General features: G+C 42.0%; 1 protein-coding gene across 2 annotated transcripts; it reads left to right on the plus strand.

The window, feature by feature from the left end:
- Positions 1–23,458: 23,458 nt before the first annotated feature.
- adora1b (adenosine A1 receptor b) lies at positions 23,459–58,254 on the plus strand. Of its 2 annotated transcripts, XM_036988910.1 has the most exons (6): positions 23,459–24,100; positions 24,196–24,546; positions 40,207–40,317; positions 40,566–40,668; positions 49,503–49,580; positions 56,764–58,254. In XM_036988910.1, the coding sequence occupies exons 2-6, from the start codon at positions 24,206–24,208 to the stop codon at positions 57,253–57,255; spliced, it is 1,125 nt and encodes a 374-aa protein (XP_036844805.1). In that variant the 5' UTR covers positions 23,459–24,100; positions 24,196–24,205; the 3' UTR covers positions 57,256–58,254. The 2 variants fall into 2 exon arrangements, with proteins under 2 accessions (XP_036844805.1, XP_036844804.1); XM_036988909.1 differs by having other exon boundaries at positions 23,459–24,546.
- The last annotated feature ends 13,835 nt before the right edge of the window (positions 58,255–72,089 follow it).

Consider the following 72,089-nt stretch of genomic DNA (forward strand, 5'->3'; position numbering starts at 1 on the left):
TGCAGAATTCAAAATTGGGCTATACAACATGCAAAATGGGTGGGCGCCTGGGTCTAGAAACGACTCGAGCTATTAAACGAGCAAAAGAGTGGGTGGAATGTACAGTAAATTAACATCATATGCATCAGACGTTAAAAAAAAAACAACTACAAAAAACAAAGAGCCCTCAGAAAGAAAAAGAACCAAGATGCATTTGGTGGCAGCGAGAGAGAGAGAGGACACCCAGGTTATGGATAACAGTCAAAATAAAAAATAAATAAACTACAGATAGAGTTTTCAGAACAGCCTTATAGAAAGGCTAAACGTCACAGCCACATGCCCATGGCTTTGAGCAAGAAATGGACTCTCAGGAGTTAAATGGAATTGACATGGGGAGAGTCATTGTGGGAGGTTTTTGAAAACTAAGGTAGGATTTTTAAACATTTGTTTCACCTTCACAGTACAGAACAAGTTTGTAATCTGAATATATGCGTCATATTATCACATAGGCAGGAGGCCTATATATTCTTATATGTGTGTGTTCTGCTGTAGCCTACATTTATTCATTTGATTTGAAGTTAGATTTCGATAGTGTGATATTTATTCTGCTGCTCCATGTCTTGAAAAGTATGTACAATTCGGGCCTAGTAAGCCAAACAGCTGAGTATGTATGTATGTATGTATGTGTGTGTGTGTGTGTGTGTGTGTGTGTGTGTGTGTGTGTGTGTGTGTGTGTGTGTGTGTGTGTGTGTGTGTGTGTGTGTGTGTGTGTGTGTGTGTGTGTGTGTGTGTGTGTGTGTGTGTGTGTGTATGTATGTATGTATGTATGTATGTATGTATGTATGTATATATGTATGTGTGTGTGTATGTATGTATGTGTGTGTGTATGTATGCATATTGCGAGTGTTCTGCAGTGTCGTCTATAGATGTTGCTCTACATTGATGTCTAGAAAATGAGGCTATAAGAAAGTAGGACTTGCCCCGCAGCTATACTCAAGTATGTTGGCACATTGCAGTGACGTCTAAAATGCTTTGAATTAATCAGCACCATGGAGAGTGCTGTCCGTTTTGCCACCATAGACAGTAGGCTACTTGGCTGTTTACTCTGTCTTCTGTGCTGCTGTCTTGTGTTCAACACTTTTTTCTCTCTCTCAATGTGTTCCGGTATCTCAGAGCCCCCCGGATAACCCCCCTTCTTGCGCTCACTATGTGTTCCGGGACCTCCCGATTTACAAATTAAGTACTGGCCAAGACAACAGTGCCTTCAGAAAGTATTCACACCCCTTGACTTTTTCCACATTGTGTTGTGTTACAGCCTGAATTTAAAATTGACGAAATGTAGATGCTTTTTTTGTTGTCAATTATCTACACACAATAGCCCATAATGTCAAAGTGGAATTATGTTTTTTGAAATTGTTACTAATTCATAAAAAATGAAGAGCTGAAATGTCTTGAGTCAATAGGTATTCAACCCCTTTGTTATGACAAGACTAAATAAATTTAGGAGTAAAAATGTGCTTAGCAAGTCACATAATAGGTTGCATGGACGTGTGTAAAAGTGTTTAACCAAAGGTGATTTTAACATGTATTGACTCAGAGGGTTGAATACTTATCTAATCAAGATATTGTAGTGTTTTATTTTTCCTTTTTTTTTTTTTTTACAAATGTTTCTTCCACTTTGTGTAGATAGTTGACAAAAACATTGAATTCAATCCATTTTAATGTCACTTTGTAATACAACAAAATGTTGAATATTTATCTAAATAAGGTATTTCTGTTTTTTTTGCAAACATTTATAAAAACCTGTTTTCACTTCGTCATTATGGGATATCGTGTGTAGATGGATGAGGGAATAAAACAAATATATATATATTAGAATAAGGCTGTAACGTAACAAAATGTGGAAAAAGTCAAGGGGTCTGAATACTTTCCGAATGCACTGTATATATATTTTTTCTTTGTATTGTATAGAGCAGGGGCTTCCAGCCGGTCGATCCCAGCCCATCCATGAGTAGCTTGCCAAACAATTCCCGAAAGTTTACGCAATGTTTCCTGTGTTCCATCACAAACTGTCATAAACAAATCTCACAATTATCCGACGCTGCAAGTTCCCAGCTGCTGTCTAATCAACGCAACTTTGACATTAACCCAACCCTGGATAGCCACTATGGAATAAAAAATCCAAACCTAACACAATATCTGCCAATTAATTTCCAGTAATATTGTCCCAGTCTGTCTGTGCGGTGTGCGCGTTTTGTCTATCACTCCAGTAGATGTGATAACAGTCTTGTGGGTTGACAGAAATACTTTTCCCCAAAACCTTCTCAATTAAATATTAACTGCAAGGTAGGCTTACCTGGCAGAAGTATATCATGAGTAAATATATTATTTGTATATGTTATTTGCTAATTTTGCCATGAAAGGAGCAGCAGCAGTACAGTAGTTTGGGCGGGGGGTAGGCGACGGTTCTGCATGGCCTACTTCTCGCGGCTATACAGAACCATCGCTCAACCCGCACGTTAGATGGCACATTCCTCACTCGCTAGACGCGCAATTAAAGGGCCAAATTAGCAATTAAAGGGGAATTACACTCAAAAATACATGTTTGTTTTCTTCCAGACCTAAATAAAATAAAATAAATTGTCTTCTGATGTGATTTAACCATTGACATGGACTCACAGCATCCAATTTCGTTGTTTCTCTATGACAAATTGTCATTTGTATTGACTTACCACATCGCGCCATAAGCACACAATGTATATAGACTTTCTTTTTTTTCCAATTGTGTTATTGACTGTAAACTTGTTTATTCCATGTGTAACTCTGTGTTGTTGTTTGTGTCGCACTGCTTTGCTTTATCTTGGCCAGGTTGCAGTTGTAAAGGAGAACTTGTTCTCAACTGGCCTACCTGGTTAAATAAAGGTGAAATAAATAAATAAATAAATAAATAAAAACTTTTTTTGAGAGTGAACCATTTAAAAAAAAATCTAAAACCAGGAAAAAATAAAACTGAGAAAACAGATTTCTTGAGATGAATTTGGTCTGTTTTGAGGACTGGCTACAGCGTATCAAAATGGACAAACCACTTCGTTCTTGTTTTTCAAGCGAATGTCTTTTAAGGCGAGCACACTCGTTCGGTTAGGAGCCAGTGGAACTGAAGCATGATGGCGCCTTAAGGACCGGGGAGAGGAGAGGGGAAGAATGTGTCTATTTGAAAGCTTTTTTAAGTAGCTTTCATGCTAGAAGAGGTTGGAGACCCCTGGCATACAGACACAGTCACTGACCAATAACCTGCATTAAAGGGGAATGGCCACTACTGAGGCACCAATAAGGTTGCTCTCTCACCTGTGCAACAGTACAGGACAGATTCATACGGGAAGAGGATGGAAGGGGAACAGGAATCATGATTTTTTTAAATCGTTTTTTTTTTGTCTTGCCCACTAAGAAGCTTGAGGATTGATCAACACTATTTTCATTGTAGATGTTTATGTATCAACACCTTACATAATGTTTGGAGTCAAGTAGCTGTTTATGTTGTGAATCAACACCTTACATAATGTTTGGAGTCAAGTAGCTGTTTATGTTGTGAATCAACACATTTCATAATGTTTGGAGTTAAGTAGCTGTTTATGTTGTGAATCAACACTTTACATAATGTTTGGAGTTAAGTAGCTGTTTATGTTGTGAATCAACACATAATGTTTGGAGTCAAGTAGCTGTTTATGTTGTGAATCAACACTTTACATAATGTTTGGAGTTAAGTAGCTGTTTATGTTGTGAATCAACACATAATGTTTGGAGTCAAGTAGCTGTTTATGTTGTGAATCAACACCTTACATAATGTTTGGAGTCAAGTAGCTGTTTATGTTGTGAATCAACACCTTACATAATGTTTGGAGTTAAGTAGCTGTTTATGTTGTGAATCAACACTTTACATAATGTTTGGAGTTAAGTAGCTGTTTATGTTGTGAATCAACACATAATGTTTGGAGTCAAGTAGCTGTTTATGTTGTGAATCAACACCTTACATAATGTTTGGAGTCAAGTAGCTGTTTATGTTGTGAATCAACACATAATGTTTGGAGTCAAGTAGCTGTTTATGTTGTGAATCAACACCTTACATAATGTTTGGAGTCAAGTAGCTGTTTATGTTGTGAATCAACAGATAATGTTTGGAGTCAAGTAGCTGTTTATGTTGTGAATCAACACATAATGTATGGAGTCAAGTAGCTGTTTATGTTGTGAATCAACACATAATGTATGGAGTCAAGTAGCTGTTTATGTTGTGAATCAACACCTTACATTTAACGTACGGAGTCAATATGAGACACAAATATGTAAAGGCTCATCTCAATATCACGTTCTGTGGATAATACAGATATTAACATGTGTAACGGATGTGAAACGGCTAGCTTAGTTAGCGGTGCGCGCTAAATAGCGTTTCAATCAGTGACGTCACTTGCTCTGAGACCTTGAAGTAGTGGTTCCCCTTGCTCTGCAAGGGCCGTGGCTTTTGTGGAGCGATGGGTAACGATGCTTTGTGGGTGACTGTTGTTGATGTGTGCAGAGGGTCCCTGGTTCGCGCTCGGGTATGGGCGAGGGAACGGTCTAAAGTTATACTGTTACACATGTGTGACATGGAATGACAATGGCATTATGCATCCAGACAAAATAATACAGATATTTTCCTATTTGAAGAAGAATAACGCCTACATGTGTTTGTTTTTTAACCAAAAACAATAGAAAGTGAATGTTTGGGTGAGCTTGGGATGGGTTGAAGTCCTCCTCCATCTTCTCCTTAAGATCCAGAAGAATTTCAATTCTCATTGATTAAAACAAAAAGTCCCATTTAAGTCTACAGAAATTAGTACAGAACCCAAATTGATGTTTTATAATGGTAAAAAGAAACATGGCACAACAACAAAAAAATAACAAAAATAAATAAAAAAGACGACACAAAATTAATTAACGGTCTTATAGTAAAACTATCTCAATCTTATGGGAATATGATATTATTATAACAGATAGAGACATCCAACTGAAAGACAATATTCCTTTTACTCTCACGTCCACAACTCATATTCAACAAGTGACGTGTTTCATTGTAAAACTTTTCGACTGTCGTTTTGAATGTAAATCATTTCTATTTACCAATATTATTCTGGAATAATTACGGACCACAGACCGTTGTCCTTCACGTTTAAGCTTAAACCTACTATGCCAATAACGAAGACACGGCATTTCAACACAAACGTTACTTAGAGATAACGGAGTACGCCCAACAGTTGTCCGGAAAGCTTTCAAATCATATTATATGGGATGACAATGGCATTATGCATCTTGCCCAAATACTAAAGATATTTTCCTATTTGAAGAAGAATGTAGGCGTTATTCTTCTTCAAATAGGAAGATATCTGTATTATTTTGTCTGGATGCATAATTCCCTTGTCATTCCATGTCACACATGTTCATATCTTAAGTATTATCCACAGAACGTGATATTGAGATGAGCCTTTACATAATTTGTGTCTCATATTGACTCCGTTATGTGTTTTTTTTTTTTTAGGTTTTGGGCGAGCTTGGGATGTGGGTTGGCGTCCTCCTCCATTACATGACAGCTTGTATCGTGTCTTACTCTTCACATACGAAATAGAAGACCAATAAAGAATTAGAAATACTAGAACAGAATATTCCACGACTTAGAAAGAAACCACAGCATAGAAATGTTGACGCCGTTCAACAGTGGAACACGTTGGAGCTTGAACACAACGTAACGAAGCCCTGATTGACGCCCTCAAATCCAAACAACAATACGCTGAGTGAGATGAAAGTGCTTGCTTGGCCAATTAAGAAAGATGGGGAGGAACGTACAAGACAACAGCATTAACCCCCCAGATGGTAGTAAAACAACGGATTATTCTTAAATTAACTCAATGTTTAAAACATTTTTATCACAAAGTGTATCAATCTGAAAACAAAAGTTCAAAGAAAGATACAGACAATTTCCTTAATAATAAGACCAATTTACCAATTATAAGTGAACCAGATCCACGTATTTGGATAGAAACATTATAGAAACATTTCCCTAGGTGAGTAGTCAAAACAATTGCTGGATGTTGACGGGAACTGGAACACTGTCTTACACGTCGATCCGGAGCATCCCAAACATGCTCAATGGGTGACATGTCTGGTGAGTATGCAGGCCATGGAAGAACTGGGACATTTTCAGCTTCCTGTGCATTATCATGTTGAAACATGAGGTGATGACGACGGATGAATGGCACGATAATGGCCCTCAGGATCTCATCATGGTATCTCTGTGCATTGAAATGGCCATAGATAAAATGCAATTGTGTTCGTTGTCCATAGCTTATGCTTGCCCATATCATAACCCCACCGCCGGCATGGGGCACTCTGTTCACAACATTAAGGTGTCACTATAGCAGAAGTCTACAAGGGACTATTGGTATCTATCTCTCTCTCTCTCTCTCTCTCTCTCTCTCTCTCTCTCTCTCTCTCTCTCTCTCTCTCTATTCTCCTCTCTCTCTCTCTCTCTCTCTCTCTCTCTCTCTTCTCCTCTCCTCTATCTCTCTATCCCTCTTCTCCTCTCCTCTCTCTAGCTCTCTCTATTGTCCTCCCCTCTCTGTCTCTCTGTATTCTCCTCTCTCTGTATTCTCCTCTCCTCTATCTCTCTATCTCTCTTCTCCTCTCCTCTCTCTCTAGCTCTCTCTCTCTCTCTCTCTCTCTCCATTCTCCCCCCTCTCTCTCTCTCTCTCTCTCCATTCTTCTCTCTCTCTATCTGTCTATTCTCATCTAATCTCTCTCTCTCTCTCTCTCTCTCTATTCTCTCTCCAGTCATAGTTTATTATCATGCTCAAGTGTGGAATCTACAAGGTGCAGCTGGTAATCATTTAATGTGCCTACACTCATTAGATTTTTACAGTGCCAGGTAGGCTGTCAGGGTAAAAAAAATAATTTGTTCTTTACTGACTTGCCTAGTTAAATAAAGGTTATTTTAGAGTGACAATTCTATAATGTTTTGATACTCAAGCAGTAGATGAGGTGCCACAGGTGTGCACCCACCCAATTAACCAATTAAAGCATGGTACTGTACAACTAGTTGTGTCCTGTGTTGTCACTACAGCGGGCAGCAGCATGGTCTCTGTGTTACAACAGTCATAGATCACAGGGGAAATAGATTGCAGTAGACATGAGCTACTAAACCGGTCAGTTACATGGAGCTAGGAGGTGCTGTGTGTCTCAATGATGCTGACCGGCATGATGCTGTGTCCTGGGCTGATGCTGTGTGTCCTGGGCTGATGCTGTTTGTCCTGGGCTGATGCTGTTTGTCGTGGGCTGATGTTGTGTGTCCTGGGCTGATGCTGTGTGTCCTTGGCTGATGCTGTGTGTCCTGGGCTGATGCTGTGTGTCCTGGGCTGATGTTGTGTGTCCTGGGCTGATGCTGTGTGTCCTGGGCTGATGCTGTGTGTCCTGGGCTGATGTTGTGTGTCCTGGGCTGATGTTGTGTGTCCTGGGCTGATGCTGTGTGTCCTGGGCTGATGCTGTGTGTCCTGGGCTGATGTTGTGTGTCCTGGGCTGATGCTGTGTGTCCTGGGCTGATGTTGTGTGTCCTGGGCTGATGCTGTGTGTCCTGGGCTGATGCTGTTTGTCCTGGGCTGATGCTGTTTGTCGTGGGCTGATGTTGTGTGTCCTGGGCTGATGCTGTGTGTCCTGGGCTGATGCTGTGTGTCCTGGGCTGATGCTGTGTGTCCTGGGCTGATGCTGTGTGTCCTGGGCTGATGCTGTGTGTCCTGGGCTGATGCTGTTTGTCCTGGGCTGATGCTGTGTGTCCTGGGCTGATGCTGTTTGTCCTGGGCTGATGCTGTTTGTCGTGGGCTGATGTTGTGTGTCCTGGGCTGATGCTGTGTGTCCTGGGCTGATGCTGTGTGTCCTGGGCTGATGCTGTGTGTCCTGGGCTGATGCTGTGTGTCCTGGGCTGATGCTGTGTGTCCTGGGCTGATGCTGTGTGTCCTGGGCTGATGCTGTGTGTCCTGGGGAGAAAATGATAATACACTCAGCAGTTCCTACACAGGAAATTGCCTCCAAAACCTCCACCATTCATTCTGCACAGCGGTTTAGAATTATAAAAACACAGAAAAACAACGGATTTATTGTTGTGTGTGTGTGTGTGTTTGTGAGAGAGAGAGAGAGAGAGGTGGGGGAGATACAGAGAGAGAGAGAGGTAGAGAGAGAGAGAGATGGGGGGGGAAGATACAGAGAGAGAGAGAGGTAGAGAGAGAGAGAGAGATGGGGGGAAGATACAGAGAGAGAGAGGGGGAGAGAGAGAGAGAGAGAGAGAGCAAGAGAGAGAGCAAGAGAGCATCTGTACTCATGCGAGGCTGTGCGAGATTGTACTTTTACAATTATGTACCCTTTCTGGCAGATTTTCATGTAGATTACATAAACCCACATTTATCCCCGAAGGATTAGGGTTAGTCCTAATTATCACCCTATTCCCTAAATAGTGCATTTACCCATAGGGCTCTGGTCAAAAGTAGTGAACGATATAGGTTGTCATTTGAGATACAGTTACACAGCTGAGAGGCCGTTTTACTGCGTGTGTTCAGGCAATACATGTGAGTGGCTGCTAACTCTCCTATTACTGCTGGTTTGTGGTTTTCAATGCCAGATCTTTTGATTGACTTTGGGGAACTGCTGGGCTGTGGTTTTCAATGCCGGATCTTTTGATTGACATTGGGGAACTCATTCATCACACACAGTGTTGCCTTTCCTTCTTTCTTGAAATGTACCCACTAGGAGCTAGTAACACAAGCATTTAGCTGCACTTTTAGGAGCTAGTAACACAAGCATTTAGCTGTTCTGTTAGGAGCTAGTAACAAGAATTTAGCTGCTCTGTTAGGAGCTAGTAACAAGCATTTAGCTGCTCTGTTAGGAGCTAGTAACACAAGCATTTAGCTGTGTTGTTAGGAGCTAGTAACACAAGCATTTAGCTGCTCTGTTAGGAGCTAGTAACACAAGCATTTAGCTGTTCTGTTAGGAGCTTGTAACAAGAATTTAGCTGTTCTGTTAGGAGCTAGTAACAAGCATTTAGCTGCTCTGTTAGGAGCTAGTAACACAAGCATTTAGCTGCTCTGTTAGGAGCTAGTAACACAAGCATTTAGCTGCTCTGTTAGGAGCTAGTAACACAAGCATTTAGCTGCTCTGTTAGGAGATAGTAACACAAGCATTTAGCTGTTCTGTTAGGAGCTAGGAACACACGCATTTAGCTGCACTGTTAGTAGCTAGTAACACAAGCATTAAGCTGCTCTGTTAGGAGATAGTAACACAAGCATTTAGCTGCACCGTTAGGAGCTAGGAACACAAGCATTTAGCTGCTCTGTTAGGGGATAGTAACACAAGCATTAAGCTGCACTGTTAGGAGATTGTAATACAAGCATTTAGTTGCTCTGTTAGGAGCTAGTGTAACAGTACTCGTCTTGCGTTGTGTACAATCAGTCATCGACACGGAACTCCAACATGTAGCACCAGTCATGTAGCTTTATTCGCTGGTTTGGTGCTTGTTCACGCTGGTTTGGTGCTTGTTCACTGGGGTAGTTACCAAAATAATACAATTACAATATACAATATAATATATTTAACAATGTACCTGATAAGAACGACACAAAATTGCACGTCATGCAATGCACGTCTCACCATCCAACTCTGCACTCACGCACTGTACAAAATATATGAACCCCCCCACCAGACACAGTAAGTTGCTAGCTAGTATTAGCTGGAATTCTTTACAACAAAATGCACAACAAATATTCTCCAAAAACTGCTGCATCTTATGTGTGGTGTTCCAATAACATTTACAAACAATTTGATATAAATTGTACATTTAAATCATCACTTGAGAGTATAAAAATCACTTTTGATGTACAGTGCTTTGCAACCAACAACTTACCGCTGGTTTGGTGCTTGTTCACTGGGACGATTCTAACTGGAACATCCCCCCTCGTAAGCAAGCTACGCAAACCAGCCAATAAGATGCCATGTTGAGTAGGTGAAGGCAAAACAAACTCAAACCAAAAACCCATTGGTTTAACAATAAAGTGGCAAGGGGAATCACCAATATAACCCTGTTACACTAGTAACACAAGCATTTAGCTGCACTGCTAGGAGCTAGTAACACAAGCATTTAGCTGCACTGTTAGGAGCTAGTAACACAAGCATTTAGCTGCACTGTTAGGAGCTAGTAACACAAGCATTTAGCTGCTCTGCTAGGGGATAGTAACACAAGCATTTAGCTACTCTGTTAGGAGCTAGTAACACAAGCATTTAGCTGCACCCGCTATAACATATCCTAAACTGTGTACGTGACCAATAAACGTTGATTTGATTTCACCACGCACATGCATGCACAGTCACACCCACACACACACACATACACACACACACACACATTCGTACACACAGTGCCTTTTCTTTAAATGTCCCCTGCAATACCACAGCAATATCACCGCTCTGTCCATCATGTCTTGTTTGTGACGCCTGGTTGTTCTGTCTTAAAGGTGTCTGACAGCTGGGATAACTAAAGCCCTATGCGTGAGTCAGTTATTATCGTGTCTGTCAAGGTTTGACAGGTGGCATAACTAAAGCCATAACCTTGAGTCAGTTCTTATCGTGTCTTAAAGGTGTCTGACAGGTGGCATAACTAAAGCCATAACCTTGAGTCAATTCTTATCGTGTCTTAAAGGTGTCTGACAGCTGGGATAACTAAAGCCGTAACCTTGAGTCAGTTCTTATATCTGTGAGTCTGAAATGGCACCATATCCCCTACATCTAGTTCACTGCTTTTGACGAGGGCCTACAGTGCATTCCATGCATCAAAAGTAGTGCACTATATGTAGGGAACATGCTGCCATTTGGAACACAGTTACAGATGTCGTACCTTAATTTGATCACCCTGTTGCAGGAGACCTTTCCTGCAAAGCAGCACATTTTAAATGTGTAGTGTGTTTGATGTTTAAAAAGGCTTCTGAAGTTCCAATTTCCACTTTGAAATGTTAGACTAGATTTTCCATTATGAAAAATGTATCGACCTCTACAACAATGTACATTAATTATAATCCACATAATAATTCACATTTCCAGTTGCTGCAGGATTATTTTCCTGCTGCAGCAAACTGGCTCAAATTAGGACCCTACATCTACATAGTGGGTCCCATTGAACTCACTTGTACAGCATTGACAGTAGTAGCAGTTCATTGGCTGGGCTCTACTAATGACTGAGCAAATGTTGCCTCTGCCAGGGATTCACTTGACCCTGTTGAAGACACAGCAGCCAGCTGAGGGGACAGGAGCAACACGCTTGATCTCCTCTCAGCTCATCCCATTACAGTACAGGGGTTGGCTACGTCAACACGCAGGCCAAGCACAGCAGCACAGCAGCCATTCAAATTCCAGAGAACGCGTTTCCACTGCTCTAGAGTCCAATGGTGGCAAGCTTTACACCTCTCCAGCTGACGCTGGAGGCAGCATGGAACTGTGTGTTGCAACCGAGGACAGACGCACTTCAGCGGTCCCATTTTGTGAGCTTGTCCAGCCTACCACTTTGAGGCTAAGCTATTGTTGCTCCTAGACGTTTCCACTTCACAATAACAGCACTTACATTTGACCGGGGCAGCTCTAGCAGGGCAGAAATTTGACAAACTCACTTGTTGGAAAGGTGGCATCCTATGACGGCGCCACGTTGAAAGTCACTGAGCTCTTCAGTAAGGCCATTCTACTGCCCAATGTTTGTCTATTTTTTTATTTATCTGTTATTTTACCAGGTAAGTTGACTGAGAACACGTTCTCATTTACAGCAACAACCTGGGGAATAGTTACAGGGGAGAGGATGGGGATGAATGAGCCAATTGTAAACTGGGGATTATTAGGTGACCGTGATGGTTTGAGGGCCAAACTGGGAATTTAGCCAGGACACCAGGGTTAACACCCCTACTCTTACAATAAGTGCCATGGGATCTTTAATGACCTCAGAGAGTCAGGACCATCCCATCCAAAAGACAGCCCCCTACACAGGGCAGTGTCTCCAATCACTGCCCTGGGGAATTGGGATTTTTTTTCTTCTTTAGACCAGAGGAAAGAGTGCTTCCTACTGGCCCTCCAACACCACTTCCAGCAGCATCTGGTCTCCCATCCAGGGACCAGGATCAACCCTGCTTAGCTTCAGAAGCAAGCCAGCAGTGGTATGCAGGGTGGTATGCTGCTGGCTTGAATGGAGATTACATGGCTGTGTCTATGGAGATTACATGGCTGTGTGCTTAAGTTTATAAACCTGTCAGCAACGGGTGTGACTGAAATAGCCAAATCCACTAATTTGAAAGGGTGTCCACATACTTTCGTATATATAGTTTATATTTGTATTTGTGCTTCCTAGAATGCTTGTAGTGAATGCTTGTAGTGAATGCTTGTAGTGTGTGCGATTATGATGAGCAGTGGGTCAAACGAAGTGGGTTCTGCCTGCTGGGAAGCAAGTATAACACTGCTGTACACAGTCTATTCTGACATCCCTGCTATAGTACCCATCTATTCTGACATCACTGCTATGGTACACAGTCTATTCTGACATCACTGCTATAGTACACAGTCTATTCTGACATCACTGCTATTGTACACAGTCTATTCTGACATCACTGCTATAGTACCCATCTATTCTGACATCACTGCTATGGTACACAGTCTATTCTGACATCACTGCTATAGTACACAGTCTATTCTGACACTGCTATAGTACACAGTCTATTCTGACATCACTGCTATTGTACACAGTCTATTCTGACATCACTGCTATAGTACCCATCTATTCTGACATCACTGCTATAGTACACAGTCTATTCTGACATCACTGCTATAGTACCCATCTATTCTGACATCACTGCTATCGTACACAGTCTATTCTGACATCACTGCTATGGTACACAGTCTATTCTGACATCACTGCTATAGTACACAGTCTATTCTGACATCACTGCTATTGTACACAGTCTATTCTGACATCACTGCTATAGTACCCATCTATTCTGACATCACTGCTATAGTACACAGTCTATTCTGACATCACTGCTATAGTACCCATCTATTCTGACATCACTGCTATGGTACACAGTCTATTCTGACATCACTGCTATGGTACACAGTCTATTCTGACATCACTGCTATAGTACACAGTCTATTCTGACATCCCTGCTATTGTACACAGTCTATTCTGACATCCCTGCTATTGTACACAGTCTATTCTGACATCACTGCTATAGTACACAGTCTATTCTGACATCACTGCTATAGTACACAGTCTATTCTGACATCACTGCTATAGTACACAGTCTATTCTGACATCACTGCTATAGTACACAGTCTATTCTGACATCACTGCTATCGTACACAGTCTATTCTGACATCACTGGTATAGTACACAGTCTATTCTGACATCACTGCTATAGTACACAGTCTATTCTGACATCACTGCTATAGTACACAGTCTATTCTGACATCACTGCTATAGTACACAGTCCATTCTGACATCACTGCTATAGTACACAGTCTATTCTGACATCACTGCTATCGTACACAGTCTATTCTGACATCACTGCTATAGTACACAGTCCATTCTGACATCACTGCTATAGTACCCATCTATTCTGACATCACAACTATAGTACATAGTCTATTCTGACATCAATGCCAATTTTCCCTAACAAAAAAAATCGGCAATTAGCACACTGTGAAAATTCTGTGCAACTTCTGGCGCACATTTACTGTGACCACTGAGGCTGTATCCGCTTTCAGTTACAGTTATAATAGTGGCCAAGTGATCATAATGTAGGCTTATCAGTGGCCTACCATCAAAAAATAATGCAGATGAATCTGTTCTATCCTTCAGCCTACAGTAGCAGCAAATGTGTGGTGTTCAATGTAGGACTACATTCCTTGAGACTTATGAAAAACACATGTAGAGATTGACATTAAACTGTTAATCCACTTGTCCTTCAGACAAGGTAACTGAACACGTTCTGTTGTTTGATACAAGAAACAACTTTACAAAAAAAATATCATTATTATTTCCAAACTGTTAATACAGAGAATCAGACAAATTCTGCCACATTCTGCCTATTGGCTACTTAGCTTACTCAAGCCTGTCTCAAAATACAACACTGCCCCTTTAACATGCTCTTGTAGGAAGCAACCACTCCCCCATTGCTGACTAGAAATGAGCTATACCTAGGTTATAGTTATAAATATAATTAGCCATAACTAGGTTATAGTTATAATTATAATAATTCACTTAATAGCAAAGAATGTGAAGAAATGTGCACACATGGCTACATGCAGCTCTCACTTTGATCTCAAAACAAGCGCATCTACTTGCGAACAATCATGCTGTAAACACAGTCCAGTTCAAAGTGAATGGCACAGATCAATACATGGCAATGGTATATGTGCATATAGGGATAGTGCAGCTTTGAGTGGTTATGGCGCACCAGTCTGTGTGGAGAATGGGCCTCAGTCATGCCTGTCAATGGAATAGAAGTCTACTCCAATGCGACCCACAGGGCCAAAGCTATTGCTCACCAACGACTATGAATTTAAATACGGTGGTGAATGGTTATGGTCTTTCTGTCACAAAAGCAGTTCCACTTTCCCCTGGAATACATGGAAATATCTGTTTGTTTTAATAGAGAGCCTGTCATAACTTTTCTGTTCTTGTAGGGGAGAGGATATTGGTTAGATACAGTATAATTTCCTCTGGTATATAAAGCCTGTCTAACCAGATACAGTATCACTGCCTCAGGTATAGCTTATCTGACCAATCAAAAAGTCTGGATTGAAAATGGACGTGTTATTCAAGGCTCAGATAGCTAGCAACGATTCCTTCATTTCCTTCACAAACAGACTATAACAGGTATATGAAGTGAGTGATGTCTTCAGTGAGAATGCTCCACGGAATTCCTCCCTCTACTCTCCTAGTAGCCCCCCCCCCCAAAAAAAAAAAAACCAGACACAAAATGTATTCAATTAAGGAGCTCTGTTTACTCCATGTTGAGCACAGCACCTCAATTCCTTGGCTCCCATTCTGGGACTCAATAAAGGTGGAAAAAAGGGTTTGTCCCAAATGGCACACTATTCCCCATTTAGTGCACTACTTTTGACCGGAGCTCTATGGGATTCCATTCCAACAATTACTTGATGGCTCGAAAAACAGTATTAAGCTTAAAATAAGCTTAAAACAGCAGGTCACAGTTTGACGTAACTTAAACACATCAACTCCTTGTGTAATAACATTACACTATAGGAGTACTCTGGCTAGTCACTATTTTTATATTAAAAACAGTGATTCATCTCCGTTACTGTTTCCCATGTTGTTTTTTTAGGCAACGCCCAGTGCAGAATTACAGCATAGTTAGTCTGTAGGAAAAGAGTACAAGCACACACACAGTCTTACACACACACACATACACACACACACGCACACACGCAAACACACACACACACGCACACGCACACATACACACACACACACACACACACACACACACACACACACACACACACACACACACACACACACACACAGTCTTACACACACACACACACACACACACACACACACACACACACACACACACACACACTGCTCTATTTTAACAAACCTAACGCAGGTGGTAGCTCTATAGGTTCATGGGTGTGGCAGAAATATTTTTGCTATTTTCACTATCACAATTATCGGGCCACTTGCTGGGGTTGGCGTGAGGAAGAAACCTAGAGAGGAATCAGACTCTGATGGGTGGCCAGTCCTCTTCTGGCTGTGCCGGGTGGACATTATAAGAGTGCATGGCCATGAAGGCCAGATCGTTCTTCAAGATGTTTATAGACGACCAGCAGGGTCAAATAATAATCACGGTGATTGTAGAGGGTGCAACAGGTCAGTACCTCAGGAGTAAATGTCAGTTGGCTTTCCATAGCCAAGGAAAATAATGTGGGACTGTCTATAGTGAATAGATGAAAAGGGAATGTCAGCTCGCTGTTTACTCTGAAACTTGCTAAAGCTTCGGTGCTTCAGATTCATTTCCTTTATCGACAGTCTTGACTTCTTCGTTGATTGCATTAGGCGGACACAAAAAAAAAGCCTTAAATGAGAGGAGGGGACGCTATGCTTGGTTTTTAATCAAATACAATGAAATGGGGGGAAAAAACATTATTTTTCTGTGTTTCTAAATACAAACTATTACAGGCACCAAAATCACATTAGTTTACTCTTGTTCCATGTCATATGGTCAGTGTGCGTCACGGCTGGATGGGCTGCGTTTCCGCTGTCAAAATTCATACCATAACCAACTGTGTTACTGCTAAAACCAGATTTTGGGTTGGGTCTAAAATGTCCCTATCAGCGCTGCCTGAAATTCTGTTGGAAATTAGCACTTAATAAAGGGGGCCTCAAGGAAAGGCATGGAGGCCTTAGAGAAAAACAATGGCCTGGTGTGGGGGCCTTAGAGAAAAACAATGGCCTGGTTGTGAGGGACTTGAGAAAAACATTGGCCTGGTGTGGGGGCCTGAAGGAAAACATTGGCCTGGTGTTGGGGGCCTCGAGAAAAACATTGGCCTGGTGTGGGGGCCTCGAGAAAAACATTGGCCTGGTGTGGGGGCCTCGAGAAGAACATTGGCCGGGTGTGGGGGCCTCGAGAAAAACATTGGCCTGTTGTGGGGGCCTGAAGGAAAACAATGGCCTGGTGTTGGGGGCCTCGAGAAAAACATTGGACTGGTGTGGGGGCCTCGAGAAGAACATTGGCCGGGTGTGGGGGCCTCGAGAAAAACAATGGCCTGGTGTGGGGGCCTCGAGGAAAACAATGGCCGGGTGTGGGGGACTCGAGAGAAAACAATGGCCTGGTTGTGGGGGCCTGGAGGAACACAATGGCCGGGTGTGGGGGCCTGGATAAAAACAGTGGCCTGGATGTGGGGCCTCGAGGAAAACAATGGCCTTGTGTGGTGGCCTCGAGGAAAACAATGGCCTGGTGTGGGGGGCCTCGAGGAAAACAATGGCCTGGTGTGGGGGCCTTCTACCCTCTACCCTCCTTCTACCCCCATGACACTGCTAAACAAGACAACTAAGTAGCGAAATAAATGGCTACCCGCTGCTACTATCTATTATCTATCCTGTTGCCTACTCAGTTTACCCCTACCTATATGTACATAGCTACCTCAATTACCTCGTAGCCCTGCACATGGACTCAGTACTGGTACTCCCTGTATATAACCATGTTATTACCTGGTACTTCCTGTATATAGCCATGTTATTACCTGGTACTTCCTGTATATAGCCATGTTATTACCTGCTACTTCCTGTATATAGCCATGTTATTGCCTGATACTTCCTGTATATAGCCATGTTATTTCCTGCTACTTCCTGTATATAGCCATGTTATTACCTGCTACTTCCTGTATATAGCCATGTTATTACCTGCTACTTCCTGTATATAGCCATGTTATTGCCTGATACTTCCTGTATATAGCCATGTTATTTCCTGCTACTTCCTGTATATAGCCATGTTATTACCTGCTACTTCCTGTATATAGCCATGTTATTACCTGCTACTTCCTGTATATAGCCATGTTATTGCCTGATACTTCCTGTATATAGCCATGTTATTACCTGCTACTTCCTGTATATAGCCATGTTATTACCTGCTACTTCCTGTATATAGCCATGTTATTACCTGCTACTTCCTGTATATAGCCATGTTATTACCTGCTACTTCCTGTATATAGCCATGTTATTGCCTGATACTTCCTGTATATAGCCATGTTATTTCCTGCTACTTCCTGTATATAGCCATGTTATTACCTGCTACTTCCTGTATATAGCCATGTTATTACCTGCTACTTCCTGTATATAGCCATGTTATTGCCTGATACTTCCTGTATATAGCCATGTTATTACCTGCTACCTCCTGTATATAGCCATGTTATTACCTGCTACTTCCTGTATATAGCCATGTTATTACATGCTACTTCCTGTATATAGCCATGTTATTACCTGCTACTTCCTGTATATAGCCATGTTATTACCTGCTACTTCCTGTATATAGCCATGTTATTACCTGGTACTCCCTGTATATAACCATGTTATTACCTGGTACTTCCTGTATATAGCCATGTTATTACCTGGTACTCCCTGTATATAACCATGTTATTACCTGGTACTTCCTGTATATAGCCATGTTATTACCTGCTACTTCCTGTATATAGCCATGTTATTACCTGCTACTCCCTGTATATAGCCATGTTATTACCTGCTACTTCCTGTATATAGCCATGTTATTACCTGGTACTCCCTGTATATAGCCATGTTATTACCTGCTACTTCCTGTATATAGCCATGTTATTACCTGCTACTTCCTGTATATAGCCATGTTACTACCTGGTACTCCCTGTATATAGCCATGTTATTACCTGCTACTTCCTGTATATAGCCATGTTATTACCTGCTACTTCCTGTATATAGCCATGTTATTACCTGGTACTCCCTGTATATAGCCATGTTATTACCTGCTACTCCCTGTATATAGCCATGTTATTACCCGCTACTTCCTGTATATAGCCATGTTATTACCTGCTACTTCCTGTATATAGCCATGTTATTACCTGCTACTTCCTGTATATAGCCATGTTATTACCTGCTACTTCCTGTATATAGCCATGTTATTGCCTGATACTTCCTGTATATAGCCATGTTATTACCTGCTACTTCCTGTATATAGCCATGTTATTACCTGCTACTTCCTGTATATAGCCATGTTATTACCTGCTACTTCCTGTATATAGCCATGGTATTACCTGCTACTTCCTGTATATAGCCATGTTATTACCTGCTACTTCCTGTATATATCCATGTTACTACCTGCTACTCCCTGTATATAGCCATGTTATTACCTGCTACTTCCTGTATATAGCCATATTATTACCTGGTACTCCCTGTATATAGCCATGTTATTACCTGCTACTTCCTGTATATAGCCATGTTATTACCTGCTACTCCCTGTAGCAATGTTGTTATTTTTACTTGGGATAGTTTTTTCGTTATTCACAGTGTATTTATTCCTTATGTCATTATTTCTATTTCACTCTGTATCTTTCTCTCTGTACTGTTGGACAAGGACCCCTATGTAAGAATTTCCCTGTAAGTCTACACCTGTTGTTTACGAACGCTATCTAATTTGATTTTGATTTTCCATCGCTGAAGCACGTCCACCATGCCTGCCTGCCTCCTGGCCCTGACCAGACCATGACATACACCCTGACCAGACCATGACATACACCCTGACCCTGACCACTATTATGTTATATTGCCAAGTTCTGTTTTTGTATCTGTCTGTATCACATTTCATCCGCTGGAGATAATGGCACCTCTGCCCTGCCTGAGCCTAGCTCCCTGCCGGCCTCCTGCCTACTCCATGTTATGTAAGTGAGTGTCAGAACGCAGTGCAGTTTATCATCTAGGACCTCTCTCTCGCTCTCTCTTTCTGTACAGTATACCAAACCCACACAGCACTGCCCATGACACCTGGGTTCAAATAGTATTTGAAAGTTTTCAAATACCTTATTTGTTTGTCTGAGCCTGCATAGAGAGCCTGTTGGACAGGGTTTGCACTTGTGGGACTATTCCATTGGCCAGGCAAGCTCAATCAAGCCCATCTAAAGTATTTGACAGAGAACAAATGTATTTGAACCCAGGTCTTCAGCCCAGCCCAGCCCAGCCCAGGCCTGCCTGCCAGGATTGCCAGAGAACACGAGTTCTGCTGTGGATGGAACTCAACTCACACTGCTCAGCTGAGTTAAAGTGCCTTCCGGATGTTTCACACCCTTTGACCTTTTCCACATGTTGTGTTACAGCTTGAATTTTAAATGGATTCAATTGAGATGTTGTGTTACTGGCCTACACACAATACCCCATAATGTCAAATCTGAATTATGTTTTTAGACATTTTTACAAATTAAATAAAAAATGAAAAGATGAAATGGCTTGTGTCAATAAGTATTCAACCTCTTGGTTATGGCAAGCCTAAATAAGTTCAGGAGTAAACATTTGCATAACAAGTCACATAATAAGTTGCATGGACTCACTCTGTGTGCAATAATAGTGTTTAACATGATTTTTGAATGACTGCGTGCGTCATCTCTGTACCCCACATATACAATTAACTATATCTAAGGCCCCTCAGTCGAACAGTGAATTTCAAACAAAGATTCAACCACAAAGACCAGGGAGGTTTTCCAATGCCTCGCAAAGAAGGGCATCTATTGGTAGATGGGTAATTTATTAATTTTTAAACACATTGAATATCCCCTTTGAGCACGGTGAAGTTTATTAGTTATACTTTGGATGGTGTATCAATACACCCAGTCACTACAACGATACAGGTGACCATCCTAACTCAGTTGCCGGAGAGGAAGGAAATCGCCAAATGGTGACTTTAAAACAGTTACAGAGTTGAATGGGTGTGATAGGAGTAAACTGAGGATGGATCAACAACATTGTAGGTACTCCACAATATTAACCTAATTGACAGAATGAAAAGAAGGAAGCCTGTACAGAATAAAAATATCCCAAAACATGCATCCCTTTTGCAATAAAGCACCATGTGGCAAAGAAGTTAACTTTATGTCCTGAATACAAAGCATTATGAGCACCACACTTCATATTTTCAAGCATGGTGGTGGCTGCATCATGCTATGGGTATTGCTTGTCATCGGCAAGGCCTAGGGAGTTATTTTAAGGATAAAACGAAACAGAATAGAGCAGAGTACAGGCAAAATCCTGGAGGAAAACCTGGTTCAGTCTGCTTTCCAACAGACATTGGTAGACAAATTCACCTTTAGAGCAGGACAATAACCTAAAACACAAGGCCGAATATACACTGGAGTTGCTTACCAAGATGACATTGAATGTTCCTGAGTGGCCTGGGTACAGTTTTGAATTAAATCAGCTTGAAAATGTATGGCACGACGTAAAAATAGCAGTCTAGCAAATGATCAACAACTAAACTCTTAGAGACTTACCCAGAAAGACTCACAGCTGTAATCGCTGCCAAACGTGATTCTCACATTCAAGGGATTTAATACTTTTTAATTAAGATATATTAGTGTTTAATTTTTCATATTCTTTTTTTTTTTTTTTTTTTACAACTGTTTTACAACTTTTTCTTCCACTTTGACATGAGAGTATTTTGTTTAGATCGTTGACAAAAAAAACAAACATTTTTAATCCATTTTATTCCCACTTTTTAAATCAACAAAATGTGTAAAAAAGTCAAAGGGGGTGTGAATACTTTCTGAAGGTCGCTGTAGCTCAGTTTAATCTCTCTATGGTGATCTCAGCCCTCACGTTGCTGAGTGTCTCAAAGATGGCTGCTCAGAAACAGTCAAACTGGATCGAGACAAGATCTTGGCTGCATCCTAAATAGCACCCTATTCTCTATATAGTGTGCTGGCCCTGGAACCCTATCGGCCGTTGTCAAAAGTAGTGCAATATAAAGGGAAAATGATGCCATTTGGGATCCAACCCATACAAAAAATGCCTCGATTATCCTACACTGTGACTGGAAACACTTATTTTTGTCAATAATATTAAACAACCAGTTTTGCAATCAGTATTGGTTTCTGATTATCTTCCTTAAACAAGGCCTGGGGGAATAATAATGAGCAGGTGGAATTTAATTTTGATCAATTATACAAAATAAATAATTGTTTCCAATGTGCTAACATGAACATAATCCATTTAACTTCATTTGTAATGATCATTCATGACCTTGAAAATCAATATGCTTATAGTTAAGTAGTCTATTCTGGAAATGACATTATGATTGGTCCATTGGATGACTGTAGTCACGAAAACAATGGTAGGCCTACTGCTAGTCTTAACACTGTTGTACAGACTTGTAACAGGGTAATACATGCATTACAGTAGTCTAGGCTACCATACAAAATCCTCTTCCACTTTTCCTTGTGTTTTATTTATTGTTTCCTACCGACCTATCCCATCAGAGTGATGTGATTCGACCCACTCACTCCCTATCATAACGTCTCACTCCCTATCATAACGTCTCACTCCCTATCATAACGTCTCACTCCCTATCATAACGTCTCACTCCCTATCATAACGTCTCACTCCCTATCGTAACGTCTCCCTCCCTATCATAACATCTCACTCCCTATCGTAACATCTCACTCCCTATTGTAACGTCTCACTCCCTATCATAACGTCTCACTCCCTATCATAACGTCTCACTCCCTATCATAATGTCTCACTCCCTATCATAACGTCTCACTCCCTATCATAACGTCTCCCTCCCTATCATAACGTCTCCCTCCCTATCATAACGTCTCCCTCCCTATCATAACGTCTCCCTCCCTATCATAACGTCTCACTCCCTATCATAACGTCTCACTCCCTATCATAACGTCTCACTCCCTATCATAACGTCTCACTTCCTATCATAACGTCTCACTCCCTATCATAACGTCTCACTCCCTATCATAACGTCTCACTCCCTATCATAACGTCTCACTCCCTATCATAATGTCTCACTCCCTATCATAACGTCTCACTCCCTATCATAACGTCTCACTCCCTATCATAACGTCTCACTCCCTATCATAACATCTCACTCCCTATTGTAACGTCTCACTCCCTATCATAACGTCTCACTCCCTATCATAACGTCTCACTCCCTATCGTAACGTCTCCCTCCCTATCATAACGTCTCACTTCCTATCATAACGTCTCACTCCCTATCATAACGTCTCACTTCCTATCATAACGTCTCACTCCCTATCATAACGTCTCACTCCCTATCATAACGTCTCACTCCCTATCATAACGTCTCCCTCCCTATCATAACGTCTCCCTCCCTATCATAATGTCTCACTTCCTATCATAACGTCTCACTCCCTATCATAACGTCTCCCTCCCTATCATAACGTCTCCCTCCCTATCGTAACGTCTCACTCCCTATCATAACGTCTCACTCCCTATCATAACGTCTCACTCCCTATCATAACGTCTCACTCCCTATCATAAGGTGGCTGTGAGACACCCTGTTGATTGTTTGAGAAACGTTTTACACAATTGAATTGACACCGGAGCAGTTAGGGCGTAGAAGGGAGTATAAATACATTCCAAATAAGTGCTCTAGGCTATCCTAGGAATAACCCTACTAGATCAATCAAAGAGAAAGTTTCATCACAATTCGCCCTATAGGCACAAAGAGAGAGACGTCTCCGGGACGGTCCTGGCAGCACCACAACAGTTATCTCCCTATTTTCTATCTCATTTGGAAGAAACAATGCGCCTGCAATGGCAATTCACAGAGTTGGAATTATGCGGAAATGGGCTTCAAAAAGTAAACACTTTGAGATGTGATAAATATAACGGACAAGGAAAATCAGAGCGCGTGTGACCAAAACATATCAGAGCTAGAGCCAAGCGCTGAGAGCTATATTAGGTCACCGCATTGCTGCTTTGACTCTCAAAGCAACGGGAACGGGAAATAGCACGGAGCACGAGCACGGGCGCCCGGTTGCATTTGATTTAAGCCGCCGCATACCACAGCAGGGAGACCGTTCTGTTTCGTTCACTAAATTACTATACATGGAAGATGTATTTTTTATTTTTTTAACTACGACCTGCTTTTCAACTGATAACCGAGAAACCGTAGATAAAATAAGATGTTAAAGTGATTACCAAGGGTAAATAATAAACAATACCGGGCAAGCAAGGTCCCTTCCCAGAGCGCAGGTGGATCCAACGAAGTGGTGGAACAGGGTATTGAACGAGGACAGGAACTGCAGCGTACCACGATAACCTCGGGACTTCTAGCCTACTACTACTATATTCAAATAATAGGTCTAACTATTCATTCCTATATCTGCTTTTTGGGGGTCCAATATGATGCTAAATTGTTCCACAACCTGGATGTGTATCAGAACATCATTATGATGGAAATAGAATAACCCAAGTGATGTTGCCACTGTAGAACGCATAACGCACTTGGACTAATAGGTGTGTAACTCTAATCAAATTATTGCCTTGTACGCTTCCCAAGCCTGCTTTAATTGAAATAATACCTAGTTCTCTCTTATGTGGACCTATAATAGTGTTTAAAGGATGCCTGAAGCACTCGCCCCAGCCCAGGCGCTCTACATCGGCATGGAGGTGGTGATTGCCGTCTTTTCCGTCCTGGGTAATGTGATGGTGGTCTGGGCGGTGAAAATTAACAAATCGTTGAGAGACACAACATTCTGTTTCATCGTTTCTCTGGCCCTGGCGGATATCGCAGTGGGAGCCCTCGTCATCCCCTTGGCGATAACTATCAGCATCGGACTTCAAACTCACTTCTACAGCTGCCTAATGGTCGCGTGCACGGTGCTGGTACTGACGCAAAGTTCCATCCTGGCCCTCCTGGCCATTGCGATTGACCGCTATCTCAGGGTCAAGATTCCAACCAGGTAAACAAAAACAACTCATCATGTCTTATACCTACACTGACCAGTTATACTCTAATTGAACAGGTGGATAAAATGCACTACTGGGGATGGGGGGAGGTGATGAAGAGGGTGTAATGATGATGCTGATGAGGAGGAGAACAAGAAGGTGTGGTGTGGCTGGGAGGAGGTGATGAAGAGGGTGTAATGGTGATGATGAGGAGGAGGAGAACAAGAAGGTGTGGTGTGGGAGGAGGAGGTGATGAAGAGGGTGTAATGATGATGCTGATGAGGAGGAGAACAAGAAGGTGTGGTGTGGCTGGGAGGAGGTGATGAAGAGGGTGTAATGATGATGATGAGGAGGAGGAGAACAAGAAGGTGTGGTGTGGGAGGAGGAGGTGATGAAGAGGGTGTAATGATGATGATGATGAGGAGGAGAACAAGAAGGTGTGGTGTGGGAGGAGGAGGTGATGAAGAGGGTGTAATGATGATGCTGATGAGGAGGAGAACAAGAAGGTGTGGTGTGGCTGGGAGGAGGTGATGAAGAGGGTGTAATGATGATGCTGATGAGGAGGAGAACAAGAAGGTGTGGTGTGGCTGGGAGGAGGTGATGAAGAGGGTGTAATGATGATGATGAGGAGGAGGAGAACAAGAAGGTGTGGTGTGGGAGGAGGAGGTGATGAAGAGGGTGTAATGATGATGATGATGAGGAGGAGAACAAGAAGGTGTGGTGTGGGAGGAGGAGGTGATGAAGAGGGTGTAATGATGATGCTGATGAGGAGGAGAACAAGAAGGTGTGGTGTGGCTGGGAGGAGGTGATGAAGAGGGTGTAATGATGATGCTGATGAGGAGGAGAACAAGAAGGTGTGGTGTGGGAGGAGGAGGTGATGAAGAGGGTGTAAGGATGATGATGAGGAGGAGGAGGAGGAGGAGAACAAGAAGGTGGGGTGTGGGAGGAGGAGGTGATGAAGAGGGTGTAATGATGATGATGAGGAGGAGGAGGAGGAGAACAAGAAGGTGTGGTGTGGGAGGAGGAGGTGATGAAGAGGGTGTAATTATGATGAGGAGGAGGTGGAGAAAAGAAGGTGTGGAGAGGAGGAGGAGGTGATGAAGAGGGTGTAATTATGATGATGAGGAGGAGGAGAACAAGAAGGTGTGGAGAGGAGGAGGAGGTGATGAAGAGGGTGTAATGATGATGATGATGAGGAGGAGAACAAGAAGGTGTGGTGTGGGAGGAGGAGGTGATGAAGAGGGTGTAATGATGATGATGATGAGGAGGAGAACAAGAAGGTGTGGTGTGGGAGGAGGAGGTGATGAAGAGGGTGTAATGATGATGATGAGGAGGAGGAGAACAAGAAGGTGTGGTGTGGGAGGAGGAGGTGATGAAGAGGGTGTAATGATGATGATGAGGAGGAGGAGAACAAGAAGGTGTGGTGTGGGAGGAGGAGGTGATGAAGAGGGTGTAATTATGATGAGGAGGAGGTGGAGAAGAAGAAGGTGTGGAGAGGAGGAGGAGGTGATGAGGAGAGTGTAATTATGATGATGAGGAGGAGGAGAAGAAGAAGGTGTGGAGAGGAGGAGGTGATGAAGAGGGTGTAATTATGATGATGAGGAGGAGGAGGAGAAGAAGAAGGTGTGGAGAGGAGGAGGTGATGAAGAGGGTGTAATTATGATGAGGAGGAGGAGGAGAAGAAGAAGGTGTGGAGAGGAGGAGAAGTTGATGAAGAAGGTGTAACGATGATGAGGAAGATCTGATTACCAGGTGGTTGTCATGGTGGTCATCATAACACCTTTTGGATCCATGTCACTAGGATGCCCACATCCTCACTGCCAGGCCCCATGGAGAGGGAAGGAGTCTGACATTCTGGTATTAACATGACAGCACACACACACACACACACACACACACACACACACACACACACACACACACACACACACACACACACACACACACACACACACACACACACACACACACACACACACACACACCTTATCATAGCAGAGCGATAAAAGCAGCTCTAATTAGCTGTTATGTCCTCAGGAATGCAGTGAAGGAAGGATGAGAGATGAGAGACTAACAAGGCATCACTGTGAGGAGGAGTGGAGAAAAATCACATCTCTGTTCTTCTGTGCTGACAATGTGAGGAGGAGTGGAGAAAATCACATCTCTGTTCTTCTCTGCTGACAATGTGAGGAGGAGTGGAGAAAATCACATCTCTGTTCTTCTCTGCTGACAATGTGAGGAGGAGTAGAGAAAATCACATCTCTGTTCTTCTCTGCTGACAATGTGAGGAGGAGTGGAGAAAATCACATCTCTGTCTGTCTTACTCTTTCTTCTCTGCTGACAATGTGAGGAGGAGTGGAGAAAATCACATCTGTTCTTCTCTGCTGCCAATGTGAGGAGGAGTGGAGAAAATCACATCTCTGTTCTTCTCTGCTGCCAATGTGAGGAGGAGTGGAGAAAATCACATCTCTGTCTGTCTTACTCTTTCTTCTCTGCTGACAATGTGAGGAGGAGTGGAGAAAATCACATCTGTTCTTCTCTGCTGCCAATGTGAGGAGGAGTGGAGAAAATCACATCTCTGTTCTTCTCTGCTGCCAATGTGAGGAGGAGTGGAGAAAATCACATCTCTGTCTGTCTTACTCTTTCTTCTCTGCTGACAATGTGCTGCTTTTTGCTGTTCAGCTTACAGTACTTGACCATTTTCTAGGGAACTTATTCAGAGATATTAGAGGAGAATACAACAGAGGATACCATTGAGGTCAAAACACGTCAGCCTACTTCAATATTCAAAGAGCACCTATACATTTAAAAATGAATTTGTTGTTTCATTTTTTGGGGGAGATGCCATCACCCTTTCTTTTTTTGAAAGATGAGGATATATTGGTTTATTCTTTCAGTGGAATTGAGTGAGTCTGTGACAGTGACAGAGATTACATTTTTAGTAATGCATATTGAATGGAACAGCCTCTGGTGCTGTGTTGCATGTTCTAGTGCTGCCAAACTAGAGCTGCCATGTCCAGGGTGAAACAAAAGGCTCGGGGCTGTGCTGCTGAGAAGAAGCAGAGGGAGACTGAGGAGGAGAGAATGTGGGAGAAGAGAAGCCGAGTAGCAGAAGGGCGTTTTTCCATTCTCCATTTGTTGGAGAATATTCTTAGATAGTGATCGACTTGCTTTTAATCCTTTTTTAACGAAGTCACTTTGACTTGGGAGAGAGATTGTGAATGGTTCATTTGTCAAAAGAGAGAGAGAGAGATAGAGAGGTTGTTGGGAATTTGTCATGCACTTGTCTTTTCCTGGCAGGGGTATAGCCGAATGTCATTATTGACTCTTTGATTTCCTTGTCTATTATTAAACCTTCTCAAGTTCTCAGTCAGCTCATGTCATCACCTCCTTCACAACACTTTTCCTACTTCTACAGAAAACAACACTTCAAATCAGGCAGTGCTATAATTGAACTTTTTCCAATTATAAATCAATTAATGATTCCTTGATTATACAGTCGTTATTCTGTATGAGGACACCAATATTGGATTACAATTGAATTCTGGATTTTACGGGGATTTTTCTGCTGTTATAATCCATGGACATGCAGCCTAAGATGTTTTTGGGGACACCGTAGTCCTCTAACAATGTCGGGATGTATGGGAGAGAGTCTCAGTCTTAAATCGTTTTCCACACACAGTCTGTGCCTGTATTTAGTTTTCATGCTAGTGAGGGCCGAGAATCCAATCTCACATAGGTACGTGGTTGCAAAGGGCATCAGTGTTTTAACAGTGCGATTTGCCAAGGCAGGACACTCTGAGCGCAGCCCTATCCAGAAATCTGGCAGTGGCTTCTGATTAAATTCAATTTTCACAGAACCGCTTGTTGCAATTTCGATGAGGCTCTCTTGTTCAGATATCGGTAAGTGGACTGGAGGCAGGGCATAAAAGGGATAACGAATCCAGTTGTTTGTGTCATCCGTTTCGGGAAAGTACCTGCATAATTGCTCACCCAACTCACTCAGGTGCTTCACTATATCACATTTTAATTGTTCCGTAAGCTTTTCAACGTGACGGTGCCAAGATGAAAACGTGCAGCGGTTGTGAGATATGAACATGAGACTCACATGCTTTTGAAAATATAGATTGCTATTATTTTCTATGGGTATCATTATGAAGATAAGACCCTACGCCTGCTCCCTAACAAAGATGAAGATAAGACTGCTCCCTAACAAAGATGAAGATAAGACTGCTCCCTAACAAAGATGAGGTTAAGACTGCTCCCTAACAAAGATGAAGATAAGACTGCTCCCTAACAAAGATGAAGATAAGACTGCTCCCTAACAAAGAGGGGTGAGGGTAGGAAAGAGATTGAAGGTGGACAAAAAGAATCATGGCCTCCGTTTGAAAACATCCCTTTTCAGCGGTTCCACACACGTTCCTGTGACGCAAGTTCCGTGTGGAAAAATATTTGTTGTATTTTATTTTGTAATAGTCCATTATATTCTTACTATAATATTTACGTGTGTTGACTGCGATCGGGTAGTTGTGTCTTGTCTGTTTAATGAACAAAATAACCAACTATTGCTTTAATTTGGATGGCACAGCCAGGCTGCACAGACCCATAACATAGGCCTAATTAAACTCAAAACATGCTGTTCTGTTGTTTACAAAATACATTTTTATTAGTCTTATAATATTTCTCAGGACCTGTCTAAATGAATTAAGAATGGATTTATTTTTAATGGTGTATCTCCTTAATGGACTATTTACAGTGCCTTGCGAAAGTATTCGGCCCCCTTGAACTTTGCGACCTTTTGCCACATTTCAGGCTTCAAACATAAAGATATAAAACTGTATTTTTTTGTGAAGAATCAACAACAAGTGGGACACAATCATGAAGTGGAACGACATTTATTGGATATTTCAAACTTTTTTAACAAATAAAAAACTGAAAAATTGGGCGTGCAAAATTATTCAAGGGGGCCGAATACTTTCGCAAGGCACTGTAAATAGACGCCCACCCACATCTCTACACACCACGACTACCACTCATCTCCGGCCTGCTGGCATACAGGGAGGTATATAAGGCAAAATACCATAAATCCTATGTGAACACATTATAAGGCACTGGACCCTGCGATGTTGACAAAGCACTTGGTACACCAAAATGTCAGTCGGAACCAGTCCAGAACCGCTCAAAGTCCCCTAAATAGGGATAGGATTGAATTAAACAGCAAAACATTCTCTCAACTCCATGGATACGTTTGTAGAATTGCAAGAAATTAGCAAAAAATAAAAAATAAAATGTGTCTACACCGCCAAGATGGGGTTCCTAAAAAGGTTTTCTAAAATTCTGTAGCGTCCACCACCTATGACCCTTTTTGATGCAGAAAAAACCCTGGATTACATCATATGATCGTCATCATCGTTGTCCTACATGTAAGACAGTGTTACCCAATCCGACAACAGGTGGGTCTAATCTTGAATGCTGATTGGTTAAAACCACGTTCCAGCCGGTATCTATTCCACAAATTACCGGCAAAGGATGTTACATTGAAATGCCAATTTACTCTGTTCCATCAGACTGTGCAATCTACTGTCTCATCAGCCCAGCCAGGCAATTTAGAAACTTGATCTCCACTGTAAAAAGCATCCAGACATTTTCTCCAAATTTTTTTGTTAGACTAGCATTTGGTTTTGAACAACAGAGATTTTGTATTGACCTTGCTGTCTGTCTTGCCTACATTGGCAATACTGTTTCAATATTGAAATTCGATCTCCAGCTGTCTGATAGTAATGGACGAGACAGACAGTCTGGCAGCTTTTCTCAGCCAGTTTGCTGTCATTCCAGATTCAGTTTGAAGTGATTGTGTTAGCTGTGTTGTTGGCTAGCTCCTCTGAACAACAGTGTCCTGACGAGAGAGCACATTTTCTATGCCAGGAGAACCTGTGCCTCATTAGCTCAAAGTTATGGATGTACCCCCCCCCCCCCCCCCCCTCCCCCCAAATCACTATAAAACAGATTAAACAAACACAAATGCAGCTACTTTGTTGTTATTCTGGCTGCACTGTTTGACGTGACTGTGTTAGCAAAGTTGGCTAGCTAGCAAGCAAGGGATAAGAACGTTGCCAGACATCATGGTAACGGAACATTGAGAACCAACGACTGGATCACGTCCATAGATTTAGGACAAAAAAGCCTTAACGACTGGGTCGGGTCTCTGGCAAGCGAACCAATAGAACGAACGACCAGCCGGCTTGGGTAACAACCCTAGATTTGTGTCGGGACTATATCTAGTGGAAGGATGAAATAATATGAATAAATTCATTAACAAAACATGTTTAATGAAAATATGTCAATCGTTATTTGAATATGTTGGTAACCCGTTGTATAAAAGATGATAACGCCCTCGAAGACGATATGTTGGTAACCCGTTGTTTGACTTCGTCTCAGGCCTAACAACACGCATGCCAATATATCCTCCAAACACCGGCTTCTCTGGCATTGTCACTTAAATAATGCATCAATCTCAACCACACCTGTAAAATCTACCCAGGCCTATAGAGCTCAAAAGAGAGTAGTTGAAATGCCACTCCAACCACCTCTCACTATCTACATTATACTGTGCCCACATGGACATAGTTATGCAAGAGGAAACAATACCCAGTGTGGATAATTTTGATAAGAAACAATCTGTATTGTTATTAAACCATCAGGTTGTTATGGGAACCATGTGCGTTATCTACACTAGACCGTGTGTGTGTGTGTGTGTGTGTGTGTGTGTGTCTTAATCACACACTAGACACTCCCTGGTTGCTGTTTGAGCTGCTATCCGTTTGTATCCATTAGTAGGGTTTCTTAGGAACAATACTCACTAGTGTTCAGTTCAAGTTCTTATCACTACACTTTTTTCATATCAAATCAATCGACCAATTCATTTATTTTATTTATTTAACCTTTATTTAACTAGGCAAGTCAGTTAAGAACAAATTCTTATTTACAATGACGGCCTACCAAAAGGCAAAAGGCCTCCTGCGGGGACGGGGGCCTGGGATTAAAAAATAAATAAATAGCATATAAATACAGGACAAAACACACATCACAATAAGAGAGACAACACAACACTACACGAAGAGAGACCTAAGACAACAACATAGCAAGCCAGAAACACACGACAACACAGCATGGTAGCAACACAACATGACAACAACATGGTAGCAATACAACATGGTAGCAGCACAAAACATGGTACAAACATTATTGGGCACAGACAACAGCACAAAACATGGTACGAACATTATTGGGCACAGACAACAGCACAACGGGCAAGAAGGTAGAGACAACAATACATCACGCAAAGCAGCCACAACTGTCAGTAAGAGTGTCCATGATTGAGTCTTTGAATGGAGAGATTGAGTGTTTGTTGCAGTTTGAGTGTTTGTTGCAGCTTGTTCCCGTCGCTAGCTGCAGCAAACTGAAAAGAGGAGCAACCCAGGGATGTGTGTGCTTTGGGGACCTTTAACAGAATGTTACTGGCAGAACGGGTGTTGGATGTGGAGGATGAGAGCTGCAGTAGATATTTCAGATAGGGGGGAGTGAGGCCTAAGAGTGTTTTATAAATAAGCATCAACCAGTGAGTCTTGTGACGGTTATACAGAGATGACCAATTTACAGAGGAGTATAGAGTGCAGTGATGTGTCCTATAAGGAACATTGGTGGCAAATCTGATGGCAGAATGGTAAAGAACATCTAGCTGCTCGACAGCACCCTTACCTGCTGATCTATAAATTACGTCTCCGTAATCTAGCATGGGTAGGATGGTCATCTGAATCAGAGTTAGTTTGGCAGCTGGGGTGAAAGAGGAGTGATTACGATAGAGGAAACCAAGTCTAGATTTAACTTTAGCCTGCATCTTTGATATGTGCTGAGAGAAGGACAGTGTACCTCAAGCTCTGAACCCTCAGAGGTAGTAATCACACCTGTGGGGAGAGGGACAATTCTTACCAAACCACATGACCTTTGTTTTGGAGGTGTTCAGAACAAGGTTAAGGGTAGAGAAAGCTTGTTGGGCACTAAAAAAGCTTTGTTGTAGAGCATTTAACACAAAATCCGGGGAGGGGCCAGCTGAGTATAAGACTGTATCATTTGCATATACTGTAAATGGATGAGAGAGCTTCCTACTGCCTGAGCTATGTTGTTGATGTAAATTGAGAAGAGCGTGGGGCCTAGGATCGAGCCTTGGGGCTGCTCCCTTGGTGACAGGCAGTGGCTGAGACAGCAGATTTTTTGACTTTATACACTGCACTCTTTGAGAGAGGTAGTTAGCAAACCAGGCCAAAGACCTCTCAGAGACACCAATACTTCTTAGCCTGCCTACAAGAATGGAATGGTCTACCGTATCAAAAGCTTTGGCCAAGTCAATAAAAATAGCAGCACAACTTTGCTTAGAATCGAGGGCAATGGCGACATCATTGTGGACCTTTAAGTTTGCAGGCCAACAGGTTGAAGCCCAACAGATCTGCATTCTGTTTAAAGCTAGAGCAGCATACATTATTTTCAGACATTTATATCTGAACTGATTTGTCCACCATACTCTGTACATTACATATACGTTACACATTAGTCTTTTAGAAGATAACAATAGAAGAGGTACAACAAGGCTAACAGTGCAGCTAATCAACAAAGCCTGCAGCCATAGACATGGTAATGTGAGTCCCTGTCTGACTATCTTCATTTTTATCATTGCCCAGGCCATTAGCTCACCCCAATACACTGACACACAATCTCTCTCTCTCTGTCTCTTTTTCTCTCTCTCTGTCTCTTTCTCTGTCTCCTCTCTCTCTGTCTCTCTCTCTCTCTGTCTCTTTCTCTGTCTCCTCTCTCTCTGTCTCTCTCTCTCTGTCTCTTAATCTCTCTCTCTCTCTCTGTCTCTTTCTTTCTCTCTCTCTCTCTGTCTCTTTCTCTGTCTCTTCTCTCTCTGTCTCTTTCTCTCTTCCTCTCTCTATCTCTCTCTGTCTCTTTCTCTCTTTCTCTGTCTCCTCTCTCTCTGTCTCTTTCTCTTTCTCCCTCTCTCTGTCTCTCTCCCTCTCTTTCTTTCTCTCTCTCTTTCTTTCTCTCTCTCTCTCTGTCATTCTCTCTCTCTCTTCCTCTCTCTCCCTCTCTCTGTCTTTTTCACTCTTTCTCTGTCTCCTCTCTCTCTGTCTCTCAATTAAATTAAATTCAATTCAAGGGGCTTTATTGGCATGGGAAACAAGTGTTAACATTGCCAAAGCAAGTGAGGTAGATAATATATGAGTGAAATAACCAATAAAAATTAACAGTAAACATTACACATACAGAAGTTTCAAAAGAATAAAGACATTACAAATGTCATATATATATATATATATATATATATATATATATATATATATATATATATATACAGTGTTGTAACAATGTACAAATGGTTAAAGTACACAAGGGAAAATAAATAAGCATAAATATGGGCTGTATTTACAATGGTGTTTGTTCTTCACTGGTTGCCCTTTTCTTGTGGCAACAGGTCACATATTGCTGCTGTGATGGCACACTGTGGAATTTCCCCCAGTAGATATGGGAGTTTATCAAAATTGGGTTTGTTTTCGAATTCTTTGTGGATCTGTGTAATCTGAGAGAAATATGTCTCTCTAATATGGTCATACGTTGGGCAGGAGGTTAGGAAGTGCAGCTCAGTTTCCACCTCATTTTGTGGGCAGTGAGCACATAGCCCGTCTTCTCTTGAGAGCCATGTCTGCCTACGGCGGCCTTTCTCAATAGCAAGGCTATGCTCACTGAGTCTGTACATAGTCAAAGCTTTCCTTAAGTTTGGGTCAGTCACAGTGGTCAGGTATTCTGCCACGGTGTACTCTCTGTTTAGGGCCAAATAGCATTCTAGTTTGCTCTGTTTTTTGTAAATTCTTTCCAATGTGTCAAGTAATTATCTTTTTGTTTTCTCATGATTTGGTTGGGTCTAATTGTGTTGCTGTCCTGGGGCTCTGTTCACAAACACAAACACACCCCACAGAGCCCCAGGACCAGCTTGCTTAGGGGACTCTTCTCCAGGTTCATCTCTCTGTAGGTGATGGCTTTGTTATGGAATGTTTGGGAATCGCTTCCTTTTAGGTGGTTGTAGAATTTAACAGCTCTTTTCTGGATTTTGATAATTAGCGGGCATCGGCCTAATTCTGCTCTGCATGCATTATTTGGTGTTCTACGTTGTACACAGAGGATATTTTTGCAGAATTCTGCATGCAGTCTCTCTCTCTCTGTCTCTATCTCCCTCTTTCTCCCTCACTCTCTCACTCACACACCACCTCAGCATTCACAGCGTGTGTGTGTGTGTGTGTGTGTGTGTGTGTGTGTGTGTGTGTGTGTGTGTGTGTGTGTGTGTGTGTGTGTGTGTGTGCATGCGTGCGTGCGTGCGTGCGTGTGTGTGTGTGTGAAGCTACACGGCCAGATCTGCAGTCTTAATGAGACTGACAGAAGTCAATGTGATACCAATGAGCCTACTTCTTCTTAGCAGTCAGACATGCAAGCCAGCAAACTGGGAAAAAGCCAACAGAAAAATCCTGTCGGGAAGTGAGCTAGCAACTGGAGGGTTTCTGGTATCAAAAAATCCTAGATGCTATTGCCTGCTGTTGTGCCCTTGAGCAATGCACTTAACTCCCCACAACAACAGCCCCCCCCCCCCCCCCCCCCCCCCCCCCCCCCGGTAGCTGTGGGGCAGCACCTTGCAACTCTCCAGGGAGGATACGAGGGGGTTGAAACCAAAATTATTTTCGAATTGCTTAGTTCTGAACCATTATTATTATTTTTTCTGTTCCGACCTGCAAAATCAAGTCCTGAACCGGTTTGAAACAAAGAAAAGTACCGGTTTATATTTTATATATTTTATATATCATATATTTCCTTTCTGTTTCTTTTTAAACCTATGAAATTGTTTTTTTTTACATTCTATTTAGCTCAACGTGAATAAATCATTTCACCATTTCATGCAGTGCGGATAGAGCAGTTTGCTATGGAGTGGGCAATCTATAGCTCAGTGAGTTGTTCACATGCATGACGGAAAGATGGTGCGAGATGCAACTGGAACTTTGCAGGTGGGGAGAGAGAGCGAGAGAGGGTGGAGGAGGAGGCTTGGCTTTAAGCGCTTGGTATTTTGCAGGTTGGGGAGAGAGAGCGAGAGAGGGTGGAGGAGGAGGCTTGGCTTTAAGCGCTTGGTATTTTGCAGGTTGGGGAGAGAGAGAGAGCGAGAGAGGGTGGAGGAGGAGGCTTGGCTTTAAGCGCTTGGTATTTTGCAGGTTGGGGAGAGAGAGCGAGAGAGGGTGGAGGAGGAGGCTTGGCTTTAAGCGCTTGGTATTTTGCAGGTGGGGAGAGAGAGCGAGAGAGGGTGGAGGAGGAGGCTTGGCTTTAAGCGCTTGGTATTTTGCAGGTTGGGGAGAGAGAGCGAGAGAGGGTGGAGGAGGAGGCTTGGCTTTAAGCGCTTGGTATTTTGCAGGTGGGGAGAGAGAGCGAGAGAGGGTGGAGGAGGAGGCTTGGCTTTAAGCGCTTGGTATTTTGTAGGTTGGGGAGAGAGAGCGAGAGAGGGTGGAGGAGGAGGCTTGGCTTTAAGCGCTTGGTATTTTGCAGGTGGGGAGAGAGAGCGAGAGAGGGTGGAGGAGGCTTGGCTTTAAGCGCTTGGTATTTTGCAGGTGGGGAGAGAGAGCGAGAGAGGGTGGAGGAGGAGGCTTGGCTTTAAGCGCTTGGTATTTTGCAGGTGGGGAGAGAGAGCGAGAGAGGGTGGAGGAGGAGGCTTGGCTTTAAGCGCTTGGTATTTTGCAGGTGGGGAGAGAGAGCGAGAGAGGGTGGAGGAGGCTTGGCTTTAAGCGCTTGGTATTTTGCAGGTGGGGAGAGAGAGCGAGAGAGGGTGGAGGAGGAGGCTTGGCTTTAAGCGCTTGGTATTTTGCAGGTGGGGAGAGAGAGCGAGAGAGGGTGGAGGAGGAGGCTTGGCTTTAAGCGCTTGGTATTTTGCAGGTGGGGAGAGAGAGCGAGAGAGGGTGGAGGAGGAGGCTTGGTTTAAGCGCTTGGTATTTTGTGATGGCGTGTATTATCTGAATTAGACCCACTGAATTATACCTACGGAGGAGCGGCTTCTATGGAGGAACTTAGAATGTCTTTAAACTTCAGAGTTGGCATAACGTTGGACCAGAGAAGCTAGCTAGCTAACAAGCTTGCTTGTGCAGAGCAGTACCAGAATTAAAAACACGTCTTACCTTTTTGTAGTTAATAAATCAAATGTGAAATGTGATAACTATAGTATCCCTAACTAGCATTGAAGGTATTGGAGTGGCCATCACAAAGCCCTGACCTCAATCCCATAGAACATTTGTGGGCAGAACTGAAAAGGCATGTGCGAGCAAAGAGGCCTACAAACCTGACTCAGTTAAACCAGCTCTGTCAGGAGGAATGGGCCAAAATTCACCCAACTTATTGTAGGAAGCTTGTGGAAGGCTACCCGAAACATTTGACCCAAGTTAAACAATTTAAAGGCAATGCTACCAAATACTAATTGAGTGTATGTAAACTTCTGACTCACTGGGAATGTGATAAAATAAATAAAAGCTGAAATAAATCATTCTCTCTCTAATATTATTCTGACATTTCACATTCTTAAAATAAAGTGGTGATCCTAACTGACCTAAAATAGGGAATTTGTATTAGGATTAAATGACAGGAATTTTGAAAAACTGAGTTGGCTAAGGTGTATGCTAAGGTGTTGTAAACTTCCAACTTCAACTGTACTTACTGGCAAAGATGTTCAGCTGTCAGGCAGACTCTGGAAGAAGATTCTGATTGACAGAGGGAGGGCTTTGAATAGGCGCTTTGTTGCATTTGTTTGTGGAACAGAATATTTTTTGCCTGGAACATAAAACAACGTTATTAAACAGTTCTGTTCCGGAACGGTATTGTTCACTTTCGTTCCCGGTTGTGATTATGTTCCTTGAAAAATGCCATTATTTTACAGTTTTCAGTTCTGTTCCCTGAACTGGTACCAACCCCTGGTATGTATGTACAGTGTGTGTGTGTGTGTGTGTGTGTGTGTGTGTGTGTGTGTGTGTGTGTGTGTGTGTGTGTGTGTGTGTGTGTGTGTGTGTGTGTGTGTGTGTTATATGTGTGTATACATGCAGCATGTGTGTGTATGTACGTATGTGTGTCTTTCAGAGGGGTTGTGTTAAAAGCGAACCTTGTGTGCAATCGACCAATAAAGGTATCTTAAGCTATTGTGTTGCCTACTGAATGAAGAATCACTGCAGTCTGTCTCTGTTCAGCGCACAGTTTGGAGGTTACATTAGTACTGTACTGCATGAGGATATTGAGAGGTAGTCAATTTTTAGAAACCATGAATCACCGTCATCGCTTCAAATGAAAATAAAAAAATTATCTTGGAACGCAGTGCTTGGAGGGAGGGAGGGAGGGAGGGAAGAGGGGAGGAGAGGGAGGGAGGGAGGGAGGGAGGGAGGGGAGGAGGGAGGGGAGGAGAGGGGGGTGAAATAGAAGGCATAGAATGAGGATGTCTCTTTTCTTTATGTTGAAAAGCTGTATTAAATACAGGTTTAACATGTCCGCTACCATGATTCTCTTGTTTGTGGTGCAGGGAGTTACAGCCCTTGTTGTCAACGTTTCAGTAATTGTTAACGCTTTTAAAAGACCAAGTGAGATTTACAGAAACATTTGTGTGATTCTTACTTTGTCTTGCAGCTATAGGTGGAGAACTAACTCCTTGTGTTACGGTATAGGAGAACTAACTCTTTGTGTTACGGTATAGGAGAACTAACTCTTTGTGTTACGGTATAGGAGACTAACTCCTTGTGTTACGGTATAGGTGACTAACTCCTTGATTTACGGTATAGAAGAATAACTCCTTGTGTTACGGTAGAGGTGACTAACTCCTTGTGTTACGGTAGAGGTGACTAACTCCTTGTGTTACGGTAGAGGTGACTAACTCATTGTGTTACGGTAGAGGTGACTAACTCCTTGTGTTACGGTAGAGGTGACTAACTCCTTGTGTTATGGTAGAGGTGACTAACTCCTTGTGTTATGGTAGAGGTGACTAACTCCTTGTGTTACGGTATAGGAGACTAACTCCTTGTGTTACGGTATAGGTGACTAACTCCTTGATTTACGGTATAGAAGAATAACTCCTTGTGTTACGGTAGAGGTGACTAACTCCTTGTGTTACGGTAGAGGTGACTAACTCCTTGTGTTACGGTAGAGGTGACTAACTCATTGTGTTACGGTAGAGGTGACTAACTCCTTGTGTTACGGTAGAGGTGACTAACTCCTTGTGTTATGGTAGAGGTGACTAACTCCTTGTGTTATGGTAGAGGTGACTAACTCCTTGTGTTACGGTATAGGTGACTAACTCCTTGTGTTACGGTATAGGAGACTAACTCCTTGTGTTACGGTGCAGGTGACTAACTCCTTGTGCTACTGTAGAGGAGACTAACTCCTTGTGTCACGGTAGAGGTGACTAACTCCTTGTGTTACAGTAGAGGTGACTAACTCCTTGTCTTACAGTATAGGAGACTAACTCCTTGTGTTGTGGTATAGGAGACTATCTCCTTGTGTTACGGTAGAGGTGACTAACTCCTTGTGTTATGGTATAGGAGACTAACTCCTTGTGTTACAGTATAGGTGACTAACTCCTTGTGTTACAGTATAGGTGACTAACTCCTTGTGTTACAGTATAGGAGACTATCTCATTGTGTTGTGGTATAGGTGACTAACTCCTTGTGTTATGGTATAGGAGACTAACGCCTTGTGTTACAGTATAGGAGACTAACTCCCTGTATTATGGTATAGGTGACTAACTCCTTGTGTTACGGTATTGGTGACTAACTCCTTGTGTTACGGTAGAGGAGACTAACTCCTTGTGTTACGGTAGAGGAGACTAACTCCTTGTGTTACGGTATAGGTGACTAACTCCTTGTGTTACAGTATAGGAGACTAACTCCTTGTGTTGTGGTATAGGTGACTAACTCCTTGTGTTATGGTATAGGAGACTAATTCCTTGTGTTACAGTATAGGAGACTAACTCCCTGTATTATGGTATAGGTGACTAACTCCTTGTGTTACAGTATAGGAGACTAACTCCTTGTGTTACGGTAGAGGAGACTAACTCCTTGTGTTACAGTATAGGAGACTAACTCCTTGTGTTATGGTATAGGTGACTAACTCCTTGTGTTACGGTATTGGTGACTAACTTCTTGTGTTACGGTAGAGGAGACTAACTCCTTGTGTTACGGTAGAGGAGACTAACTCCTTGTGTTACGGTATAGGTGACTAACTCCTTGTGTTATGGTATAGGTGACTAACTCCTTGTGTTATGGTATAGGTAACTCACTCCTTGTGTTATGGTATAGGTGACTAACTCCTTGTGTTATGGTATAGGTGACTAACTCCTTGTGTTACGATAGAGGAGACTAACTCCTTGTGTTACGGTATAGGTGACTAACTCCTTGTGTTATGGTATAGGTGACTAACTCCTTGTGTTATGGTATAGGTGACTAACTCCTTGTGTTATGGTATAGGTGACTAACTCCTTGTGTTATGGTATAGGTGACTAACTCCTTGTGTTACGGTAGAGGAGACTAACTCCCTAACCGCCTGGTTTCTCTCTGTTTCTACAGCTACAAGCGTGTGGTGACAAAGCAGCGAGCGGCCATGGCGGTAGTGGTGTGTTGGACTGTGGCCTTCATCGTGGGCTTGACCCCCATGCTGGGCTGGAACAACCTCTGGAGGTAGGTAGCTATGTATTTTAAATTAGTTTTGTGTTGTTTGTTTATTGCAGTTTGACATTGGTTGTGTCCGAAATAGGTTACTTTTGAACAGGGGGTGGGGTTGGGGGGGCATTTCAGGCTCCCAAACGTAGTAGTAATAAGAATTGTCTAATAATTCAGCGCTTCTAATTCTGATATTGATACTGTGTATCTATAATATACACAATTAGAAGTGCATAACGTCCCGTCCCCCCCCTCCATCCCTGCAGGCTGCAGCAGAACGGTTCCCTGAACGAGGATCTCATCATCACCTGTCAGTTTGAGAACGTAATCAGCATGGACTACATGGTCTACTTCAACTTCTTCGGCTGGGTAGTATAACATCTCTCTTTATGTAGTATATCAGCTGGGTAGTATAACATCTCTCTTGATGTAGTATATCAGCTGGGTATTATAACATCTCTCTATAAGTAGTATATCAGCTGGGTATTATAACATCTCTCTTGATGTAGTATATCAGCTGGGTATTATAACATCTCTCTATAAGTAGTATATCAGCTGGGTATTATAACATCTCTCTTTATGTAGTATATCAGCTGGGTATTATAACATCTCTCTTTATGTAGTATATCAGCTTGGTAGTATAACATCTCTCTTTATGTAGTATATCAGCTGGGTATTATAACATCTCTCTTTATGTAGTATATCAGCTGGGTATTATAACATCTCTCTATACGTAGTATATCAGCTGGGTATTATAACATCTCTCTTCTATATGTAGTATATCAGCTGGGTATTATAACATCTCTCTTTATGTAGAATATCAGCTGGGTATTATAACATCTCTCTATATGTAGTATATCAGCTGGGTATTATAACATCTCTCTTCTATATGTAGTATATCAGCTGGGTATTATAACATCTCTCTTTATGTAGTATATCAGCTGGGTAGTATAACATCTCTCTTTATGTAGTATATCAGCTGGGTAGTATAACATCTCTCTATACGTAGTATATCAGCTGGGTAGTATAACATCTCTCTTTATGTAGTATATCAGCTGGGTATTATAACATCTCTCTTTATGTAGTATATCAGCTGGGTATTATAACATCTCTCTATACGTAGTATATCAGCTGGGTAGTATAACATCTCTCTTCATGTAGTATATCAGCTGGGTATTATAACATCTCTCTATATGTAGTATATCAGCTGGGTATTATAACATCTCTCTTCATGTAGTATATCAGCTGGGTATTATAACATCTCTCTATAAGTAGTATATCAGCTGGGTATTATAACATCTCTCTATACGTAGTATATCAGCTGGGTAGTATAACATCTCTCTTCATGTAGTATATCAGCTGGGTAGTATAACATCTCTCTATACGTAGTATATCAGCTGGGTATTATAACATCTCTCTATATGTAGTATATCAGCTGGGTATTATAACATCTCTCTATACGTAGTATATCAGCTGGGTAGTATAACATCTCTCTTCATGTAGTATATCAGCTGGGTAGTATAACATCTCTCTATACGTAGTATATCAGCTGGGTATTATAACATCTCTCTATATGTAGTATATCAGCTGGGTATTATAACATCTCTCTTCATGTAGTATATCAGCTGGGTAGTATAACATCTCTCTATACGTAGTATATCAGCTGGGTATTATAACATCTCTCTATATGTAGTATATCAGATGGGTATTATAACATCTCTCTATATGTAGTATATCAGATGGGTATTATAACATCTCTCTATACGTAGTATATCAGCTGGGTAGTATAACATCTCTCTATATGTAGTATATCAGCTGGGTATTATAACATCTCTCTATACGTAGTATATCAGCTGGGTATTATAACATCTCTCTATATGTAGTATATCAGATGGGTATTATAACATCTCTCTATACGTAGTATATCAGCTGGGTATTATAACATCTCTATACGTAGTATATCAGATGGGTATTATAACATCTCTCTATATGTAGTATATCAGATGGGTATTATAACATCTCTCTATATGTAGTATATCAGATGGGTATTATAACATCTCTCTATACGTAGTATATCAGCTGGGTATTATAACATCTCTCTATATGTAGTATATCAGCTGGGTATTATAACATCTCTCTTCTATATGTAGTATATCAGCTGGGTATTATAACATCTCTCTATACGTAGTATATCAGATGGGTATTATAACATCTCTCTTCTATATGTAGTATATCAGCTGGGTATTATAACATCTCTCTTTATGTAGAATATCAGCTGGGTATTATAACATCTCTCTTTATGTAGTATATCAGCTGGGTATTATAACATCTCTCTATACGTAGTATATCAGCTGGGTAGTATAACATCTCTCTTTATGTAGTATATCAGCTGGGTATTATAACATCTCTCTATACGTAGTATATCAGCTGGGTATTGTAACATCTCTCTATACGTAGTATATCAGCTGGGTATTATAACATCTCTCTTTATGTAGTATATCAGCTGGGTATTGTAACATCTCTCTATACGTAGTATATCAGCTGGGTATTATAACATCTCTCTATACGTAGTATATCAGCTGGGTATTATAACATCTCTCTATACGTAGTATATCAGATGGGTATTATAACATCTCTCTATATGTAGTATATCAGCTGGGTATTATAACATCTCTCTATACGTAGTATATCAGCTGGGTAGTATAACATCTCTCTTCATGTAGTATATCAGCTGGGTAGTATAACATCTCTCTATACGTAGTATATCAGCTGGGTATTATAACATCTCTCTATATGTAGTATATCAGATGGGTATTATAACATCTCTCTATATGCAGTATATCAGATGGGTAGTATAACATCTCTATATATGTAGTATATCAGCTGGGTATTATAACATCTCTCTATAAGTAGTATATCAGCTGGGTATTATAACATCTCTCTATATGTAGTATATCAGCTGGGTATTATAACATCTCTCTTCATGTAGTATATCAGCTGGGTAGTATAACATCTCTCTATACGTAGTATATCAGCTGGGTATTATAACATCTCTCTATATGTAGTATATCAGATGGGTATTATAACATCTCTCTATATGTAGTATATCAGATGGGTATTATAACATCTCTCTATACGTAGTATATCAGCTGGGTAGTATAACATCTCTCTATATGTAGTATATCAGATGGGTAGTATAACATCTCTATATATGTAGTATATCAGCTGGGTATTATAACATCTCTCTATAAGTAGTATATCAGCTGGGTATTATAACATCTCTCTATATGTAGTATATCAGATGGGTATTATAACATCTCTCTATACGTAGTATATCAGCTGGGTATTATAACATCTCTCTATATGTAGTATATCAGCTGGGTATTATAACATCTCTCTATATGTAGTATATCAGCTGGGTATTATAACATCTCTCTATACGTAGTATATCAGCTGGGTAGTATAACATCTCTCTATATGTAGTATATCAGCTGGGTATTATAACATCTCTCTATATGTAGTATATCAGCTGGGTATTATAACATCTCTCTATACGTAGTATATCAGCTGGGTATTATAACATCTCTCTTTATGTAGTATATCAGCTGGGTATTATAACATCTCTCTATACGTAGTATATCAGCTGGGTATTATAACATCTCTCTTCATGTAGTATATCAGCTGGGTATTATAACATCTCTCTATATGTAGTATATCAGCTGGGTAGTATAACATCTCTCTATATGTAGTATATCAGCTGGGTATTATAACATCTCTCTATATGTAGTATATCAGCTGGGTATTATAACATCTCTCTATATGTAGTATATCAGCTGGGTATTATAACATCTCTCTATACGTAGTATATCAGCTGGGTATTATAACATCTCTCTTTATGTAGTATATCAGCTGGGTATTATAACATCTCTCTTTATGTAGTATATCAGCTGGGTATTATAACATCTCTCTATATGTAGTATATCAGCTGGGTATTATAACATCTCTCTATATGTAGTATATCAGCTGGGTATTATAACATCTCTCTTTATGTAGTATATCAGCTGGGTATTATAACATCTCTCTATATGTAGTATATCAGCTGGGTATTATAACATCTCTCTATATGTAGTATATCAGCTGGGTAATATAACATCTCTATATATGTAGTATATCAGCTGGGTAGTATAACATCTCTATATATGTAGTATATCAGCTGGGTATTATAACATCTCTCTTTATGTAGTATATCAGCTGGGTATTATAACATCTCTCTATATGTAGTATATCAGCTGGGTAGTATAACATCTCTCTTTATGTAGTATATCAGCTGGGTAGTATAACATCTCTATATATGTAGTATATCAGCTGGGTAGTATAACATCTCTATATATGTAGTATATCAGCTGGGTATTATAACATCTCTCTTTATGTAGTATATCAGCTGGGTATTATAACATCTCTCTATATGTAGTATATCAGCTGGGTATTATAACATCTCTCTATACGTAGTATATCAGCTGGGTATTATAACATCTCTCTATATGTAGTATATCAGCTGGGTATTATAACATCTCTCTATATGTAGTATATCAGCTGGGTAGTATAACATCTCTCTATACGTAGTATATCAGCTGGGTATTATAACATCTCTCTATATGTAGTATATCAGCTGGGTATTATAACATCTCTCTATATGTAGTATATCAGCTGGGTATTATAACATCTCTCTTGATGTAGTATATCAGCTGGGTATTATAACATCTCTATATATGTAGTATATCAGCTGGGTATTATAACATCTCTCTTCATGTAGTATATCAGCTGGGTATTATAACATCTCTCTATACGTAGTATATCAGCTGGGTATTATAACATCTCTCTATATGTAGTATATCAGCTGGGTATTATAACATCTCTCTATACGTAGTATATCAGCTGGGTATTATAACATCTCTCTATATGTAGTATATCAGCTGGGTATTATAACATCTCTCTTCTATATGTAGTATATCAGCTGGGTATTATAACATCTCTCTTTATGTAGTATATCAGCTGGGTATTATAACATCTCTATATATGTAGTATATCAGCTGGGTAGTATAACATCTCTCTTTATGTAGTATATCAGCTGGGTATTATAACATCTCTCTATACGTAGTATATCAGCTGGGTAGTATAACATCTCTCTATATGTAGTATATCAGCTGGGTATTATAACATCTCTCTATATGTAGTATATCAGCTGGGTAGTATAACATCTCTCTATATGTAGTATATCAGCTGGGTATTATAACATCTCTCTTTATGTAGTATATCAGCTGGGTAGTATAACATCTCTCTATACGTAGTATATCAGCTGGGTATTATAACATCTCTCTTCATGTAGTATATCAGCTGGGTATTATAACATCTCTCTATATGTAGTATATCAGCTGGGTAGTATAACATCTCTCTATATGTAGTATATCAGCTGGGTATTATAACATCTCTCTATATGTAGTATATCAGCTGGGTATTATAACATCTCTCTATATGTAGTATATCAGCTGGGTATTATAACATCTCTCTATACGTAGTATATCAGCTGGGTATTATAACATCTCTCTTTATGTAGTATATCAGCTGGGTATTATAACATCTCTCTTTATGTAGTATATCAGCTGGGTATTATAACATCTCTCTATATGTAGTATATCAGCTGGGTATTATAACATCTCTCTATATGTAGTATATCAGCTGGGTATTATAACATCTCTCTTTATGTAGTATATCAGCTGGGTATTATAACATCTCTCTATATGTAGTATATCAGCTGGGTATTATAACATCTCTCTATATGTAGTATATCAGCTGGGTAATATAACATCTCTATATATGTAGTATATCAGCTGGGTAGTATAACATCTCTATATATGTAGTATATCAGCTGGGTATTATAACATCTCTCTTTATGTAGTATATCAGCTGGGTATTATAACATCTCTCTATATGTAGTATATCAGCTGGGTAGTATAACATCTCTCTTTATGTAGTATATCAGCTGGGTAGTATAACATCTCTATATATGTAGTATATCAGCTGGGTAGTATAACATCTCTATATATGTAGTATATCAGCTGGGTATTATAACATCTCTCTTTATGTAGTATATCAGCTGGGTATTATAACATCTCTCTATATGTAGTATATCAGCTGGGTATTATAACATCTCTCTATACGTAGTATATCAGCTGGGTATTATAACATCTCTCTATATGTAGTATATCAGCTGGGTATTATAACATCTCTCTATATGTAGTATATCAGCTGGGTAGTATAACATCTCTCTATACGTAGTATATCAGCTGGGTATTATAACATCTCTCTATATGTAGTATATCAGCTGGGTATTATAACATCTCTCTATATGTAGTATATCAGCTGGGTATTATAACATCTCTCTTGATGTAGTATATCAGCTGGGTATTATAACATCTCTATATATGTAGTATATCAGCTGGGTATTATAACATCTCTCTTCATGTAGTATATCAGCTGGGTATTATAACATCTCTCTATACGTAGTATATCAGCTGGGTATTATAACATCTCTCTATATGTAGTATATCAGCTGGGTATTATAACATCTCTCTATATGTAGTATATCAGCTGGGTATTATAACATCTCTCTATACGTAGTATATCAGCTGGGTATTATAACATCTCTCTATACGTAGTATATCAGCTGGGTATTATAACATCTCTCTATATGTAGTATATCAGCTGGGTATTATAACATCTCTCTATATGTAGTATATCAGCTGGGTATTATAACATCTCTCTATACGTAGTATATCAGCTGGGTATTATAACATCTCTCTATATGTAGTATATCAGCTGGGTATTATAACATCTCTCTTCATGTAGTATATCAGCTGGGTAGTATAACATCTCTCTTTATGTAGTATATCAGCTGGGTATTATAACATCTCTCTATATGTAGTATATCAGCTGGGTAGTATAACATCTCTATATATGTAGTATATCAGCTGGGTATTATAACATCTCTATATATGTAGTATATCAGCTGGGTATTATAACATCTCTCTATATGTAGTATATCAGCTGGGTATTATAACATCTCTCTTTATGTAGTATATCAGCTGGGTAGTATAACATCTCTCTATACGTAGTATATCAGCTGGGTATTATAACATCTCTATATATGTAGTATATCAGCTGGGTATTATAACATCTCTATATATGTAGTATATCAGCTGGGTATTATAACATCTCTCTATATGTAGTATATCAGCTGGGTATTATAACATCTCTCTTTATGTAGTATATCAGCTGGGTAGTATAACATCTCTCTATACGTAGTATATCAGCTGGGTATTATAACATCTCTCTATATGTAGTATATCAGCTGGGTATTATAACATCTCTCTATATGTAGTATATCAGCTGGGTATTATAACATCTCTCTTTATGTAGAATATCAGCTGGGTATTATAACATCTCTCTTCTATATGTAGTATATCAGCTGGGTATTATAACATCTCTCTTTATGTAGTATATCAGCTGGGTATTATAACATCTCTCTATATGTAGTATATCAGCTGGGTATTATAACATCTCTCTTTATGTAGTATATCAGCTGGGTATTATAACATCTCTCTATATGTAGTATATCAGCTGGGTATTATAACATCTCTCTATATGTAGTATATCAGCTGGGTATTATAACATCTCTCTATATGTAGTATATCAGCTGGGTATTATAACATCTCTCTATATGTAGTATATCAGCTGGGTATTATAACATCTCTCTTCATGTAGTATATCAGCTGGGTATTATAACATCTCTCTTTATGTAGTATATCAGCTGGGTATTATAACATCTCTCTATATGTAGTATATCAGCTGGGTAGTATAACATCTCTCTTTATGTAGTATATCAGCTGGGTATTATAACATCTCTCTATATGTAGTATATCAGCTGGGTATTATAACATCTCTCTATATGTAGTATATCAGCTGGGTATTATAACATCTCTCTTTATGTAGAATATCAGCTGGGTATTATAACATCTCTCTTTATGTAGTATATCAGCTGGGTATTATAACATCTCTCTTTATGTAGTATATCAGCTGGGTATTATAACATCTCTCTATATGTAGTATATCAGCTGGGTAGTATAACATCTCTCTTCATGTAGTATATCAGCTGGGTATTATAACATCTCTCTTTATGTAGTATATCAGCTGGGTATTATAACATCTCTCTATATGTAGTATATCAGCTGGGTAGTATAACATCTCTCTATATGTAGTATATCAGATTGGTAGTATAACATCTCTCTATATGTAGTATATCAGCTGGGTAGTATAATATCTCTCTGTATGTAGTATATCAGCTGGGTATTATAACATCTCTCTTTATGTAGTATATCAGCTGGGTATTATAACATCTCTCTATATGTAGTATATCAGCTTGGTAGTATAACATCTCTCTATATGTAGTATATCAGCTGGGTAGTATAACATCTCTCTGTATGTAGTATATCAGCTGGGTATTATAACATCTCTCTATATGTAGTATATCAGATGGGTATTATAACATCTCTCTATATGTAGTATATCAGCTGGGTATTATAACATCTCTCTATACGTAGTATATCAGATGGGTATTATAACATCTCTATATATGTAGTATATCAGCTGGGTAGTATAACATCTCTCTTTATGTAGTATATCAGCTGGGTATTATAACATCTCTCTATATGTAGTATATCAGCTGGGTAGTATAACATCTCTCTATATGTAGTATATCAGCTGGGTATTATAACATCTCTCTTTATGTAGTATATCAGCTGGGTAGTATAACATCTCTCTATATGTAGTATATCAGCTGGGTATTATAACATCTCTCTTTATGTAGTATATCAGCTGGGTATTATAACATCTCTCTATACGTAGTATATCAGCTGGGTATTATAACATCTCTCTATACGTAGTATATCAGCTGGGTATTATAACATCTCTCTTTATGTAGTATATCTTATGTGCATAAGAATGGAAGTCAGGGCGTCTGATGTTGTTTGTTGAACTTCACAGAAAGCATATCTAATTTGTTGTTAAGTAGTTGTGTAGCTCAACTAGTGCATGGGGTAAAACGTGGTACTGGAGCTAACCAGGACCGGATTATGTTTCCACTACAGGTGCTGCCTCCTTTACTCCTCATGCTGGTCATTTACACAGAGATCTTCTACATGATCCACAAGCAGCTCAACAAGAAGGTGAGGTGACCAGCCCTCCTTCCCCCATCTATGTAGCAGGGCCCCACATCTACACTACCATCTACAGCAGTAGGAACAGACTGGCACCTACACTACCATCTACAGCAGTAGGAACAGACTGGCACCTAAACTACCATCTACAGCAGTAGGAACAGACTGGCACCTAAACTACCATCTACAGCAGTAGGAACAGACTGGCACCTACACTACCATCTACAGCAGTAGGAACAGACTAGCACCTAAACTACCATCTACAGCAGTAGGAACAGACTAGCACCTAAACTACCATCTACAGCAGTAGGAACAGACTGGCACCTACACTACCATCTACAGCAGTAGGAACAGACTAGCACCTACACTACCATCTACAGCAGTAGGAACAGACTGGCACCTAAACTACCATCTACAGCAGTAGGAACAGACTACCACCTAAACTACCATCTACAGCAGTAGGAACAGACTAGCACCTAAACTACCATCTACAGCAGTAGGAACAGACTGGCACCTAAACTACCATCTACAGCAGTAGGAACAGACTGGCACCTACACTACCATCTACAGCAGTAGGAACAGACTGGCACCTAAACTACCATCTACAGCAGTAGGAACAGACTAGCACCTAAACTACCATCTACAGCAGTAGGAACAGACTAGCACCTGAACTACCATCTACAGCAGAAGGAACAGACTGGCACCTACACTACCATCTACAGCAGTAGGAACAGACTAGCACCTAAACTACCATCTACAGCAGTAGGAACAGACTGGCACCTACACTACCATCTACAGCAGTAGGAACAGACTGGCACCTACACTACCATCTACAGCAGTAGGAACAGACTGGCACCTACACTACCATCTACAGCAGTAGGAACAGACTGGCACCTACACTACCATCTACAGCAGTAGGAACAGACTGGCACCTACACTACCATCTACAGCAGTAGGAACAGACTGGCACCTAAACTACCATCTACAGCAGTAGGAACAGACTAGCACCTAAACTACCATCTACAGCAGTAGGAACAGACTAGCACCTGAACTACCATGTACAGCAGTAGGAACAGACTGGCACCTACACTACCATCTACAGCAGTAGAAACAGATTAGCACCTAAACTACCATCTACAGCAGTAGGAACAAACTAGCACCTACACTACCATCTACAGCAGTAGGAACAGACTGGCACCTGCACTACCATCTACAGCAGTAGGAACAGACAGGCACCTAAACTACCATCTACAGCAGTAGGAACAGACTAGCACCTAAACTACCATCTACAGCAGTAGGAACAGACTAGCACCTAAACTACCATGTACAGCAGTAGGAACAGACTGGCACCTACACTACCATCTACAGCAGTAGAAACAGATTAGCACCTAAACTACCATCTACAGCAGTAGGAACAGACTGGCACCTACACCACCATCTACAGCAGTAGGAACAGACTGGCACCTACACTACCATCTACAGCAGTAGGAACAGACTGGCACCTACACTACCATCTACAGCAGTAGGAACAGACTAGCACCTAAACTACCATCTACAGCAGTAGGAACAGACTAGCACCTAACCTACCATCTACAGCAGTAGGAACAGACTAGCACCTAAACTACCATCTACAGCAGTAGGAACAGACTAGCACCTAAACTACCATCTACAGCAGTAGGAACAGACTAGCACCTAAACTACCATCTACAGCAGTAGGAACAGACTAGTACCTAAACTACCATCTACAGCAGTAGGAACAGACTGGCACCTACACTACCATCTACAGCAGTAGGAACAGACTGGCACATACACTACCATCTACAGCAGTAGAAACAGACTGGCACCTACATTACCATTAGGTACATTACTAACTACATTACCATCTATAATAGACTGGCACCTACATTACCATCTATAACAGACTGGCACCTACACTACCATCTACAGCAGTAGGAACAGACTAGCACCTACACTACCATCTACAGCAGTAGGAACAGACTGGCACCTACACTACCATCTACAGCAGTAGGAACAGACTGGCACCTAAACTACCATCTACAGCAGTAGGAACAGACTGGCACCTACACTACCATCTACAGCAGTAGGAACAGACTAGCACCTAAACTACCATCTACAGCAGTAGGAACAGATTGGCACCTAAACTACCATCAACAGCAGTAGAAACAGACTGGCACCTAAACTACCATCTACAGCAGTAGGAACAGACTGGCACCTACACTACCATCTACAGCAGTAGGAACAGACTACCACCTAAACTACCATCTACAGCAGTAGAAACAGACTGGCACCTACACTACCATCTACAGCAGTAGGAACAGACTGGCACCTACACTACCATCTACAGCAGTAGGAACAGACTAGCACCTACACTACCATCTACAGCAGTAGGGACAGACTAGCACCTAAACTACCATCTACAGCAGTAGGAACAGACTAGCACCTAAACTACCATGTACAGCAGTAGGAACAGACTGGCACCTACACTACCATCTACAGCAGTAGGAACAGACTAGCACCTACACTACCATCTACAGCAGTAGGAACATACTGGCACCTACACTACCATCTACAGCAGTCGGAACAGACTGGCACCTAAACTACCATCTACAGCAGTAGGAACAGACTGGCACCTACACTACCATCTACAGCAGTAGGAACAGACTTGCACCTACACTACCATCTACAGCAGTAGGAACAGACTGGCACCTACACTACCATCTACGGCAGTAGGAACAGACTGTCACCTACACTACCATCTACAGCAGTAGGAACAGACTGGCACCTACACTACCATCTACAGCAGTAGGAACAGACTAGCACCTACACTACCATCTACAGCAGTAGGAACAAACTAGCACCTACACTACCATCTACAGCAGTAGAAACAGACTGGCACCTACACTACCATCTACAGCAGTAGGAACAGACTGGCACCTACACTACCATCTACAGCAGTAGGAACAGACTGGCACCTACACTACCATCTACAGCAGTAGGAACAGACTAGCACCTAAACTACCATCTACAGCAGTAGGAACAGACTGGCACCTACACTACCATCTACAGCAGTAGGAACAGACTGTCACCTAAACTACCATCTACAGCAGTAGGAACAGACTGGCACCTACACTACCATCTACAGCAGTAGGAACAGACTGGCACCTACACTACCATCTACAGCAGTAGGAACAGACTGGCACATACACTACCATCTACAGCAGTAGAAACAGACTGGCACCTACATTACCATTAGGTACATTACTACCTACATTACCATCTATAATAGACTGGCACCTACATTACCATCTATAACAGACTGGCACCTACACTACCATCTACAGCAGTAGGAACAGACTGGCACCTACACTACCATCTACAGCAGTAGGAACAGACTAGCACCTACACTACCATCTACAGCAGTAGGAACAGACTGGCACCTACACTACCATCTACAGCAGTAGGAACAGACTAGCACCTACACTACCATCTACAGCAGTAGAAACAGACTGGCACCTACATTACCATCTATAACAGACTGGCACCTACATTACCATCTATATTCAGACTAGCACCTACATTACCATCTATATTCAGACTAGCACCTACATTACCATCTATATTCAGACTAGCACCTACATTACCATCTATATTCAGACTAGCACCTACATTACCATCTATAACAGATTGGCACCTACATTACCATCTATATTCAGACTGGCACCTACATTACCATCTATAACAGACTAGCACCTACATTACCATCTATAACAGACTAGCACCTACATTACCATCTATATTCAGACTAGCACCTACATTACCATCTATAACAGACTAGCACCTACATTACCATCTATAACAGACTGGCACCTACATTACCATCTATAACAGATTGGCACCTACATTACCATCTATAACAGATTGGCACCTACATTACCATCTATAACAGATTGGCACCTACATTACCATCTATAACAGATTGGCACCTACATTACCATCTATAACAGACTGGCACCTACATTACCATCTATAACAGATTGGCACCTACATTACCATCTATATTCAGACTAGCACCTACATTACCATCTATAACAGATTGGCACCTACATTACCATCTATAACAGATTGGCACCTACATTACCATCTATAACAGATTGGCACCTACATTACCATCTATAACAGACTGGCACCTACATTACCATCTATAACAGATTGGCACCTACATTACCATCTATAACAGACTGGCACATACATTACCATCTATATTCAGACTGGCACCTACATTACCATCTATATTCAGACTAGCACCTACATTACCATCTATAACAGACTGGCACCTACATTACCATCTATAACAGACTGGCACCTACACTACCATCTATATTCAGACTAGCACCTACATTACCATCTATAACAGACTAGCACCTACATTACCATCTATAACAGACTAGCACCTACATTACCATCTATAACAGATTGGCACCTACATTACCATCTATAACAGATTGGCACCTACATTACCATCTATATTCAGACTAGCACCTACACTACCATCTATATTCAGACTAGCACCTACATTACCATCTATAACAGATTGGCACCTACATTACCATCTATAACAGACTGGCACCTACATTACCATCTATATTCAGACTAGCACCTACACTACCATCTATATTCAGACTAGCACCTACATTACCATCTATAACAGACTGGCACCTACATTACCATCTATAACAGACTGGCACCTACATTACCATCTATAACAGACTGGCACCTACATTACCATCTATATTCAGACTAGCACCTACATTACCATCTATAACAGACTGGCACCTACATTACCATCTATAACAGACTGGCACCTACATTACCATCTATAACAGACTGGCACCTACACTACCATCTACAGCAGTAGGAACAAACTAGCACCTACACTACCATCTACAGCAGTAGAAACAGACTGGCACCTACATTACCATCTATAACAGACTGGCACCTACATTACCATCTATAACAGACTGGCACCTACATTACCATCTATAACAGACTGGCACCTACATTACCATCTATAACAGACTGGCACCTACATTACCATCTATAACAGACTGGCACCTACATTACCATCTATATTCAGACTAGCACCTACATTACCATCTATAACAGACTGGCACCTACATTACCATCTATAACAGACTAGCACCTACATTACCATCTATAACAGACTGGCACCTACATTACCATCTATAACAGACTGGCAACTACATTACCATCTATAACAGACTGGCACCTACATTACCATCTATATTCAGACTAGCACCTACATTACCATCTATAACAGACTAGCACCTACATTACCATCTATAACAGACTGGCACCTACATTACCATCTATAACAGACTAGCACCTACACTACCATCTATAACAGACTGGCACCTACATTACCATCTATAACAGACTAGCACCTACACTACCATCTATAACAGACTGGCACCTACATTACCATCTATAACAGACTGGCACCTACATTACCATCTACAACAGACTAGCACCTACATTACCATCTATAACAGATTGGCACCTACAATACCATCTATAACAGACTGGCACCTACAATACCATCTATAACAGACTGGCACCTACATTACCATCTATATTCAGACTAGCACCTACATTACCATCTATATTCAGACTAGCACCTACATTACCATCTATAACAGACTTGCACCTACATTACCATCTATAACAGATTGGCACCTACATTACCATCTATAACAGACTGGCACCTACATTACCATCTATATTCAGACTAGCACCTACATTACCATCTATAACAGACTAGCACCTACATTACCATCTATAACAGACTAGCACCTACATTACCATCTATATTCAGACTAGCACCTACATTACCATCTATAACAGACTAGCACCTACATTACCATCTATAACAGACTGGCACCTACATTACCATCTATAACAGATTGGCACCAACATTACCATCTATAACAGATTGGCACCTACATTACCATCTATAACAGATTGGCACCTACATTACCATCTATAACAGATTGGCACCTACATTACCATCTATAACAGACTGGCACCTACATTACCATCTATAACAGATTGGCACCTACATTACCATCTATAACAGACTGGCACCTACATTACCATCTATATTCAGACTAGCACCTACATTACCATCTATATTCAGACTAGCACCTACATTACCATCTATAACAGACTGGCACCTACATTACCATCTATAACAGACTGGCACCTACATTACCATCTATATTCAGACTGGCACCTACATTACCATCTATATTCAGACTAGCACCTACATTACCATCTATATTCAGACTAGCACCTACATTACCATCTATATTCAGAATAGCACCTACATTACCATCTATAACAGATTGGCACCTACATTACCATCTATAACAGACTGGCACCTACACTACCATCTATATTCAGACTAGCACCTACATTACCATCTATAACAGACTGGCACCTACATTACCATCTATAACAGACTGGCACCTACATTACCATCTATAACAGACTGGCACCTACATTACCATCTATATTCAGACTAGCACCTACATTACCATCTATAACAGACTGGCACCTACATTACCATCTATAACAGACTGGCACCTACATTACCATCTATAACAGACTGGCACCTACACTACCATCTACAGCAGTAGAAACAGACTGGCACCTACATTACCATCTATAACAGACTGGCACCTACATTACCATCTATAACAGACTGGCACCTACATTACCATCTATAACAGACTGGCACCTACATTACCATCTATAACAGACTGGCACCTACATTACCATCTATAACAGACTGGCACCTACATTACCATCTATAACAGACTGGCACCTACATTACCATCTATAACAGACTGGCACCTACATTACCATCTATAACAGACTAGCACCTACACTACCATCTATAACAGACTGGCACCTACATTACCATCTATAACAGACTGGCACCTACATTACCATCTATAACAGACTGGCACCTACATTACCATCTACAGCAGGGGGAATTATTTCCCTGAGTATCTGGGTAAAATACCTATCGTAATGATTATTAATTTATAATAACAAGAATACAAAATCAAGATAATATTTATTCTTACAGGCTTGCACCATCAGCCACACCGACCCCAACAAGTACTACGACAAGGAACTCAAACTGGCCAAGTCGCTGGCCCTGGTCCTCTTCCTGTTCGCCATCAGCTGGCTTCCCCTCCACATCATCAACTGCATCACATTGTTCTGTCCGAACTGCGACAAACCCCTGTTCCTGATCTACATCGCCATATTGCTCACACACGGCAACTCAGCCGTCAACCCCATCGTCTACGCCTTCCGCATCAAGAAGTTTCGCGACGCTTTCCTGAAGATCTGGAAGCAGTACTTCTGTTGTAAGGACGTACCCGCCATCTTGAACCAGCCTAGTGAGAAGGACAGGAAGGAGAACGAGAACCAGAATGGGAATGGGAATCCTAATCCGATCGGGGACTCACCGCCAGCTCATTCGCCATCACAAGAAGGGCAGCAGCTTCCACTAGAGCAGATGGTTAACCACCAGCTGCCACAGAAACCGCCGATGGAACACAACAATATCTAACTATCCCCGGAAGAACGGGAGTTTCTACATTGACGTGTTTCAGAAACCTTTGAGTTCCTATGTTTTTTTGGAGATGACTAGAGGTTGTTTGACAGGAGTCAGTGGCATCCTGATAGTAGTCGTTTCCCGAATGTGAGGCAACCAATGGAGGAGGAGCGTGAGAAACATTCCAGCAGTTTACGTTTTGTACCTTGCACCTGCACCTGGATGTGACTGGATGTTTGTGTATACTACTTTGAAAGGAGTGTGACATGGTACCCTACTGAATGGAAGGATTCTGGAGACGTGTTAGGCGACTTTCAGCTTAAAGATCCATCTTACAGACTGTGAAATCTAATTTTAACATTCGTCTGGAGGTGTATTTGAGTTTGAGGCAGAGGGGGGTAAAGAAAAAAAAAAAAAAAACATTGAAAATGAGTTTTAGGGTTTATACGGTAAAAACACTGAGAATTAATATTAGGGTTTATACGGTAAAAAAAAGTGTAATCAAAAACGTGCAATAATGTAAGTCTATTTGATAATGAGACTGAGACATCTTAGTAGTGAACTGAACTGAAGGCACTAAGCTTTAACTGACAGTTGACCTTTTTAGCATTGTGAAATTAGAGAGGAACTGACAGTTGGTGGGATCCTCATTCAAAAAAAGTGCAAAATTGAGCAGTGATGGTGAGGTATAATCAGTGTCAGATTATCAAACGTTATAACACTGAATAAACATGTGGCTTAAAAGAGTTCCAGATGTTGCAAGGTTAATGTTCCTGCTGTTTATTAAACTGTACTGGCTTTACATGAATGTAGTGATGTAAATTTGAATTAAATGTAGCTACGGTGGCAGCTGTGAATGAACGCTCACTTCTTGATTCAGGGTCTCAAGGCACAAGAAGCACAGTGGAGGAACGAGTGGAGGTCTCCTCTCCTCTCTACACCTCTCCTCTCCCCTCTACACCTCTCCTCTCCCCTCTACATCTCTACATCTCTCCTCTCCCCTCTAAATCTCTCCTCTCCCCTCTAAATCTCTCCTCTCCCCTCTACACCTCTCCTCTCCCCTCGACACCTCTCCTCTCCACATCTCTCCTCTCCCCTCTAAATCTCTCTTCTCCCCTCTACACCTCTCCTCTCCCCTCTACACCTCTCCTCTCCCCTCTCCTCACCTCTCTACATCTCTCCTCTCCACTCTACACCTCTCCGCCCCCCTCCTACACCCTTCCTCTTCCCTCTACACCTCTACTCTCCTCTCCCCTCTACTTCTCTCCCCTCCTCTCTTCTCTTCTCTCTACACCTCTCCTCTCCCCTTTACACCTCTCACCTCTCCTCTTCCGTCGACTCCCCTCTCCCCTCTACACCTTTCCTCTCCCCTCGACACCTCTCCTCTCCCCTCTACACCTCTCATCTCCCTTCTACACCTCTCCTCTCCCCTCTACACCTTTCATATCCCTTCTACTCCTCTCCACCTCTCCCCTCTACTCCTCTCCTCTCCCTTCTACCCCTCCTCTCCACCTCTCCCCTCTACTCCTCTCCTCTCCCCTCTACACCTCTCCTCTCCACCTCTCCTTTCCTCTCTACACCTCTCCTCTCCTCTCTACCCCTCTACCTCTCCTCTCTCCTCCTCTCCTCTCCCCTCTACACCTCTCCTCTCCCCTTTATTCCTCTCTTCTCCCCTCTCCCACTCTTCTCTTCCCGCTACACCTCTCCTCTTCCCTCTACATCTCTCCTCTCCCCTCTACACCTTTCCTCTCTACACCTCTCCTCTCCCCTCTATTCCTCTCCTCTTCCCTCTACCACTCTTCTCTTCCCGCTAAACCTCTCCTCTCCCCTCTACGCCTCTCCTCTCGCCTCTAAGCCCCTGGGAGGACAAATGATAAGGACAAAGAGGTGTCTGTGCTGACACCAGGGTTTTGTAAACCATTAATTGCATTCTTCCTTCCCCTCCACCCTTCTTTCCTTCCTCCAATATTCCATCCCTCCAATACTCCATCCCTCCATCCCTCCAATACTCCATCCCTCCATCCCTCCAATACTCCATCCCACCCTCACTCCAATACTCCATCCCTCCAATACTCCATCCCTCCATCCCTCCAATACTCCATCCCACCCTCACTCCAATACTCCATCCCTCCAATACTCCATCCCTCCCTCACTCCCTCCAATACTCCATCCCTCCCTCACTCCCTCCAATACTCCATCCCTCCCTCACTCCCTCCAATACTCCATCTGTCCGTCCGTCCCTCCCTCCAATACTCCATCCTTCCCTCTCTCCCTCAATACTCCATCCCTCCCTCCTTTCCTCCCTCCAATACTCCCTCCCTCCAATACTCCATCCCTCCAATACTCCATCCCTCCAATACTCCATCCCACCCTCACTCCAATACTCCATCCCTCCAATACTCCATCCCTCCAATACTCCATCCCTCCCTCCCTCCTTTCCTCCCTCCAATACTCCCTCCCTCCAATACTCCATCCCTCCCTCCTTCCCTCCCTCCAATACACCCTCCCTCCCTTCCTACAATACTCCATCCCTCCCTCCCTCCAATACTCCATCCGTCCATCTCTCCCTCCAATTCTCCATCCCTCCCTCCAATTCTCCATCCCTCCCTCCCTCCAATACTCCATCTGTCCGTCCGTCCCTCCCTCCAATACTCCATCCTTCCCTCCCTCCTTTCCTCCCTCCAATACTCCCTCCCTCCCTCCTTCCCTCCCTCCAATACTCCATCCCTCCAACACACCCTCCCTCCCTTCCCTCAATACTCCATCCCTCCCTCCCTCCTTTCCTCCCTCCAATACTCCCTCCCTCCCTCCTTCCCTCCCTCCAATACTCCATCCCTCCAACACACCCTCCCTCCCTTCCTACAATACTCCATCCCTCCCTCCCTCCAATACTCCATCCGTCCATCTCTCCCTCCAATACTCCATCCTTCCCTCCCTCCTTTCCTCCCTCCAATACTCCATCCCTCCAACACACCCTCCCTCCCTTCCTACAATACTCCATCCCTCCCTCCCTCCAATACTCCATCCGTCCATCTCTCCCTCAATACTCCATCCCTCCCTCCCTCCTTTCCTCCCTCCAATACTCCCTCCCTCCAATACTCCATCCCTCCCTCCTTCCCTCCCTCCAATACTCCATCCCTCCAATTCTCCATCCCTCCCTCCCGCCAATACTCCATCCCTCCCTCCCTCCATCCCTCCCTCCCTCCCTCCCTCCAATATTCCATCCCTCCAACACACCCTCCCTCCCTCCCTCCCTCCCTCCAATACTCCATCCCTCCCTCCCTCCCTCCAATACTCCATCCCTCCCTCCCTCCCACCCTCCAACTCTCCATCCCTCCCTCTCTCCCTCAATAATCCATCCCTCCCTCCCTCCCTCCCTCCAAAACTCCCTCCCTCCCTCCAATACTCCATCCATCCCTCCCTCCCTCCAATACTCCATCCCTCCCTCCCTTCAATACTCCATCCCTCGCTCCAATACTCCATCCGTCCCTCCCTCCCTCCAATACTCCATCTGTCCGTCCGTCCCTCAATACTCCCTCCCTCCCTCCCTCCAATCCCTCTCTCCATCCGCACAATATTGCTGATCCGCTACAGAGAGAAGAGGAGATACAGCCAAGGACAAGAAATAGAAAGCTGGGATTGAGCGAGTGAGAAATAAATATATATATATATATACACAGTGCCTTTGGGAAGAATTCAGACAGACCACTTGACTATTTCCACATTTTGTTACGTTACAGCCTTATTATAAAATGGATTAAATCGTTTTTTCCCCTCATCTATCTACACACAATACCCCATAATGACAAAACAAAAACAGGTTTTTAGAAATGTTTCACTAAATTAATTTACATAAGTATATTCAGACCCTTTACCCAGTACTTTGCTAAAGCACCTTTGGAAGAGATTACAGCATTGAGTCTTCTTGGGTATGACGCTACAAGCTTGGCACACCTGTATTTGGGGAGTTTCTCCCATTCTTCTCTGCAGATCCTCTCAAGCTCTTTCAGGTTGGATGGGGAGCGTTGCTGCACAGCTATTTTCAGGTCTCTCCAGAGATGTTAGATCGGGTTCAAGTCCGGGCTCTGGCTGGGCCACTTATGGACATTCAGAGACTTGTCCCGAAGCCACTACTGCATTGTCTTGCCTGTGTGCTTAGGGTCGTTGTCCTGTTGGAAGGTGAACCTTGGCCCCAGTCTGAGGTCCTGAGAGCTCTGGAGCAGATTTTCATCAAGGATCTCTCTGTACTTTGCTCCATTCATCTTTGCCTCGATCCTGACGAGTCTCCCAGTCCCTGCCGCTGAAAAACCTCCCCACAGCATGATGCTGCCACCACCATGCTTCACCGTAGGAATGGTGCCAGGTTTCCTCCAGACGTGACACTTGGCATTCAGGCCAAAGTATACAATCTTGGTTTCATCAGACCAGATAATATTGTTTCTCATGGTCTGAGAGTCTTTAGGTATCTTTTGGCAAACTCCAAGTGGGCTGTCATGTGCCTTTTACTGAGGAGTGGCTTCCATCTGGCCAATCTATTATAAAGGCCTATGCTGCAGAGATGGTTGAGATGGTTGTCCTTCTGGAAGGTTCTCCCATCTCCACAGAGGAACTCTATAGCTCTGTCAGAGTCGCCATCGGGTTCTTGGTCACCTCCCTGACCAAGGCCTTTCTCCCTCGATTGCTCAGTTTTGCCGGGCGGCCAGATATACTAAGAGCTTCGGTGGTTCCCAAACTTCTTCCATTTAAGAATGATGGAGGCCACTGTGTTCTTGGGGAACTTCAATGCTGCAGAAATGTTTTGGTACCCTTCCCCAGATCTATGCCTCGATACAATTCTTTGACCTCATGGCTTGGTTTTCTGACATGCACTGTCAACTGTGGGACCTTATATAGACAGGTGTGTGCCTTTCCAAATCATGTCCAATCAATTGAATTTACCACAGGTGGACTCCAATCAAGTTGTAGAAACATCTCAAGGGTGATCAATGAAACAGGAAACAGGATTATTTCGAGTCTCATAGGCAAACGGTCTAAAATCTTATTTTACATTTTGAATACATTTATTTAAAAAAATCTATAAACCTGTTTTTGCTTCGTCATTATGGGGTATTGTGTGTAGATTGTTGATATTAAAAATAAATACATTTTAGAATAAGGCTGTAACATAAGAAAATGTGGAGATGTCGAGGAGTCTGAATACTTTCCCGAAGGCTCTGTAGGGAGAGAGAGAGAGAGAGAGAGAGAGAGAGAGAGAGAGAGAGAGAGAGAGAGAGAGAGAGAGAGAGAGAGAGAGAGAGAGAGAGAGAGAGAGAGAGAGAGAGAGAGAGAGAGAGAGAGAGAGAGAAAGAAACAGAGAGAGAGAAAGAAACAGAGAGAGACAGATAGAAGAGAGAGAGAGAGAGAGAGAGAGAGAAACAGAGAGAGACAGATAGAAGAGAGAGAGAGAGAGAGAGAGAGAGAGAGATTCCTTCATTCCAACTGAAGGAGCATTTGAAGACGATTCTATCTCTAGTCCTCACTTTTAGGGCCTGTATCTTTGTGGGTTGTGGTTGTTGTTGTTGTGGCTGTGGTTATAGTTGTGGCTGTGGGTTGTGGTTGTGGCTGTGGTTGTGGGCTGTGGTTGTGGGCTGTGGTTGTGGGCTGTGGTCTACATGCCAGTTAACTGGGCCACTTCTCCCATCCACAGCCTTAATCAGTTTACATTTTCCATCCACAGCTTTAATCAGTGTATTAATGTGTTTGGACTAATTGACTGACTGGCTGAGGACTCAAAAGGCCCAGAACAGAAAAACCAGAGATATACAGTTGAAGTGGGAAGTTTACATACACCGTAGCCAAATACATTTAAACACAGTTTTTCACCATTCCTGACATTTAATCCTGTTAAACATTCCCTGTCTTAGGTCAGTTAGGATCACCACTTTATTTTAAGAATGTGAAATGTCAGAATAATATTAGAGAGAGCTTTTATTTCTTTCATCACATTCCCAGTGGGTCAGAAGTTTACATACACTCAATTAGTATTTGGTAGCATTGCCTTTAAATTGTTTAACTTGGGTCAAATGTTTAGGGTAGCCTTCCACCAGCTTCCCACAATAAGTTGGGTGAATTTTGGCCCATTCCTTCTGACAGAGCTGGTGAAACTGAGTCAGGTTTGTAGGCCTCCTTGCTCGCACACATTTTTTCAGTTCTGCCCACATGTTTTCTATGGGATTGAGATCAGGGCTTTGTGATGGCCACTCCAATACCTTGACTTTGTTGTCCTTAAGCCGTTTGCCACAACTTTGGATGTATGCTTGGGGTCATTGTCCATTTGGAAGACCCATTTGCGACCAAGCTTTAACTTCCTGACTGATGTTGCTTCAATATATCCACATAATTTTCCTCCCTCGTGATGCCATCTATTTTGTGAAGTGCACCAGTCCCTCCTGCAGCAAAGCACCCCCACAACATGATGCTGCCATGGTGTTCTTCGGCTTGCAAGCCTCCCACTTTTTCCTCCAAACATAACGATGGTCATTATGGCCAAACAGGTCTATTTTTGTTTCATCAGACCAGAGGACATTTCTCCAAAAAGTACGATCTTTGTCCCCATGTGCAGTTGCAAACCCTAGTCTGACTTTTTTATGGCGGTTTTGGAGCAGTGGCTTCTTCCTTGTTGAGCGGCCATTCAGGTTATGTCGACATAGGATTTGTTTTACTGTTGATATAGATACTTTTGTACCTGTTTCTTCCAGCATCTTCACAAGGTCCTTTGCTGTTGTTCTGGGATAGATTTGCACTTTTCACACCAAAGTACGTTCATCTCTAGGAGACAGAACACCTTCCTGAGCGGTATGACGGCTGCCTGGTCCCATGGTGTTTATACTTGCGTACTATTGTTTGTACACATGAACGTGGTACCTTCAGGCGTTTGGAAATTGCTCCCAAGGATGAACCAGAGTTGTGGAGGTCTACATTTTTTTTCTGAGGTCTTGGCTGATTTCTTTTGATTTTCCCATAATGTCAAGCAATGAGGCACTGAGTTTGAAGGTAGACCTTGAACTACATCCACAGGTACACCTCCAATTGACTCAAATTAGGTCAGTTAACCTATCAGAAGCTTCTAAAGCCATGCCATCATTATCTGGATTTTTCCAAGCTGTTTAAAGGCACAGTCAACTTAGTGTATGTAAACTTCTGACCCACTGGAATTGTGATACAGTGAATTATAAGTGAAATAATCTGTCTGTAAACAATTGTTGGAAAAATTACTTGTGTCATGTACAAAGTAGATGTCCGAACCGACTGGCCAAAACTATAGTTTGTTAACAAGAAATTGGAGTGGTTGAAAAACTAGTTTTAATGACTCCAACCTAAGTGTATGTAAACTTCAAACTTCAACTGTACATATCTATTCTACAGTATTACTGTATCTATACTACAGTATAACTGCATCTATACTGCAGTATTACTGTATCTATTCTACAGTATTACTTTATCTATTTTACAGTATTACTGTATCTATATCACAGTATTACAGTATCTATACTACAGCATTAGTGTATCTATACTACAGTATAACTGCATCTATTCTACAGTATTACTGTGTCTATACTACACTATAACTGTGTCTATACTACAGCATAACAGTATCTATACTACAGTATTACAGCATCTATAATACAGTATTACTTTATCTAGCTCAACTGGTTTTGCCTCATTTGCACAATGCTCTTCTTGGAAGTAGCCTTAGTGTCCGTCCGTCCGTCCGTCCGTCCGTCCATCTGTCTGTCTGTCTGTTTCATGACATGACAATGACAGCTATGGACTTGACAAGAGCACAGATCTGGGATGAAGCCAGCTTGGAAAGGTATCCTGTACATCCTTCTTACTTTGAATCGTTGACGTTGTGTGTGTCTCAAAATGGTATTCTATTTCCTAATAGGGTGCACTACTTTCAACCAGGGCCCTCGGGGCAATAGTAGTGCACAGGGCTCTGGTCAAAAGTAGTGAACTACATATGAAGTAGGAAGCCATTTGGGAAATATCTATCATGTCTGAACACATTCACTGTTAGTTCAGTATGAGTCTGAGAAATGAACATATTGTACAAGTATGTAGAGCCTTGTACACCTACAGGACCCCATGTCACAGGAAGGCCAAAAAAAGATCATCAAGGACATCAACCACCCGAGCCACTGCCTGTTCACCCCGCTGTTATCCAGAAGGCGAGGTCAGTACAGGTTCTGGGACAGAGAGACTGAAAAAAAAAACATCCATCTCAATTTCATCTTCCATCTCAATTTCATCAGATTGCTAAATAGCCATCACTAGGCGGCTTCTGCCCGGTTACGTAACCCTGCACCTTAGAGGCTGCTGCCCCATATACATAGACATGGAATCACTGGCCACTTTAATAATGGAACACTAGTCACTTGAGTAATATTTACATATTTTTGCTTTATGTATTCAAATCTACTGTATTTTAGTCAAAGCCACTCCGACGTTGCTCCTTCGAAAATGTATATATTCCTTAATTCCATTATTTTACTTTTAAGTTTGTGTGTATTGTTGTGAAATGTTGTGAATTGTTAGATATTACTGCACTGTTGGAGATAGGAACACAAGCATTTCGCAACACCCGCAATAACATCTGCTAAACATGTGTTTGTGACCAATAAAGCTTGATTTTAAATTTGTAAATGACTGATGCCATGCTCTGACTGGGTCTAACGATGCTATATGCAGTGGCTCTTTATGTAATATTGAGGAAATATTTATACAGAAGTCTTATCATAACCATAATGTCACCGGTGTTCACAGGAAGATTTGTTAAACAAATCAAAATATATTTTATATTTGAGATTCTTCAAAGTAGCCACCCTTTGCCTTGATGACAGCTTTGCACACTCTTGGCATTATCAGAACCAGCTTCAACTGGAATGCTTTTCCAAATGTCTTGAAGGAGTTCCCACATATGCTGAGCACTTGTTGGCTGCTTTTCCGTCACTCGGTCCAACTAATCCCAAACAATCTCAATTGGGTTGAGGTCGGGTGATTGTGGAGGCCATTGCTCTTATTTCTTGGCCCAAGCAAGTCTCTTCTTATTACTGGTGTCCTTTAGTAGTTGTTTCTTCGCTGCAATTCGACCATGTTCGACCAAGGCCTGATTCACGCAGTCTCCTCTGAACAGTTGATGTTGAGATGTGTCAGATTGGGCTCTGAGGTGCAGTTAACTCTGAAGAACGTAATCCTCTGCAGGATAAGAGGTACGTCTGGGTCTTCCTTTCCTTTGGCTGTAAAGATGTACGCTGAGAGTCGGGATCAAGTTCAGGGAGTGAGTACATTTAACGCCTGGGGTAGGAACCAAAGGGAGTGACATAAATAGGGCATGTAATCAAGGAGGTGATGGAGTCCAGGTGAGTGTCAATAAGCGCTGGTGCGAGTGACGATGGTGACAGATGTGCTTAATAATCAGCAGTCTGGTGACCTAGAGGCCAGAGAGAGTATACATGACAGTGGTGGTCCTCATGAGAGCCAGTTTCATCATAGCACTTGATGTTTTTTTGTGACTGCACTTGAAGAAAGTTCTTGAAAAAAAAAGAAATGTAATTATTTGAAGGTTTCACAACAAACAGAGTGCTAATGCACGGCATGCTGTCATCACTGTGCTGCTATGAGCAGGAAACATCACAGCATGTAGATGGAGAGAGAGAACATTATGTCATAAACGCATTAGTTATGTACACTTAAACAAACACGCACAAAGCACCCGGGATGTTTTTAAATAGCAACGGCAAAACGCCAGGGTTTCTACCTAACTAACGTCACATTTCCAAAGAGCGGATTAGAGTATTTTGTGGAACACTAGGTTCCTTATTAAATGGCATTCAAAACCTCAGACAGGATACTGACGTGAACATGGTGCATGTATGCATATCTTGCTATAAATCACCACTTCCTGAGTCATAAATGACCAGAAATACAAACAGCACATCCACAACAGGATAATGGTAATAGTGACTTGCTATGGCCCAGTAGACCTGTCTTAATTGCTTGTTACCCAATATGTAATACAGCAAGGCATTGGGCTGGGCGCTTGGTTGCTTCTGTGATAAGAGTTACTGCTTGGTTCAGCAGGCCAATTCTGGCGTGCGTTGTGTGCGTGTGAGACTGAATGCAAAGAGTCTCTGGGTATTTGAGGGGCAGCTTGATGTTCCCCCTAGCCTGATCCCAGATCTGTTTGTGCTGTCTTGCCTTCTCCGTGACAGCAGTTGCCAAGACAGCACGAACAGATCTGGGATCAGGCTTGCCAGACCATGGGATTCCTTCGCCTCTTGGAGATGGGCTACCTTCCTCCTTCCTCCATAGCTGCTGCTCAGATGGGTTGTTGTTACGGTTTTGTGTTTCCAGTCCTACTGTGGGCCCTAATGACATACTGCCCTCTGCTGGGCATTAAAGGTACTACAAGCAGAGAGGCCATTCGGGTCCCATTTCACTCCACTACCAGCCAGCTCTCTGGGGACGAAGTTACTGTGGGCCTTAACCCTCTGATACCTGTAGATCTGAACGTTCTAATAGGTTATAGGCTAAGTGGCTCTTCCACCTTACAGATCTTACAGTATGGATGGGCTGCCAGGCTCAGCTGTCTGTCCTCTGGCCAACAGATAGAGGGCATCAGGGTCACAGCTTGGTTGGGTTTTTCTTGGTCTGGCTTTATAGTTATAGTTTGTTAAAAAAAAAATGTCTGGCTCACTGGTGCTGTTGATAGATATAAGGCATCTGGTCACAGTTTGAATGGGTTTGGTTCAGTAGAGTTAAAGGGGTATATCAGCCCACAGAGTTACATCTGTCATTCTCTAATGAAGCTGCTCTTCCAGTCTCACTGCTCCTACTATTGCCCAGACCCAGACCTCACGGCACTTTCTCTATTCAAGCCCTAATATCTAGTCTAGCCCTGGGGTCTATTCTAGCCCTGATATCTATTCTAGCCCTAATATCTAGTCTAGCTCTGGGGTCTATTCTAGCCCTAACATCTAGTCTAGCCCTGGGGTCTATTCTAGCCCTGATATCTATTCTAGCCCTAATATCTAGTCTAGCCCTGATATCTATTCTAGCCCTAATATCTAGTCTAGCCCTGGGGTCTATTCTAGCCCTGATATCTATTCTAGCCCTAATATATATTCTAGCCCTGGGGTCTATTCTAGCCCTGGGGTCTATTCTAGCCCTGATATCTATTCTAGCCCTAATATCTAGTCTAGCCCTCGGGTCTATTCTAGCCCTGAGATATATTCTAGCCCTAATATCTAGTCTAGCCCTCGGGTCTATTCTAGCCTTGGGGTCTATTCTAGCCCTGAGATCTATTCTAGCCCTGAGATATATTCCATCCCTAATATCTATTCTAGCCCTGAGATATATTCCATCCCTAATATCTATTCTAGCCCTGAGATATATTCTAGCCCTAATATCTAGTCTAGCCCTTGGGTCTATTCTAGCCTTGGGGTCTATTCTAGCCCTGAGATCTATTCTAGCCCTGAGATCTATTCTAGCCCTGATATCTAGTCTAGCCCTGAGATCTATTCTAGCCCTGATATCTATTCTAGCCCTGAGATATATTCTAGCCCTAATATATATTCTAGCCCTGAGATATATTCTAGCCCTAATATCTAGTCTAGCCCTGAGATCTATTCTAGCCCTGAGATCTATTCTAGCCCTGAGATCTATTCTAGGCCTGAGATCTATTCTAGCCCTGACATGTTGAATGAGTCCCATCCCATCTCGATAGAGAGGACAGTACTCTATCCAGCTAGTCAGTGGTCAGATAGAGGACATCACCAGGGTCACAGATGTGGGTTATTTAACGAAGCTGTCCCTCAAGTCCCACTGCTTCTACTACTGCCCAGACCCAGATCAAATCACAACCAGATCTGGGTCAAATAATATCTGAAATCATTTCAAATACTTCAGCATTGTTAGATTGAGCTTTTGTGTCAAAATAGAACCAATAGAACTGTCCCAAAAGTGTAAACTCTGCCCATGGTTCCATGTGGCTCAGTTAATAGAGCATGGCGCTATGTATGAAGTATGAAAATGCATGCACTCGCTAACGTAAGTCGCTCTGGATAAGAGTATCTGCTAAATGAGCACAAATACAATTGCAATGTCTGTACTGTGAGACGCCTAAGACAGCGCTACAGGGAGACTGATCGTCCTCGCAGTGGCCAGACCACGTGTAACAATACCTGCACAGGATTGGTACATCCGAACATCACACCTGCGGGACAGGTACAGGATGGCAACAAAAACTGCCCGAGTTACACCAGGAATGCACAATCCCTCCATCAGTGTTCAGACTGTCTGACAGAGGCTGGACTGATGGCTTGTAGGCAGGCAGGTCCTCACCAGAAATCACCGGCAACAGTGTTGCCTATGGGCACAAACCCAATGTCGCTGGTCCAGACAGGACTGGCAAAAAGTGCTCTTCACTGACGAGTTGTGGTTTTGTCTCACCAGGAGTGATGGTCGGATTCGCGTTTACCATCAAAGGAATGAGCGTTACACCGAGGCCTGTACTCTGGAGTGGGATCAATTTGGAGGTGGAGGGTCCGTCATGGTCTGGGGCAGTGTGTCACAGCATCATCGGACTGAGCTTGTTGTCATTGCAGGCAATCTCAACGCTGTGCGTTATAGGGAAGACATCCTCCTCCCTCATGTGGTACCCTTCCTGCAGGCTCATCCTGACATGACCCTCCAAAATGACAAAGCAACCAGCCATACTGCTCGTTCTGTGTGTGATTTCCTGCAAGACAGGAATGTCAGTGTTCTGCCATGGCCAGCGAAGAGCCCGGATCTCAATCCTATTGAGCACGTCCGGGACCTGTTGGATTGGAGGGTGGGGCTAGGGCCATTTCCCCCAGAAATCTCCGAGAACTTGCAGGTGCCTTGGTGGAAGAGCGGGGTAACATCTCACAGCTAGAACTGGCAAATCTGGTGCAGTCCATGAGGAGGAGATGCACTGCAGTACTTAATGCAGCTGGTGGCCACACCAGATACTGACTGTTACTTTTGATTTTGACCCCCCCCTTTGTTCAGGGACACATTATTCAATTTCTGTTAGTCACATGTCTGTGGGACTTGTTCAGTTTGTCTCAGTTGTTGAATCTTGTTATGTTCATACAAATATTTACACATTAAGTTTGCTGAAAATAAACGCAGCTGACAGTGAGAGGACGTTTCTATTTTTGCTGAGTTTATTACCCAACTTCCTGTACTGTTGGACAATACTACTACATAACTTCCTGTACTGTTGGACAATACTATTACCTAGCTGCCTGTAATGTTGGACAATATTATTACCTAACTCCATTTACTGTTGGACAATATTATTACCTAACTCCATTTACTGTTGGACAATATTATTACCTAACTCCATTTACTGTTGGACAATATTATTACCTAACTCCATTTACTGTTGGACAATACTATTAACCAACTCCCTGTACCTCTTAATGGTACCTTTATGCGTGTGAGTAAAATATTACTGTCAGATTTGGAATTAGATTTTAGATGTGTATTAGAACCGGTTTAGTTGCAAAACACTACATATCCATTGTTTAGATGGAATGGAATGTCCCTATCCTGTACATTTAACATACACTAACTACCATTCAAAAGTTTGGGGTCACATCGAAATGTCCTTTTTTTTTGTCCATTAAAATAACATCAAATTGATCAGTAATACAGTGTAGACATTGTTAATGTTGTAAATGACTATTTTAGCTGGAAACTGAATATTTTTATGGAATATCTACATAGGCGTACAGAGGCCCATTATCAGCAACCATCACTCCTGTGTTCCAATGGCACGTTGTGTTAGCTAATCCAAGTTTATAATTTTAAAAGGCTAATTGATCATTAGAAAACCATTTTGTAATTATGTTAGCATAGATGAAAACTATTGTTCTGATTAAAGATCAATTAAACTGGCCTTCTTTAGACTAGTTGAGTATCTGGAGCATCAGCATTTGTGGGTTCGATTACAGTCTCAAAATGGCTAGAAACAAAGAACCTTCTTCTGAAACTCGTCAGTCTATTCTTGTTCTGAAAACGAAGGCTATTCCATGCGAGAAATTGCCAAGAAACTGAAGATCTCGTACAACGCTGTGTACTATTCCCTTCACAGAACAGCGCAAACTGTCTCAGAATAGAAGGAGGAGTGGGAGGCCCCGGTGCACAACTGAGCAAGGGGACAAGTACATTAGAGTATCTAGTTTGAGAAACAGACGCCTCACAAGTCCTCATCTGGCAGCTTCATTAAATTGTACCTGCCAAACACCCATCTCAACGTCAACAGTGAAGAGGCGACTTTGGGATGCTGGCCTTCTACAAAGAGTTGCAAAGAAAAAGCCATATCTCAGACTGGCTAATAAAAAGAAAATATTAAGATGGGCAAAAGAACACAGACACTGGACAGAGGAACTCTGTCCTCCTATAGGTCATAATGTCAGAAGACCTGCTGGAATAGTGCCTTAGTGACCTTGACAGTGACCTTGAGAGCAGTAGGGAGACCAGAGAGAGGGATAAAACGACAGGATTTAGGATTTATGACAAAGTCAATGGATAGATGAGACTAGGGACGCTGAGGCACGGGAAGGGGGAGGAGTTTCCCTGCTGGAGTGTGCTGGGGGGATTTGGTTTGAGCACATAAGGAGCAGGAGTTACGACTAACGACTAACGTCCTGCACCAAGGTAGACCACCAATACTTCTCTGAGATAGATTAGGAAGTGTGAGAAACACCTGGATGTCCAGCAGCGATACCTGCGTGTGCCCAGGTCAGCAGCCGACCCCTTATCCCTGTGGGAACGCT

The sequence above is a fragment of the Oncorhynchus mykiss genome, chromosome 9 (genome assembly GCF_013265735.2).
Source record: "Oncorhynchus mykiss isolate Arlee chromosome 9, USDA_OmykA_1.1, whole genome shotgun sequence".
Lineage (NCBI taxonomy): Eukaryota > Metazoa > Chordata > Actinopteri > Salmoniformes > Salmonidae > Oncorhynchus > Oncorhynchus mykiss.

Excerpts from the sequence above, each read along its gene's own strand:
- adora1b (XM_036988909.1), top strand. The coding sequence starts at position 24,206 with ATGCCTGAAGCACTCGCCCCAGCCCAGGCGCTCTACATCGGCATGGAG. Across the intron at positions 40,669-49,502 it reads ACTTCAACTTCTTCGGCTGG|GTGCTGCCTCCTTTACTCCT; the intron begins GTAGTATAACAT and ends TTTCCACTACAG. Across the intron at positions 49,581-56,763 it reads ACAAGCAGCTCAACAAGAAG|GCTTGCACCATCAGCCACAC; the intron begins GTGAGGTGACCA and ends TTATTCTTACAG.